Source organism: Sciurus carolinensis, chromosome 5 (assembly GCF_902686445.1).
Source record: "Sciurus carolinensis chromosome 5, mSciCar1.2, whole genome shotgun sequence".
NCBI lineage: Eukaryota > Metazoa > Chordata > Mammalia > Rodentia > Sciuridae > Sciurus > Sciurus carolinensis.
The window spans coordinates 13342950-13410585 of record NC_062217.1 but is presented as its reverse complement, the minus strand read 5'-3'; the positions used below and the strand labels follow the sequence as shown (position 1 = coordinate 13410585).

The 67636-nt window shown below is 39.0% G+C and overlaps 1 protein-coding gene across 1 annotated transcript; it reads left to right on the top strand.

The window, feature by feature from the left end:
* The first annotated feature begins 7099 nt into the window (after nt 1-7099).
* On the top strand, nt 7100-44193 carry Rap2a (RAP2A, member of RAS oncogene family). The gene is made up of 2 exons (XM_047554440.1): nt 7100-7704; nt 40973-44193. The coding sequence occupies exons 1-2, from the start codon at nt 7391-7393 to the stop codon at nt 41208-41210; spliced, it is 552 nt and encodes a 183-aa protein (XP_047410396.1). The 5' UTR covers nt 7100-7390; the 3' UTR covers nt 41211-44193.
* The last annotated feature ends 23443 nt before the right edge of the window (nt 44194-67636 follow it).

The following is a 67636-nucleotide window of genomic DNA, read 5'->3' as shown; positions in this document are numbered from 1 at the left end:
CCTTATGCTTGCAAGGCAAGCACTTTACCGACTGAGCTATCTCCCCAGCCCTATTGTTTGTTTTTTAACTAATTAAAATAGATTTTTTTACTGAAATAGAAGTTGATGTGATTCTTTTAAAGCGTAATTTCACATGCAATGAGATAGAAAATGAAAGGCTTTCTATATTTCCTACTCTTTTGTCAGATTTAGAATTTGTTTGTTTGTGTTATTATAAGGATTTGGTAAGAAAAACAAATGACTGACTAAAGGATGTGACCCAGCTGTAGTTCTTGTGCATTAAGCCTACGTCACTGTTCTTTGAGGAATTACAGCTATTAGTTTAAGTTCAAAGCTGAAAAACACCATTGATTTTAAGTATTATGAAACTAGAAATAATATCCTTTAATATGGAGAATATAATAATTCAATAACATGGAAATTTGTTATAACTGTAATGCCATTTAATATTTTATATTCAATCTAATTCAATCAATACTTATTGAATACATACCATTGACTTGCTAAAGCAGTATAGGGATTGAAAAGACAGAAACATTTGTGGGTCCCAATACCAGCTAAAATGACAGATGGAGATAAATATAATACAAGACAAACTGTGGTACATATGAGAAGAGAGGCATAAAGTGTTTGGGGAATCTGGCAAGAGAGTAATTCTAGTGTAAGGGACAAACGGGGAGGTAGAATTTAAGCTAAATTCTGGATTTGAAGTAGATAATCTCGTTATTCAGTATCCTCAGTAGACATTTTCAGGATCACCATTTACTTTATGATTTTTACTTCAGGAAAAGTAGAATGGATATTTAATAATTTTGTTGATTTTTCAACCCAAGGGAAAATCAGAATCAGGTAGAGAATTTTGTCCAATTTACTCATATAAATGATGTGCTATTGGTGTTAAGACAGGTGTCTGTTCAGGGTGACACTTGGGGTCACAAATGTGAGTGGTAAATTCCACCTCCAGTAACATCAAGAGGTGTTCATTGCTAAGTTTCTCAGAAAATTTCTTAGCTATATTTGCCCAGAACCCACATTATGCCTTACAAAATTCTGATTTGTATTACAAGTATTTATTATTATTGCTCTACTATTACATCAGGCACATCTATGCTTTTTTTTCTTTTTATTGCCCAAATGCTGCACTTCTGTAAATTATTATTCCTTACATTTTTTTGTTGTTGTTGAAAAGATTTTTCTTCAGCAAGATACAAAAAAAAAAAAATTCTAAGGAAAACACTTTAAATTACATTATTTACCAAAAAGACCACCTTTACATATTACTAGTCTAATGAAGTGTTTCTTTCAATCAAATGCATTCATTTTTACATAATGCATGTCAATAACAGCTACCATGAAAAATAACCATAGGCAAGACTGTTATCCTGTCTTCACTTGTTTTTCTATTCCGCATTTTTCTTTTATTTGTGAAAGTTTGAATCCCCCTCAGTGTCCTTGAGTCCATGATTACTTCTCATGACAATTCTTTGATGACGCCCACATTATAAATTATTCATTATTTTCAATAATGCCTTAATTTCAAATGCACCCTTGTACTCCTACTTTTTTCTCCTGTATTATTTTTCCTTACATTAGTTTTGCACCTTTTATAATCTTGCTTTGAGAGTTGACTCCTGACATTTCCCCTGAGTAGCATCCATGGATTGCTTTCCTATAGGAATTATGGATCCAGTGATTCGGCATCTCCCTCACCCTGCTGACTTAATCCCTGCCTTCTTCCTTTGCTCTTTTGGTTCCTTACATCTTCCCCTCTGTCCCATCTAGCCTGTCCTTTGGTCACTTCCTTCAAAATGCGGTTCCATTATGAATTTGCTCAACTTTCCTTGACTAACCCACTCAGGTTTTTGTTCGATTTCTCTTGCCCTCTAGGAATTCATGTATAAATTAGACATATATCACCACGTACTTAGGAAGTGTTTTGTCTATAATTTTATTCACTTTAGTTATGTTTTATTATTTATATTTTATTTTACACACCCTTTCTATCTCTTATTTCTCCCCACCCCTTTTTTTGGTACCAGGGACTGAACTCAGGGGTACTCAACCACTGAGCCACATCCCCATCCCTATGTTGTATTTTATTTAGAGATGGGTCTCACTGAGTTGCTTAGCACCAAGTTTTTGCTGAGGCTGGTTTTGAACTTGCAATCCTCCTGTCTCAGCCTCCTGATGATTTTCCCTCTTATTGGCATTCATTTTAGCTAATTTTACATAATGTGACTGGTTTACTAATGCCTGTCTCTCCTGCTAGAGTACAAGCCCATTTGGTTAACTGTTTACTATTCAGAACTCAGAAAAACATACATTCTGAGTATTTAATAAGTATAATCTTTATCATGCCATTCATGATACTAGGAGAATGAAAACAGTCGCAAGTGCTTGCTGATTGTTTTTAAAACACCATTTTGTCTGGAATTCCTCACACTTTTTGTAAAAGTTGAGATGTATCTGACTACAACGTACAGAAGACCTAACACAGACTTAAAGCAAAGGATGTTAGCTGTTTATTTAGCCATAGGGCCACAGGAGAGCACTTCCAGGGTGAGCTTGCAGGTCCAGTGTCCTCAGTCAGGTCCTAGATTCTTCCCATCCTTCCCTCAGAACCCTCAACCTCTTTAGATTATTCGGGCTTTTTCATTTTTATCCCTGCATTTTAATCAGTAATTGTTTCTTTTAGAAATGTTTTCTGCTTGAAGTTGTCGTTTGAAACCTTTGCTTTCTTAACAAATAGGTTTCCATCTCTGACTTGTTTCCGTACTCATTCTGCGTCTGCACTCTAATTCTTTTTCTTTCCAAAAGCACTAAGACATGTCACATTTTCAAAATAAGAGCAGGTTTATTTGCCCCTTCATTTCCATTGCTCATGGGGACTTGTTTTTCCATGGGTTAGGAGTCTCAGAGGCTAAGAAAATATCATCTGTTCCTCCTATAATTGCCAGTAGCACTTCACAGGTGCTAAATGTACTTTACATGTCCTTTCTCTCTTTATGATTAATCAGAGACATGCAAGTTTTAAAAGGGAGCGATTTGAATCAGGGTTTTAGAGCCAAGAAGTACTGGCAATATTACAAACATCTTCTATTAACTTGTTTATACTAAATTTCTTTGAGTATTTGCTTCTTGTGGGCATCAGGAAGTCCCAGAACACAGTATATTTCCCACTTCATTCCACCTTTTCCATCATCTTTCACAGAAAGAAAGAAAGCGCTGGGTTTCTATGGAAACATGTGTGACAGTTGAGGGTATCTGGATATAGGTGAGATAACTCACTTTCAGATCCTGTGGGGAGAAAAGAAATGCAAGTTTCTCTCTCTCTCTCTCTTTCTCTCTCTCTCTCTTTCTCACAGAAACACATTTCTGAAACTGAAGGGACCCTACAGTGTCAGTGCATAGTGTTGAGTTTCTACCATCATAAAGATTTATTGCTCTTGGGGAACAATTCTCTTCACCTCATCTTGTTTTTATTTTGTCTTTTCTACAAACAAATGAAGACATACATTTTTATTTCTAAAGCCACACCTAGAATAACTGTTATGCTGACATAGAAATGAACATGATCAAGGGATCAGGAAATAGACATGCATCTCCCACCCAAATCTTCAGATTCTCCAAATGTCCTTCCATCTGTCTTACCGCAGCTAACCCTTTAACCACTATGCTACATACAGCCACAAGTCAGGTGTACCAAAATCCAAGCCAAAATAGGTACAAAAATAAGCTACAACCCACTGTGTTTCTTTTGCTTTTTGGTGGTGAAAAATCTACTTTCATGGCAACGAAAGGAAATGAAAACTGAGGTCTGTCAACATGTGAAAATCAAATGATCTGCCGCCACTCCATGGGCTGCAGCTTCTATACTTCTCCTTATCAAAAAAGTCAACACCGATGAAAGGTCAGGGAAAATGGTCTAAGAAATGTCAAAGGCTATTATTCCAAGTGCAAGGTTGCCCACTCACTATTTTTTGTAACAACTGCTATCAGACATACTACAATCTAGAGTTGCCCAACTTTGGGGGACCTAGAAATAATGAAACAGTTGCCTAAGTTTACCTTGAGTGTACACAATCCCAGTGCACATTTCTCAACGGAAAAAAAAAAAAAGTCACAGTTCCTTTATTCCTTGCAAAGTGAATGAATTGTCAGCGCCACTGTAATGCAAGGTACTAGATGGGTTGTCATGATCTTTACAAAGTTTGATGATTCTTGACTCAGTTTAATCCTCAGCAAGCAGAGGAACTTCTTATCACCAAGATGCACAATCTGCATCTTACAAGAGACAGTCTATCCTCAGAAAAAAATGAAGCTATTACTAAGCTAAATTAATCATAAAAGCATACCAGTTTTACACAAAATATGAGCCTTCTATAAAGCTAGGTGAACACTGTATTTACCTATAAGATCCTCTTGAAATGTGCCAGTGTTGCTCAGGTATGACATATATGTAATCTTTCTGTTTAAATTTACTTCTTTACATTACTAGCTTAGATTGAGCTATCATATTCTTTTCAGTTTACATTCTCTTAAAACATTCCTGATCTTTTGTTTTTCTTACAGTGCTTTCACCACCAATTCTGGTAGTTCAGATTTAACTTCTTGTATTTTGTCAATATGTAATCAAGAAGTAATAACTGAATTATACTGCCAGTCCTCCATATCCATGGGTTCTGCATCCACAGTATTCAACCAATCACAGATCAAAAATATTCAGCAGGAAAAACTGCATCTCTACCTAACATGTGCGAACCTCTTCCCCTTAGTCATTATGCCCTAAACCATACAATGTAGCAACTATTTGTATAGAATTTACATTGTATTAGGCATTAAAAGTAGTCTAGAGAGGACTTAAAGTACAGAGAAGAATGTGTATGGATTATGTGCAAATGTACCGTGTTATATAATCGTCAGATTTTGGGATGTGTGTGGGGCGGGCACTTTCTGAAAACAACCCTCCAAGGATACCAGAGACAACTGTATTTTACTGAAAAGCAATTGCAATTTATATTTTAAATGTGACAGGACATTTTTGCTCTCAATTATTTTAAACAAAATTTGGTGTGTGTTATAGTACAGCAAGGTAATGCAAACATAAGTTATCCATTCTGATATAATGGAGCAATCAAAACAGTAGGGCATTGAAAAATTTGAGCACATGTTTGTAGTAGTTTGACAATTGACAGAAAAGGTGGGGAACACCTGTTTCTTAAACTCAGATCAAAATCCTCTCTAGGATAACCTTGTGGGAAAGAATGGTGGTAGGTATACCACGATCTAACATTAGAACTACAGAAATGTATTGTTCTCAAAAAATGTGCGATAGCAATGGAATGGGGAGACCTGTTCGAGAAGGAAATGTCTTAGAAAAGCTAAGTACAGCAACCAGTTATTACAAAAAAAAAAAAAAAAAAAAAAAGTCGAGAATGTTTGAGAATGTAAAGTCTCCTAAAAGTGACCTTATGGAAGAAGGTGTGTAACTAAGATCTACTGTCAAAGATAAAATGCTAAGTTTTAAAACTCAGTAGCGAAAGAAGAAATGTTTTAGAAGGCACGCAAGGAAGATGAATGCGACTGCAGCACGATGCCTCCTTAAGAACCGGAAAATTTCTCACCCTAAAGACAAAAGTCCCTGTTTTCTCGATTCAGCCCACGATTCAGCCTACATCCCTCAGCACCACTTCCATGCCCATCATTTAGGCAGAATGCCACGGAGACGACGTTCAAAGCAGAATTCATCACTCTTGCCTGCCAACGCATCCTGTTCCTTTGCCAGAACAGAGCACAGCGACGGGCCCTTCCATCTCTGCCCCTCCCAGACTCCGCCAGCCCGGGCCCAGTCTCCATTCCACCGGCCCTCGGAGGCTCGGCAATCGCGAGTCCTGGTTGGCTCGGCCCAAGCCTCCGTCATTCATCAGCTCAGCTACGATTGGCTGGCAGAGCATGCGCAAGAGCAAACGTTCCGCCTGGTGCGGCTCTGGGAGGTGGTTTGGCTGACCCCGTGACTAGTTTTTCCGATTGGTTGAAGTCGGGGGGTTGGGAATCACGTAGCACCAAACATCTCTCTATTGGTCCTAAGTGGTACTATGGGGTGCAGAGTCGTGATCTAATTGGCTAGAACGAATCCCAGCTTCATACTAGATGCCCCAGAAGGCTGTTGCTATGAGGTATCTCCGGGTCTTCCGGGGTCGCTGGGAGCTCCTCTTTCCAGGTTTCCATACGCCCGTGACTGTCAGGGCGTGGGAAGAGCTCCAGATGAGGGCACCGGAAAGGGGCGGGGCTGGAAGACGTCATCGGGCGTGGACCTGGCTTACGTAGTGTCTGGGCGCCCGTGACTAGCTCTTGGGCGTAAGGCCGAAGGGCCCTTTTCCAGCTTCTTGTGTCCGGGCGGCTGAAACCAAGCTACGTCTTGTAACCTCAGGCAGAGGCCTGAAGGTGTTTTTTCCTTAAACAGAGGTTCATATCGTTATGTATATGCAAGATAAAACGAAGAATGTGGCTCAATGGTTGAGGGCCCCTGAGTTCAATCCTCGGTACCACTCCCCAAAAAACGAAGACCCCCCCCCGCCCCCAATGCTCTTAGACTGGGTGGTGTAGGGCACAGGTCCTCAGTCACGGGTTCCCCTTGGCCGTTGCGCATCTAGTCCTCTCACTTTCCGACTCGCGTTAAAGCCTGTAAGTTGCCTTGGCCCCTGTACCACCAACCCTCTGCCAAATTCAGAGCGTGGGAGCCTCAAGCGGACTTCGCTCCTGCCTTGGGCGGGAAGCGCGCACGCGCAATAGGCAGGAGCTAGGGTTTGCCGGAGGTGTGCGGGGCGGGGCGTTGCCGGGTGGACGCTGTGCTTGTTTATCTAAGCGCTGGCCTAAGCTTCCACGAAGCGCGGGGCCTCTCGGGAGCGCGCGCGACCGGTCGCCTAGGCGACAGGGATTGGCGGGGCGGGGCTGAGCTGTGGCTCCGCCCCAGCCGCCGGCCCCGCCCCCGGCAGCGCTGCGGCTGGGCTCGGGCGCGCGCTCCGGCGCCAGGGGTAGCGGCGGCGGGTGGGGAGCTGGGCGTGGAGGCGCGAGGGGCGGGGCGGGGCGGGCGGCACTGCGGGCCGGCGGCTCGGGCGGCTCCGGCGGCTCCGGCGGCTCCCGCTCCAGCTCGCCCTCAGTCTCTGCTGGCGCCCGCGGGGTCGCTTCGCCGCCCGGCTCGGCCCATGCCCAGGGCCGCTGCTCTCTCAGTTGCCGGCCCGCAGCCAGGGCCCGGGGTCCGCCGCGGCCGTGAGGTGGGGGCGGCCGCGGAAGGCGGCGGGGCCGGCCGCGGGGCAGGGTCCAGGGCGCAGCGCGGCGGGCGGAGGTCTATGTCGCGGGCGGCGGCGGCGGCGGCAGCCGCGGAGGGACGATGCGCGAGTACAAAGTGGTGGTGCTGGGCTCGGGCGGGGTAGGCAAATCCGCCCTGACCGTGCAGTTCGTGACCGGCACCTTCATCGAGAAATACGACCCCACGATCGAGGACTTCTACCGCAAGGAGATCGAGGTGGACTCGTCGCCGTCGGTGCTGGAGATCCTGGACACCGCGGGCACAGAGCAGTTCGCGTCCATGCGGGACCTGTACATCAAAAACGGCCAGGGCTTCATCCTCGTGTACAGCCTGGTCAACCAGCAGAGCTTCCAGGACATCAAGCCCATGCGGGACCAGATCATCCGAGTGAAGCGGTGAGCGGGCCGGGGCCCCACAGGGTGCTGGGGGCTTGGCGGCTGCGGCTCGCGCAGTCCCGGGCCCGAACTCCCCGCGCGGGCCGCGGCGAGGGAGCTGTTCGGGGAGAGGGCGCCGAGCTCGGGGCTTAGCATTCTCCTCCTCCTCCTGAATCGCCAATTTCAGTGCTTTGTCTCACTACTAAAATTTGGCATTCCGCTAACCCATAGCCTAGCCCTTTGTCTTTTGGATGTTTTTAGTAGCGCAGGTGCAGAACCCCAAAGGAAACAAAGTTTAAAACTTGCCGGGGGGCGGGAGAGGGGTGGGTAAATGTGTTGGGGAGAGGCGAGCTAGGCAAGTGTAGGGGAGACGTCTGCAGATAACGCACACACTCTCTACCTTTGCAATGTTTGACAGCAAAGATTTCACACATGTATCCTGTAATAATGTCAATTCGAGCGGAAGGAGACCTTTATCATTTCAGAAAAGATTTAATGCTGCCAGGGCGTTTTGCAAAAATGAACTCTAATTTAGTGGGAAACTTTAAAGACAGATTATCAAATTATTTGAAGACATCCTTACAGCTCAGTGGGGTTGCGAGAGTATTTGCATATAATCGTACAAATATGCCATTCACAGCGTCTTAACTTTTTCCTTATTTAATCTAATCACTTTTACCCTCTGGCGGTGGGAGAGGGTGGGGGGCAGGAAGAGGGGATATAAAGGCATTTCTGGAAACAAAACAGCAGTTTTTCAAAAGTGCGACTGAAGTAGTAGCTAATTTAAAGTTTATGCAAATAAATTCTTTCCTGTTAAACTTATAAAGTGTTTTGGAAATATGGCTGACAGCTTAAATGGTTCAAAATGCTTGTTTTCTCTTAAATTGACTGAGTCTATTTTCCCCTACATTTTTAAGGATCAGAAATGTGATGATACATTATTTTAGAGTTTTGGCAATTTTTTTCTATTTCTTTAATTATATATGACTGTTTTATCTGGTCATTATTAATGCTGCCAACAATTTTAGTGTCATTTTCTTTTTTTCCTGCCTTATTCTACCCATAGCCCTAAATGTGAAGACAGTTTACTGAAAGGTAGTTGTATGTGCACTGTAGACACAATCACATTATAAGTCAGTTTGAGTCTATTTGAGAAATTCAGGACCCAGTCACTTATATTCAGGGGATGCTTACAACTCATTTCAAGTGATGGATAATGCTACATATGAGATCAAAGGGAAGGTCCTCCCTCCGTTTCCCCACCCCTCAAGTCATTGAATATACACTCTAAGAGCAGAATTGAAATTTTGTATGTTAATTCTTGCGTTGAGTTCCAAATTAAAACAGTGATTATTTCATGGTCTCTACTTTGTTCTCAAATTTGTGAATCTGATAGCTTTTTCCAGTCTCATTATCTTAATGTTGTTTTGTAGTTAGATGAGCAATTTTCGTGTATATTAATCCGAGGAGCTACATTTAAGTGACTCAAATCCTTAATTATTACCCCTTCCCCCAGTGCCACTCAATTAAGCAAGAAAACAAACTCAAGAACCAGTTAGTCTCATACATTGCCACATGTCAATTTTAGGCCAGACACATATATCAAATAATCCAAGTTAATCCTCCAGCTGTCCCACCCTTCACATTTAAGCAAACGTTAACGTATAAGTTAAGGTATAAAGATGCGTGTACAACTTGGATACAGGGCTAACTTGGCAGGATACCAACAAGAGGATACCAACAAAATTCTTGCTAAAGATTGTTTTAATTCTATTTGCTTTTTTTCTTACCTTGTCTATGCTGGGTAACAAATTTCAAAATGCAATTACAAGTTTAAGGCAGAGAATGTGGCAAAATATTTGATAGCATGATCCTTTGTAATTTTGTTTTTTTTGTGATATAGTGCAAATTATTTTTCTCAGTTGTAATAATGAAATAGTCTGTATACTGTAATAATTTGCACCATGACCCATGAAAAGAAAATAGAGTAAAATTCCACTTCCCAGATGCCATTTTACTCACTAGTCTCAGTTCTTCATGTTTAAAAGACCACTGAGTAGCTGAATTAGAGTTCAGAACTTTTTTCACTGGAATTTAACTATTGTATACTAAGGAACCACTTAGGGCCTTACTTCTGTGTCCTGTTTTGTATGCTCATGCTAACCTCATCATGTGGCTTCCCCGTCTGTAGCATCTTAGAAATTTTATTTTTTGGGTACTGGAGTTTGAACCATGGGTACTCTATCACTGAGCTATCCTCAATTCTAGTTATTTTTAATTTTGAGAGAGGATCTCCCCAAGTTGCCCAAGTTGTCCTTGAACTTGTGACCCTCAAGCTTCAGCACCATAGGACCCTCAACCTAGTCCCTGGGATTACAGGCATGTGCTACTGCACCCATCTTAGAAACAATTTAAAGGGAGAGAGGATTGGCTATAAATGATGTATATTCTAATACAATATATAAGTAAGGCATTTATTAAGTTAAATCAGGCATTCTCTATTTCCTCCTTCTTGAAAAGAATAAAACATGATTTTCAAATGAGGGAATTTTGTACTCTTTTGGGAGCCAATTTTTGAACTACCCAGTTGCAATAGTAGGTATTCAGTAATTGTTTCCTTTGCTCACTGTGTACTAGCTGCTTTACATATTATATAAAGCAGCTGTTGGGGATATTTAATATCACCATAATGCAGATGATGAACTAAAGTTTGATAACTTACCAAGACGAGTCACTGATGGAGAGGAGATTAAAACCAGTATCTTTGTGAATCAGTGTATCCTCTTCTGTGTTAGTCTGTCTTTCAACTTGATATCTTCTGGCCAAATTAGCTCCCAGCTAGGTCAGCACTGTTTGATAAAAACACAGTGTGAACCACATAGATAATTTAAAAATTTCTGGTAGTTGATTAAAAAAACAAACAGGTAAAATTAATCTTCATAATCATTTTATTTAACCCACTATATCCAAAATATTCTCATATCAACATATTATCCACATTCAAAAATTATTAAAGAGATATTTTTAAATACTATGTGTTTGAAATCTGGTGTGTGATACTTACAGCTCAACTTGATAAAACTAGCCTCTTTTCAGATGTTTAGTTGCTCCATGTGACCACAGGCCAGCCTGGATAGCACAGGTCTAAGTTTGGGGAAGTGCTTGCTTATTTCTGTAAACCCCAGTTTCTGTGTTTATGAAATACAGAATAGCAGGCACCTCTCAGGGTCATTTGAATTAAATGAGAGAATGTGTATCAAGGTGCCCACAGAGAAATTGCTCAAAAAATTGCTGACATTCTTTTATTAATCACTTTTTTTACCTTAACTCTTTAACTTTTATCTGTTATATAATTGTAATTTTAGAAGAAATAACTTAAACTTGTAATTGCATTTTGAAATTTGTTACCCAGCATAGACAAGGTGAGAATAACAAATAGAATTAAAACAATCTTTGACAAGAATTTTGTTGGTATCCTTTTAAAACTTATATTCTCTTATGAGGGATCTTATGAAAAAAGGCAAGAGAATGAACATTTAACATTAATGCATAGCCAGACAGTGAAATGGAGCTTTTCATTGGATTGTTATTTGAAATATTTTGCTTTTAAAAAAATAAAACTGGCCCACATTAACCTTACGTCTTAAAGGTACACTCAGATACATGAGCTCTTGGCAAAGCCAAATTGACCAGCTGAAAATGACTATATGTATAAATTCATATGCTTTTTTTTTTGACTTGGGGTGAGATCACACACATAAAAAAGAGTGATAGGGAGACAGAAAGTGTTTCAATTGTAATAAAATCAGAATTCTTTCTGATTTCAGAATTACTTCTTTATTAGTCATCCCAGGGTTAGCCATGGTCCTGATTTGAAGTCTTGGGGATTGCTATTCAAGGACTGTTTGTTCTTAGGAGAAAGCCCAGAAACCTTCAGCAGGACCTTTCAAGCCCAGCATTCTCCTGTTGCTCCTGGCCTTTGCAGCCTACCTCTTGCAGACTTCATTGTGCTCTCTTACCTTGACCTTACCCTTGAAAGTGCCTTTGTTTTGGTTCTCCTTCCTGTAGAAATCTTCCACCTTTTTGCAGCCTTAATTCCTACTCATTCTTTTACCCCTGCTTAACAAGTTTCCCCCACGTAGGGAATCCTTCTGTTGCTTCCGAAACAGAACTTAGTCCCTTAACTGTCTTCCCACACTAGACCAACTTTACACCTTACCCCTTCTCTCAGCCACACAAACTTTAGACATCAGTGCCCCCTATCCTTCCCCTTTTCTTTGTTGTACTCCTCAACATTTACTTGTTGGTGTGATGGTTTATGTACAATCAGTCTTTCTCATAAAACACTAAGTTCACATGGCTAGTACAGCTTCTGGCACAAAGGAAACAATCGAGAAAAATATGTTGAAAAAGGAATGTTCAGAAAGAAAAATATTTGTATTATCCTTTGGTCTCAGTTTCCCCATATATTTTGTTGTATAGGTGGAGGGGATGATTTTTTTTAAGTTGATTTTGCAGATGGAGGAGTTGATCTTCAGCTCTAACTTTCCTGGAGAGAACTTCTAGTTGGGCAGCAAGGGAAGAGGAAAGTTTAAGATGAACCTCAAAGAATCAGGAGCATGATGTCTTCCAGATGGAGGATATGGCATGGGAATACATAGAACTTGATTTTTGGATGTTAAATAGACCAGATTGGCTAAACTAGGAATTTTTATAGAAGTGTGAGGGGAGGTAAGGTGAAATTTTTTAAAGCTAAATTATAGAAGGTTAAAGACTTTGGACTTGATCCTGTTGTCAAGGACCATCATCAGAATTGTTAGAGAAACAGTAATTTGGAGGTAATCTGATAGATGGCTTCACAGAAATAGACCGCTCTGTTTTATAACAGGAGGAATTGTTGTACATATTGTGATAATCTATCTATGTGAAGCATAAAGATTCTGAATTAGCATAGTGTCTGAAGGATCAGAAAGGGAAGCTATAAGAAATATTAGAAAGAATGAATTAATCAAACTGGGAGAGGAAGAAAGGTCAAAAGTAACATTGACATTTTGAACATGAGTGAGTAAGATTAGGGAAGAATAGCTGGGAGGGATTATTTCAGTTTGGGAGATGGTAATCATACAGATAGCTGTGCCTAATAAGTAATTAGAATATTTGAGTGAAAGCCCCAAAGATCAGGTTATATATGAATATATAAAGACCCAGTGTCACCTATGTAGTTCATATTGAGGGGAAATAAGACCTACTCAGTAGAGAGTAGAAATAAGTGAATATGACTAGGAGTAGAAAATAGAAAGGAACATAGTCAGGGATAGAACTTGAGAGGTATAAGATAAACAATGGAGACCTTATACATTGCACTAACTGAAGGTGCCAGATGTTTTAAGATGGAGGGAAATGGGTCGATTTGCACTCCCCAAAGCAAGTTCTTTTTTTTTTTTTTTTTTTTGTACTGGAGATTGAACTCAGGGGTACTTAACCACTGAGACACATCCCCGACCCTTTTTTGTATTTTATTTAGAGACAGGATCTCGCTGCTTGCTAATTTGCTTAGGCTGGCTTTGAACTCTCTACCATCCTGCCTCAACCTCCCAAGCTGCTGGGATTACAGGCGTGTGCCACCAGGGATATAGCCCATTTCCCTTTTATTCTCATAATAAGTAGTAGCATAAACTTATTCTAAAACAAAAGCATGTGGCCAGTTGCTACTCATAGATCTTTGGCCCATGACCAATTGGTGTGAGAGCTAAACCAAGAATATATCAAATGATGTTTGTCCCAAGTGAGTGAAATTTCCTCCTCCACAGACACCTCCTTCCTCAGACACCAAAATTTAATACAAAGCTGGGCCTCCAAGGTACAGAACCTAATAGCTGTAAGTCACTTTTTTAACAGTTAATAAATATGTGCCATGAAAAATTGATAACTAATTCCTGATGTCAATTGTAAAACAAAGATTTTGAGTATGGAGAATAGGACTAATGGTAGGAGCTATATCCATCTAAATATAGAACTAAGATTTAAAGGCAATTAGGGTTACAAAATAGAACATTAGTGTTAAAAACATTGACAATATAAAATAAGTTTAGGAAAAGGAGAAAGTAGTAGTGCTCATTCCTCATCTTTTACTAGAAGAATTCACATGGTCAAAAAATGAAATTTAAGAATTTCAAGAGCTTGATGCTTTTCATAAATTTTAAAGCCATTTTATTGACCTATGACTGATATGCACAAAGCTGTATGCTCATGTATATATGTGCAATATGATTTTTTTTGGAGATAAGCGTAAACCCTTGAAACCATCACCCCCAGTCAATGCTGTGAACCTGTCCGTTGCCTGCAAAAGTTTCCTCCCACCATGGCTGTGGATTCGTTTATTCATTCATTGTTTTTTGTGGTGTGTATTAAGAACGCTTAACATAAGGTCTATCCTTTTAGCAATTTTTAAGGATACAATATACTATTGTTAACCATACAAGCCACACTGACATGGTACAGTAGATATCTAGGACTTATTGTTGTATAACTAAAACTTATTACAGTGAGTTACTTTTTATGGTCCACAAAGTTTTTTTTTTTTTTTTCTGAAAGGGAAGCTTTTATTTTTGCTGCATTATAAAATTAGCACATATAATTTAGTAGTTTTCTCTTTGCCATCTCAGGATTGGAACTTTGAAAATTTCACTTTGCTGTTGGAGGAAATGATTTCCCTTCAGATCCAACATTCTGTGAGAACCCTTCTTGTTGAGATGGTGAGGGAAGGGGTGAAGTTTATAAACTTAAATGAGTAAACCCTTAAATAATGAACCCTCATTCATTTGCAGCATGTGACCTGCAAGTCTTGCCTAGTTAAGATTTAGTGATAATTCTATCAACAAAATCTCTAACCAGAGTATCACTATAAGGCTTCATTGTAAGTGGAAGAAGGCAAAAATAGTTAGCCAACCATTCTGCACATGAACCAAAGATATCAAGTCTACCTGCATATTGATAAATCCTTGGTAAAAAGAACAAATGGATGAAGTGGAGGTGACATGACTGTTCACTGAATGAGAAAGGTTCAGGCCACCAGCAAGTGCATAATGGTGACTTTCTGGCTCTCTTTTAGGAAAAGTCTGATGAGAAATAAACATTAAGGAGGAGGTAGGGGAACTGATGGGAAAAAAAAAAAAAAAAAAAGAGCCTGGATGACAGCCACCAGAAGGGCGCACACAGTAGGAGTCTTTCTGTTTGCCCGTTTTCCAGTGGCAGTACACCTGAATGATTTCCTTGCTGTAGGGAACTTCTAGGAAATTACATAGGACACATCAAAGTGTGTAGTTCACAGGTTTACACATATTTCTAAGCCAGGGTCATTACATAGGACCGAGTACACTGCACTTGATTTAAGGGAAGTTTTTCAAGAATGTTTTTTATTTTCACAGTTTTTATTTTAGTCATTATCTCCAGAATCAGGACCCTTAGGGAAGGATGTGTGACTTCACTCTAGGCTTTTCTTTGCTTCTGTTTTGACTTCCTTGTTCTTATCTATTCTTACCTACTGTTTCTCACATTTATTTTTCAGGCCTGTAGTATAAAAAGAATTGTAAACTCTAAATCTTTTTGGGAAAATATTGAAGTCTGAATATGAGTAGTCTTTCAAACAAGATAAAACTTACAGAAATTGAATAGTTATAAATCTATAGGCATAAGTACTTTTGTGGGAAATTTATCATGAAATTTTAATGGTGTGCAGATATGTGCCATCTATTATATATTTTTGCCTTTGTATTTACTTGGCACTTTGACAGTTGTGGTTCATTTCATTAAAAAATTATTTGCAGCTTGGCACGGTGGTGTACACCTTTAATCCCAGCAGCTCAGGAGGCTAAGACAGAAGAATCTTAGTTCAAAGCCAGCCTCAGCAACAGTGAGGTGCTAAGCCACTCAGTGAGACCCTGTCTCTAAATAAAATACAAAATAGGACTGGGGATGTGGCTCAGTGGTTGAGTGCCTCTGAATTCAATATCCAGTACCCACCACCCCTGCCCCCCCCCAAAAAAAAATTCTTAGTGTGACACGGAGAAATTTAGTTTTTTACACACACTTTTTTATGCTTTACCAGATCAAACTGAGCCCTTTGGTAGAATATCAGTAATGGTAATGATATGATTTTAGACAACTGCATTTGATTAAAGTGTGTAAGTAAAACACATGTTGGTAAAGTTTAAAGAAGTCAAAATATCTGAAAATAGAATGTTTCAAGTTGCTAAGATTTTATCATAGTATATACTTAATACTAAATAGAATTAGGGTTGTACCTCTAAAAAGACTGAAACCTCTCAGGGAATATTGTACCTAACATTCCAACTACTTCACTATTTTTTTTTCTTACAAAAATACTCAAATAAAAAACAACAACATTAGCCAGATTTTTCATGAATTTTAGTGTAAATTAAAGGTTATTGTTATGAAACAAGATTTTTTTTTGAAGCATGTGATCAGAGACAAGATTATTGGGTATCTGAATTATCAATGGTTTATTAAAGTCATGGTTTGGGAAGATAGTAAGAGATCAATATTGGAAGTTTTTGAAGTTTGATACATTTACTTACTAAATGTTGGAAATTTACTGCTAATCACACATTGTTAAAAATTTTCTGAATAAGCTGTTTAAAATAGATTACAGTGGTAAAGTAAGCACACTTTTATACATTCTTATTCCTATTGCTAAAAAGTATTCACTGGCAGAATTGAATATGTGGGGATTTTACTTGTTTATTGCTTTTTCTAATATAGTTACAATTTTAAACCATACCAAAAATGATATTTTAGGGATAATAGGATAACTGATGATTTTTCTTTTTTAATGTCACCTGTCAAAAATCAAAACATTAAAAAAATATATATCTGCGTACCTGTGTTGTCCACTCAGCAGGGACTTTCACATCTTTTTACTAGGACCCTCAGTGGGAAATACTTATGATATGTGACAATGTGCACACAAGCATAAATCTGTATATTTGAAATCGTGGTTTCATGAAACAGTAGTTGAACTTGCTATATTGCTTATATTGGGTTTTCTTTTTATTCACTTTTTTTTAAGTTACTATCAAAGTGATCTTACCACAAATAATATGGAAGCTGCTGTCCTGTATCCTTTTCCTCTGAGAACACTAAATGAAGCTGCTTAATATTTTGAAACAATTCTTATTTTCTCCCTCCTGCTTTTGCAGTTTTCTACAATGCTGTATAAGAATTTGAAAATGAATTGCTCCTGACGTGAGTTAGCAATTGGTACTAATAGAAAGGTAGAATTAGTCACTGAAGATACACAAAATGTGTCTTTCGAGGAGGCATTTAGTGTGTCCTTGTTGTGCATATTAGAACAGTGAGGATGAATTTCTCCTGTAATCTTTTCATTCACAATAGCCCTTGCCTTATGGCAACTTTAAGGGATGTTGTGCAGGTTGAGCATCACTGACCCCCAAACTCAAAATTTGAAATGCACCCAAATCTGAACTGAAGCACCAACATTATGCCACAAGTGTAAAATTCCACACCTAACCCCATGCCACTAATTACAGTCAAAATGCAGGTGCACTAAAACTATTACACACAGTTACCTTCGTGTTATATGTATAAGGTGTACATGAAACATAAGTGAAGTTCATGTTTAGACTTGAGTTCTGTCCCAAGATACCTTATGCAAAATTCTGAAATCTGAAATACTTCAGGTCCCAAGCATTTGGGGTAAGGAATATACAACCTGTAGTTAATACTCAGACTATAAATACATGATTGCAGGATTCTCCATTACTGTAACTACTTGCTGAGAAGGATTGGGAAAGTCTGGTGCATTGGTCCAAGATGGTATTGATTCTGTAAAATAAATGAAGAAGATCATGATTATAGATATCTTAAAGTCGTTAAATAAAATTACCCTAGAGAAACATTATAAACCTCTACTTAAAACATTTAGGAGTGTTATTTTTCATGCTTTCCAGCCCCTTAAAATTAATAATTCAAATGTGAAAATCTTACATCATATTAATAATTCAATACATATTAGTGTTTTCTTTTTTACTAGCTGTCTTTATAGCTATCTCTAAATGAAATCTTCAGAGTGTTTTTCTATATAACTGGAGAATTCTAAATATGTCCATCTTTTGATTTCTGATGAATTTAACAAATACTATATATAATTCTCTAACAGTGTTTTATTGTGCATACTGATCCTCTCATCTTTGAAGGTGGCGTTAATGCTGTTAGAGCTGAGCTCTGGCACTTATTAGTTATGTAATTAGAAGCAAGTTGTCCTTCTTTGCATTTTAATTTCCTCATCTGTAATATGGGTATGATATAATAACTGAGGTAATGAATAAAGTATTTCTTTACATAGTAACCCTAAAATATCAACAATAAGCTTTTAACAAAAACCACAGAAATAGAACAAACAACAAACAAGCATTTATCTTTTCTCCCCTTGGGTTTGAACCCATGGCCTCACACTTACTAAGAAAGCAAGCCACCACTGAGCTACATTCCCAGCCCTTTTCTATTTCATTTGGAGACAAGGGTCTAAATTGTCCAGGCTGACCTCAAATCTGGGATCCTCCTGCCTCAGCCTCCCGAATAGCTGGAATTACAGGCATGTGCCATTATGACTGGATTATCTTTCTTTAAAAGACAGTATGCTGCCACATAATTGCTTTACTATGTCCAGACAAATTATATACCTAATCTGGCACCACATTTCCATTTTCTCTGCTATTTTCTTCTCTGTTTTAAGTGCTAACACAGAATGTTATAGAACTACCACCACAGACCTTGAGTGCTTAGTGCTCTGTGCCTTTGCTGCACCTCGAAACCTAAATATGTTGGCTGTAAAGTGTGGCAGTGTATTTCTGTGGCTCACAGGAATTGCAGTGATTTTTAGTATATGTATTTTCAATATGAAAACACTGTGAGGGCTGGGGAGATAGCTCAGTTGGTAGAGTGCTCGCCTTGCAAGCACAAGGCCCTGGGTTCAAATCCCCAGCACTGAAAAGAAAAAAAACAAAAACCACTGTGAAAAGTAATCAGCATATTAATATTATTAAATAATGTTTTTTTAAAGTTGATGATGATAGATCTTTTTATGAATACTAAAAACTGCATGGGATAAAGATAATTTTAGTAATCTTTATGACTAGTTATATATAGTTAAGTGTTGACAGCATTTTAATAAATCAATTTCAGAAAAAGTTTTATCTTTGTATAAAAATCATCTCTGTCAACATCAAATAATATGGTTTAAGCCTCCTCATTTGCATACCATTGCCCTGGGCATTATGCAAAATAAGTAAAAGATACTATCTTTATCCTTCTGATATGCCAAAGTGTACTATTGATGAATGTATATTTGACAATGTTGACTTGTAGAGAAATAGTTTTTAAAACAATTTGATTTCTTAGTTTAAAAGTATTTTTCCACCAAAAACACTATCGTTTTCTAAGGTGCCTTTTCTAAGGAATTTTTCATTCATTCTAACTCATTATGGAAGGTCAGAAATTTGTCTATAGGACTAATGACAATTAGATATTTAGTTCAGTATATGTCTTAGTCTGAAGTATATGTCTTGGGCTGCTGTAACAAAATACCCTAGACTGGATAATTTATAACAATAGAAATCTGTTGCTTACAGTTCTGGATGCCAGAATGTCCAAAATCAAGGTGCCAGCACATTCAGTATCTAGATGGCTGGCTACTCTTGCTGCATCATCTTATGATGGAAGGGGCAAAATGATTCCCTCTAGCCTCTTTTATAGAACATTAATTTCTTTCATAAGGACAGAACCCTCATGACCTAATCATAACCCAAAGTTCCCACCTCTTAATTCTGTCACCTTGGGGATTAAGTTTCAACATAGGAATTTTGGAGTGAGAAACTTTCAAAACACAGTAGTATATTTAGTACACCTTCCTCCCTATCCAAAATATAGTTTTCCTCTTCCCCAAATGACCAACATACAATTATTCTGTTTTATTTTTCTGCTTTTGTAACCAATAATCCAAACAAACTTTGACTATCAGTAATATTGTTGGGTAAAGTGAAGGATTAGATGCTTTTTGTTAAGACAAATAGTTCAATATGTGCACGTTTGAAAGCTAACTAGAAATAAATGCATGCTTACATGAAAAAAGCTAACTAGAAAGTTAACTGACATGTACATATATGAAAGCTAACTAGAGAATTAACAAGATTTAATATTTTAGTTTATTTTTTAAGTGGAGATGAAAAAATTCCTCATAATACTAATTCATAATACTAGTGTCACAAAAAAGACTTGTTTTTGGAAGTCTGGCATTAAGGAGCAGTAATATTTGCATAAGTCCTCTGTCTGCTCTTGTTCTCAGTGGTTTGGAGTGCTGTGACCTTTATTGAGGAAAGATGTAAGTGGAGTGTCATGTACTGATGCTCCAGGCTGGGAGGATCCTGTGGCAGGTGTGTGGGCTCAGCACAGAGCCGGTGACCCACGCAGCATTTGCCTTAAGAGAGGCAGCCAGGGTGCTGCGTGATCACCATCCCCGCCTAACAAACCAGCACCTTAATTATGACAGGATGTCTCCCAGTGACATACACATTTTTAAATGCTATTTTTGATGACAGAGAATGTGTATTCCTAGGTCCACCCAGAGCACATCATGTGATTTCGTCGAAAGAAATATAGTCTATTTTGGGCGGTCGGACTGCTTACTTGGAGGAGGTTGTTTCTGTTGCTCTCATCAGCACATCCTAATCCTAAAACTTTTCTTCATAGACCATGCCCAGTGGCTTCTGACAGTCCCATGAGTGGCCCCTGAGTAAGTGCCACTGCTTTGATCTGTTTCTTTTTCTTTAAAGGTGACCGTATGTCTTTTTTACTTGGGACAGTTCAGGTTTATGCCTGTTGACCTCCACACTCATTTGCAGTACCCCTTTCCATCTCAAAATTATCTCAATATAATGATAAATTATATTTATCATGATATTTATATTTATAATGATAAATTATATTGGATGATAAATTATATGGTCACTCTTTACTCTTACCTTAGATCTGTTTTTAGAATCTTCACAATTTAAATTCCATTTTCCCATGATTTTTGTGTTAACTGGTTTAAATAAACAATTTCTTTCACCTGGCCCAAATCTCTACTGCTTTTGTTAATTTGTTAGTCCTCATGAACTGGAAATTCTGCTCTGTTTTGAAAGGGGATATCTTTCATTAACTGTGCTGGATTAAAGATGGCCACGGGTTCTGTGACACAACTTCCATTGAGAAGCAGAATGTATTTCCTCCCTCTTTTGCATCTACTCTACTTCCAGCAACAGAGTCTGGCAGAAGTGATTTGAAGCCAGTTTTTAACCTACCCTCTAAAAGAACTAAAAGATGACATTTGAGAAGTCCAGCTCCTCTGAGAATATGTGCAAGGGGGAGGGAGACCCCTTCTAGATGTTCCTTCCAATTGCAAAGCCTGAGGTGGAGCCATCTTTGACCCTCCAGCCCATCCCACCCACCCCAGTTGAACATCTCCGAGTGACCCAAGTTAATATGTTGTAGAACAAAAAATTTGCCCAGCTGAATTCTGCCCAAATTATTGACCCACGAAATCATGAAATATAGAAAAATTGTTATTTGAAGCCATTAGCTTTTGGGGTAGTTTTTAATGCAGCAGATTAATCTGGATAATGACTTTTTTTCCCCAGTAAACATTGATATTTTAGAAATGGTTTTTGGTGAAAGAGTACTATTGACTCTTTGAATTTCTTCATGAGAAGATCTTTACGAAAATATTTGTTGATCATGAATAAGTGATACATGAATGAATGAGTGTATCTTAACTCTTAAAAGGTGGCACCTGCCCTCTACCCCTGCAGTTTATCTGTCTAGTGTTGTCGTACTCCTGCCCACACATTTAGTTTTACGAAGACAATAACATATTAAGGTTGTATATATCCTTTGCAACTGGTTATAATAGTGTATACTGCCTCCCCCCCCTCCACCCATTATGTATATTGTTTACAAAAGTAGTTGACATATGCCATTTAATTTATGTTAACAACAACAACAACAACAAAACTTCTATGTGTTTGGTGATACTCTGCTCTAATTTTGGCATTCAGCACCTGGAACATAGAAAACACCCAGTTAATACTTGTTGAATTTATGAACAAAGGTCCCTTTGGGTCATTAGGTTCTGTAGGCTGACCATCCCCTTACCTCCAGATCTCAGGAGACCCTTTACACCTCAGATCAGTTTGAGCATTTCAGCATCTAATCATCTAACGCAGGGCATAATGAAAATGAATAAAGCATTCGGATAACACACCCAGAAACGCTTTTTTTGGCCTGGTGACCACTGGATATGTTTGCATGTTTCAGAGGCATTTCTGTTACTTGAAACACTATGGACTGCATGAAGAGTCTTGTCGCACTGGAAGACTGTCACTCATTATCTCTGTCTACTTTGTATGTCTGTAAGCAAGAAGCAACTCCAACATGGGGACACACTATATATGAAACATTCATGGTCCCCACCATCCTCAGGCTCAGATGGAACTTGAAAGACAGTGCAGCTTGTTTATGCAGAAGTAAGACTTCACTCAGGACTCCTGTACCTTGCAGAGTGGTGGTGGGTTTCTTTTTCTCTTTTGTTCCCCACATTGTCTTACTAGGACTTGACGGCCATGGTTCTATCCAGTAATTTCACAGTCTAGTTCCTGTCTAGTGACTGAGCAATGTTTGGAGCAGGAAGATCAGTAGAGTAAGGAGAGAGACTTCTGTTTGGAGAAGATGGTAAATTCCAACCCTTTAATATTAAAGGGAAGTGCTACCTATTTTCTTTTCTCAAATCTTTTCCTCAGGGATTAATGATTTTCAGATTTGGTTCTCATACATGGCTGGGGAATGGAAGCCAGAGACAGGAGATAAAATACTAAGTAACAGTTTTGGTACATTTTTATAGCTTGTATCACTACAATTAAGATTCTAGAACTGACTTGCTAACAGATGGTTTGAGAAAATTTAGAAAAGAATAATTAGCATTTCTGTAGTATTTTACAGTATCCATAATACTTTAATGGATAATTCATATAAACTGCTCAGTGCAGAGTCTGGCACATTCCAGGCCCTCTGTAGATACTAGCTGTTATTAGTAATGTCATTATCATCCTCTTCCTTAAAACAATACATTAATATTTCTGTTTCACTTATAAGAAGACTGAAGCTCCCAAAGGTCAGGTGACACATCCATGGGAGCAGAGCTGGGACTCATTTCTAGGTCCAAATCCAAATGCTGTTCTCTCTGGCTTGTAGTGCACTCTGTCTTGTTTGAGCCAGTGACCTCGGGTAGGCCTTCCCCTCGGCCTTGCAGACCCACCACATAGTTTCACAGGGTAGTTGTGGAGATGGGAAGGGGCTGCACAAGCAGTATTTTAAGATAATTACCGTGAAAATGGCATATAAGGAAAGTGGGTTGAGAAATTGGGAGATGAGGCCAGTTAGGAAACGCGCAGTAGGTTGGGTTTGAGTTATTCTGGAAATGGAAGGGGTTGTGTAATGGGTTTGAAAATGAAGAGAGAGTTTCTCACATCCAGTCAGTCCTGCTCGTGATCAGCGCTAGACCTGTGCTCACCGCCTCTCACCTCACGTGCCTGGTGGATTAGAGGCTGTCGGCGCCTCGGCCTCCCACCCACTCTCCCTGGCCCCTCCGGGATTTCTCGAACGACCTGTTTCTAACTTCTCTCACTGTAGTGTGGGCTTGGACTGTGCCAGAGTGTCTGTAACCTGCCATTCTCTTTTGACTGTCCTCCAGGGCCATCTCTTTTCTTCCCTGTGCATTTGTTTTCTTTCCCTTTTTCCATCTGTCTCCTGATGCTTCTCCTGGTGTAAATCTCAAGACCTTTCTAACAGACATCACCAGTCAATCTCATGCCAGTTGACCCAGCCAGTACATGTCATGTCTAATTGATGTGCTCTTCTGCCTCTTCTGAGTTGTTTTATCGCGGGAAAGAAGAAATGCTAATTGCATGGGTGGCAGAACCTTAGTTTTCCAGAAAGCTGTACTGTAGAAACTTAGTGTTTTGACTTTTTTTTAAAGAGTTTTATTTCATGCTATTTATTCTTAGTGATTTGGAAATGAGAAATATTTTGAGATTCTACTTTAACAGTAAAATAAGTCTCCCAGATAAATATTTTTCTGTTTATAATTTAAATGTTACTGAAAGTCTTAGCTCTTCCAATTCTGAAGCATCTTTACATGTTCTTCATTCAAGGATAATTTTTTTTTAAATGTAGATATAATTAAACCTGAACTGTGTAACCTATCACAGGTGACTTTTTTTTTTTTTTTTTTTTTTTTTTTTTTTTTTGGTACCGAGGATTCTTAACCACTGAGCTACATCCCCAGCCCATTTTTAATTTTTTAATTTTGAGATAGGGTCTCACTAAGTTGCTGAGGCTGACTTTGAACTTGCATTGCTCCTTCCTCAGCCTTCTGAGCTGCTGGGATTACAGGTGTGCACCACCACAACCTTCCAACACGTGAATTTTTTCCAAGGATTCTGAAATAAAGGGTTCTGAGAATATATGTACTATAGTCTGATTCAGATATAAATTTAGGTAACAGTTCAAATGGCTTACATATTCCTAAACCCATAACTCAACTTAATCTTTTCAAGTATAGTAGTTGGGCCTGTTTTTGAATGTACAAGTTTCAGATTTCAGCTCTCACTAAAGATAAATGCATGTCTTACATCTGAACACCTTCTTCCTTTGGATAGATGAAAGCTGTGTGCTCTTCCTGTATGTGCCCAAGCTTGGGTTTCCCCTGATGTTTAGATAAGAAGCAGCATGCTTTGTTGGCAGATTTTTAAATGATGTGTTTTTGATTTGGTGACTGAAAGTACATTAAAATGTCAATTTTAGCTACACATGTAGGTGCCAAATATAGATCAACAACTGCTTTCTGCCATCTTATTTTGGAGATCTTGAATATTATGTATTTTTAAAGGGAGAAAGAAGATCAACTAGTTTGTTTAGATAGATCATGCATTTGGCTTTTAAATGATGAGGTTTTAGGCTTCTAGTTGCAAACACTTCTTCACAAATAACATATTTCTGCATGGATCATGTTTGCTTCTAATAATAAAAGACCAAATTAAATGTGATCATCATTATATTTTCTTTTTTTAACAGACTTTTGGAGTACTGTGGCATCTTGATACTCCCAAAAGGAATTCTGAATGCAGTTTATAGACCTGATAGTGTTGAAAATGTTCAGAATTATTATCATTTTTATTTGCAGTAACATGCTATCCTTTAATGTTAGTATTCTTTATGCTTTTAATCTCTAGCCAATGTTGGATATAAATTAAGTAGCATAAGACTTGGATGGAAATTTAAAATTGATTGGCAGTGTTAGCTGAGCAATAAACTGATCAGCCTAATCATGCATCTTACACATCTTATGCACCATTCCTAACTCTCATGTATATGCCTGTAGTTTGTCCTGAAGTTTACTTTGCTCTTCCTGTTTAAATGAGGAGATTGTTTATTTAGTTATCTTACTGATTTTTTTGTTTCACTTTTTAAAAAAATATCTTTGTTTTATTTATTTATTTTTATGTGGAGCCGAGGATCAAACCCAGTGCGTTACATGCTAGGCAAGTGCTCCACCAATGAGCTCCAACTCCAGCCCCATTGTTTCACTTTCTTTCATTGAGGCATAACTTATAAGGTCAAGTGCACAAATCTTAGACATTCGGCTAGATGCACACTGTGTAATCAAATCCCAGAGGAAGATGCAGGACAGACATTTCAAGCAGGCTCCCTCATGTGCCATCCAGTTACTTTAATATGCAGAGACCACCGTAGGTTAGTTTTACCTATAATTGAACTCCTGTCATTCAGAATCCTTGTTTTGAGATTCACCCATGTTGTTGTGAGTAGTGGTAATAATTAATTGTCTTTAATTGAGGGGTGGTGTGCCCCTCATATGAACACACCATGATTTCATTATCTGTTCTGTTGATGGACATTTGGGTAGTTTCTAGATGGGGGATTATTATAAATAAACCTGCTGTGAACATCCTAGCATGTGTTTTCATGAATACATGTACACTTTGCATGACTGTATCTGTAGGAGTAGGATTGTTAGTACATTGTTAGTCCAGTATTACTAAATACTACTAAATGGTTTTCCCAAGTAGTTATAACCAGTTTGCTTTCCCACCAGTAAGAGCTAAAGTTGCTCCACATCCTGACCAATATGAATATTGTCAGTCTTTTAGTTTTGGTAATCTGGTAGGATTCTAGATATGTCATTGCAATTTTAGATGTCATTTCCCTGGGTGTAAAAATATTGAGCACCTTTTCTCATGCTAATGGTTATTTGGGTGTCATCTTTTGCCCATTTAAAAAATTGGATTTTGTTTTTTTATGATTTGTAGAGATTGCTTATATTTCTGGATACAGTCCTTTATCAGCTGTGTGTGTGTGTGTGTGTGTGTGTGTGTGTGTGTGTGTGAGTGCATCTCTGCATATATATGTATATTGCAAACACCTTTTCCCAGTCATTAGCTTACCTTTCCACTTGCTTTCTTTTATTAAGAAATTCTTAATTTTAACAAAGTCCAGCAACACCACACACAAACACATGAAAAGAAAATAAGACAATTTATAGCTATGTTTTTATTTTTGTTTTTGTTGCTTTTCTGTGTTTGTTTTGGTTTTGGCTTTTTGCACTGGCTGGGAACTTAATTTTTAAAATTTCCCCTTTTTATACTTAAAAGTCTTAATTGTTTCTATCATAAAGCATAACTTACACAATTACCATACTTTTTTAAAATTAAGGTTGTACAGTTATAGATTCGCATGCAGTTGTAAGAGATAATGGATTCCATGTACCATTTGCCCAATTTTCTCCAGTGGTAGCATTTCGCAAAACTATAGTACAACAGCACAGAATATTGATGATACAGAACATTTGCACCACCACAGGGTCACTCATGTGGCCTTTTTGCAGCCATTCCACCTCCCACCCCAGCTCTGTCTCCTCTTCCAACCCTTAACTCCTGCAAGCCATTTGTTCTCTTTTCTGTGATTTTGCCATTTCAGAAAATTACGTAATTGTAATCATATAGGATTTAACCTTCTGGAACTGGCTCTTTTCAGTCAGCTAAATCCATGGAGACTTGTCCAAGCTGTAATATGTACCAATAGTTCATTCCTTTTTACTGCCAAGTAACTTTCCTCAGATGGATTTGCCAGTTTGTGCACTTGTTGAAGCATATCTTGGTTATTTCTGATTTGGGGCTGTCATGAATAAAGATTTTATGTGAACAGAAGTCTTGTTTCCCTGAGATAAATGCTCAGGGGTGCAGTTTCTCATTCATATGATAATTACAGGTTTAATTTTAAACCTGCCAGACTGTTTTCTGAAGTGGCTCTTCTTTTACATTCCATCAGCGATGTATGAGTGAGCCACATTCTTTGCAGCTTGCTGGCATTTTGGTGTTGTCACTTTTTATTTTAGACATTCAGTGGGTCATAATATCTCATTGTGCTTTTAATTTACATTTCCCTAATGGCTAATGATGTTTAACATCTTTTACATGCTTATTTGCCATTTAGTTCCTCTTCAGTGAAATGTCCATTTGTGGCTTTTGCCCATTTTCTAATTGGATTGTTTGCTTTCTCTGTTGAGTTTTAAGAGTTCTTTATGTATTCTAGATACTAGTCCTTTGCCAGATGTGTAGCTTGAAATAATTTCTCCCAGTTTGCATCTTGTTCTTTCAAAGTTTTGATTTTGATCAAATCTAATTTATCAACTTTTCATTTTATGAGTTATGTTTTAGTGTCAAATCTAAGAACTCTTGGTCTAGCCTTAGCTTGTGAAAATTTTCTCTTGTTTTTCTCCAAAAGTTCTATCATTTTGCATTTTATTTTTGTTATGGTTCATTTTGAGTTAATTTTTGTATCATTAGTTTAAGTGTGACTAATTGTTCCATGCATTTGTTGAAAAGGCTATTCTTCCTCCATTTAATTATTTTTACAATTTTATTGAATATTAATTGGACATATTTGCATGGGTCTATTTCTGGGTGGTTCTTTATTTCACTGATTGATGTCAGTCCTTCAGCCAATACCAGAGTCCTGATTACCAAGCAGTATATAAAAAAGTGTTGAAAGTGGGTGCAGTGATTTTTTTTTCCCATTTTATTTTTCTTTTTCAAAATTGCCTTTCATGTAAATATAAGAAAATTCTTGCTTTTATCTAAAAAAATTAAAACCTTGTTGTAATTATGTTAAGCCTGTATATCAGTTTGGGGGAGAATTGACTTATTTCCTATGCCAAATCTTCCAATCCATGCGCATAGTATGTCTCTTCATTTATTTAGGTCTTTGATTTCTTTTATCAAGATTGTATAGTTTTGGCATACAAGATCAGTACATGATTATTAGATTTATGCCTGTATGATTTTGGAGCGGTTGTCAGTGGTATCATGTGTTTAATTTCATTGTGCATGGTTATATCACTAGTCTGCAAAAATATTGTTGATTTTTGTATGTTCATCTCAATCTGAACTCACTAGTTCTAGGAGAGGTCTTGTTTTGTTTTGTTTTGTTTTGTTGTAGATTCCTTGGGATTTTCCAAGTAGACAGTCATGTGATCTGGAAATAGCTTTACTTCTTCCTTTCTGGCCTGTGTGTCTTTTATTTCCTTTTCTTGAGTTCCTGCTTATTAATTGGCTCCGGGCCCTCCTGCTGTGGAGAATGAGCGATGCCAGTGCAAGTCCTTGCCCTGTACCTGGTCTTAAGGGGAAAGTGGTCTTTCACCATTAAGTATGATAGTAGGTGTTCCTATCAGGTTGGGGACGTCCCTACTATTCTATTTCTCTGCCAGTTTTAATTTTGAACAGGTGTGTTTTATCACATTTTCTGTGTCAATTGATAGGATCATGTGAGTTTTCTTCTTTAGCCTGTTTTCATGGTAGATTCTTTGGTTTTTTAAATATTAAACCAGCTTTGCATCACTAAAATTAACCCCACTTGGTCAGGTAGGGTACTGTACACCTGTTTTCTAGCTTACACCAGGACATTGATAGTGCCTAGCACTTCACTGCCCTCTTCTCTTCCCTTGCTTCCCAAACACCCGAATTTTCTAAGCTCTACTTTTTAAATTGGAATGCTTGGCTTGAGGAGAACACAATACTGAAAAGGCCCCATAGAGAAATATACCACAATCATTACTTGTTCTTTCTTAAGAGGGCCTAAAGAGGTAGTGTTGAAGTTTTTATTTACTTTTATTATCCCTTCTATTAAAAAAGATCCTTGTTGAGCAACATAATATTTTCCCAAGATTTCTAAAGACTTGATCAAAATAATAATTCTGAAGTACGTTGAAAATGTAAGTTTATGGTATTGAATAATTATCACTTACTAACTTTTAGAAATAAAAGAAATACCCAAGTATTTGGTAAAAGTTGAAGGTTAAAGTCCCACTCTCTTTCTTTCTACTAGTAGAAATTTGTGGAAAAACCTTCAACAAGACAAAATTTGAGTAGTAAAAATTTTTTTTTGTACCAGGGATTGAACTGAGAATCTCTTAACCATTGAGCCACGTACTGAGTCCTTTTTACTTTGTATTTTGAGATAGGGTCTTGCTAAGTTGCTGAGACTGACTTTGAACTTGGGATCCTCCTGCCTCAGCCTCCTGAGCTGCTGGGATTATAGGCGTGAGCCACTGTGCCTGGCAAAAGTTTTATCTTACACAGTATAAGTTTGTATCTTGAAACAACATACATCTTTAAAAAGATTGCGAGGTAATCAGTACAGTCAGGTGAAAAAAATCCAGAAATAATATTAAGATCAACATGAAGTAAGTTAACTAATTCATTAGCATAAGTGAAAAATCAAACTTTTATAGGTTATTCACCCAAGAAAGAAAGAAATATCCACTTCCATAAGAAAGTAATTATTTTGTAAAGTTTAAGCTAGGACAAGGTTATTTTTAGCATTTTTATTAAGAACTCCGTGATACACTATTTCTTTATAAATTGTGATTTGTATAACATAATTTTTAAATATGATCACAGTGCAAGTATATTAGAAACAGCTAGTAATAAGAGACATATATATTTCCCCTTGGGAGTCTTAACATTTTTGGTTCTGAGATAAAGCTATACTTATGAAATTGATATTTACCTGTGAATCATTTTTTATTCTGTGTGTGTGTGTGTGTGTGTGTGTGTGGTCTAAACCACTCCCTGCTCTGTCTCCCATAGCCAGTCCCTTATCTTGTCTTCGTGCTGCCTCTAAAACCTGTGGTCACACATCTCATAAAGACGTTTTGTTCAGTGATGGACCACATACCCGATGGTATATGCCAGAAAGCATAGGTGATAGTTGGTGTACCAGCTAGGTGTGTTCACTGATGAAATCACCCAGCAATTCGTTTTCTCTGAACAAGTCCCCATCACTAAGAGACATATGACTGTATTTTAAACCTTCTTTCCACAATCATTGACCACCATGCCGATTGCAGTCACCATCATCTCTTACCTAGAGCACTGCTTCATTGCCTGTCTTACTGCTTCTACTATTGTGCACCTAAAATCCATTTTTCCTATTAACCACAGTGATCTCTTATCACCTACGCCATGTAACTTCCACTCTGAAAGACCTGCAGTGGCTCCTTCCATCCTTAGCATGCAAGCCTTACGTTAGCCAGTGAGACCCCACCTTCTTTCTTCCATCTTTCTTCCTGTGTCTCTTTCCCTTGCTCTTCATGCCGTCTCCCTGCTGTTCTCCTTTTTTTCTTTCATGGATAAACCTAGCACTTTCTTTTCCTTTTACATTTGCATTTCCTTTTGTCTAAAATATTCCATCCCTAGTTTTTTCCCATGGCAAACTCAACTCTCAAACTTCAACTCTGCTTAGATTTTACCTCCTTTAAAAATTCTTTTTTTTTTTGCTCACTTCTTAAAATTTTGTTCTATCCATGTTACTATATATCCATCATTATTTTCTTGATAATGACTACCACATCTTTAATTATATTATTTATTTACTTTAATTATATTATTTATTTAATTTAAATATATTATTTATTTATTCTTCCAACTTGAATGTAACCTCTTAAGAACCTAATTTGTTTTGTATCCCCAGTACATCACAGACTGCTGGTAGATTTATGGAGAACTATGAAATTAATTCATGAAAACCTGTGAACACCGAATTTGTAGTAACATAAAATATAAGTTAAGTCAGGCATGGTGGTGCATGCCTGTACCCAGCAGCTTGGGAGGCTTAGGCAGGAGGATCACAAGTTCAAAGCCAGCCTCAGCAACTTAGCGAGGTCTAAGCAACTCAACAAGACTCTGTCTCAAAATACAAAATAAAAAAAGGGCTGGGAATATGGCTTAATGACAAAGCACTCCTGGGTTCAGTCCCCAGTACTCTCCCCAAGAAAAAGGACTAGGGATGTAGCTCAGTGGTAAAGTGTGCCCTTGGGGTCAGTTCTCAGTACCACCCCTGCAAAAGATGTATGTGTGTGTGTATAAGTTGTCTCATATATATCTAAGCTCAGACAAATGAACCAACTATGAGAATAAGGGAAGATTTTTAAAGAGAAAATTTGACCAAAGCCCTGAGTGGTTGTTTTCATATATGTCTACCTACACCCTGTCCCCAAACACTATGTTACATTTTTGCTTTAAACATTTGTACATATTTTAAAGAAACTTAGGAGGAGAAATATGTTACACTTTACCCAGATATCCACCATTCCTGAATGATAAATGTTAATTTTTTTCAGAAATTTTGTTTTCCCTCTGATACCACTTTTCTTTAGCCTGAATAGCTTTCTTTAGCATTTCTTTTAGATCAGGTTTGCTAGTGATAAATTCTCTTAGTTTTCCTTTATCTGAGAATGTTCTTGTTTTACCTTCAGTTTTGAAGAATATTTTTGCTGATACAGTATTCTGTTGATAGTTTTTTGTTTCTTCTTTTGGTATTTTAAGGTATTGTTCCACTGTCTCCTGGCATCTGTGGTTTCTGATAAGAACTCTTTGGTCATTTTGTTTGTTCTCCTGTATGCAATGCATTTCTTTTCTTTGGTTACTTTCAAGATTTTATCTTATCTTTGATTTAGTAGTTTGATTATGCTGTGCCTCAAAGTGGTATTCTTTTAATTAATTCTGTTTGGGACTCACTGATCTTCAGTAATTTGTAAAATTATCCTTTTCACTAAGTTTGAAAAGTTTCTAGCCATTCTCTTTCTTTCTTTCTTTCTTTCTTTCTTTCTTTCTTTTTTCCGAGCCAGTTCGTTTCTATCAACCCTAATGGCTTGTGTGTTGAATGTTTTATATTTTCCCATAGATTGCTGATGTTCTGCCCATTGATCTATTTTTCAATCTTTTGTCTCTATTTTTCAATAGGATAATTTATATTGCTCCTTTTTTACATTCACCACCTCTTCTGTCTTCACCATTCTTCCCATCCAGTAATGATTTATTTCAAATACTATAATTTTTAAAGTTACCATTTGTTTCTTGTTTATACTTTCTAAAAACATCTTCTCTTTCTGTTCAAGAGTGTTTGCCTTTTCAATTCCAATTGAGTATCCCTTATTTGAATACTGAGAACCAGAAGTATTTCACATTTCAGAGGGTGTTTTTTTTGTTGTTTTTGTTTGTTTTTGGACTATTTGCATAGGCTTTCTGGTTGAGCATTCCTGCCCAAAATAAAAAATGCTCCAGTGTTGTCCAAAGAGTTTCAGATTTTAGAAAATTTTGGATTTCAGATTTTTGGATTAGGGATGTTCAAACTATAGTGGCTTCTTAAGCTCTAATAATGTCAACCTCTGTGTTATGTCGTGTCTATGGATTGTCTTTACCCTTGAGAATTAGTTATGTTTTCCTGGTTCTTTGTATGTTTGGTAATTTTAGATTATATTGGACATTTTTAGTATCATGTTACTTAACTAAACTGTGAGTCCTGTTGTAATCTCATGGAGAATTCTGATTCTTTTAGCAAATAAAGAACACACAAGTTCAAAGTGCGCACAAACTTGAGCCTTCCTTCAGGAGAACATTCCCATGTCAGTTGGGTTTTCAAAGCCCTCACTGACCTGTTTTGTGCACACACCACCCAGAGCTAGTCTGAGACTCAAGCAGTGGTTTAAATTGTGGTTCAGTCCTCGAAAGCTTTATTATACTCCTTTGAGTTGATCTCATGCATACGAAGATCATTTGAGCTTATGCTGATTCACACAGAGAATTAAGGAATCCCTTTCTCGACCTTTGTCCTCTCTTAGATTCCTCCCACACGCTTCAGACCACAGAGGCCCATTTTCCTGCCCCTCTGGCCAGAAATATGGTGTTTTTGTCAGAGTTTTAGCTTTCTGCACTGCCCTATGGTCCCACAAACGGGATCATCTTCTAGGCAAGATGAGGAGGAAAAAAACTGAAGAAAGGAGAAAGAGAAGGGGAAAAAAATACCCTTTGGAATTTAGGGAGCCCTTTTCCCAGGTCCACTAGTCAGAAAAACAGATCTTTTATTTGCTTTTTGTGTTTGTTCTGAGTTTTTATTTGAAATCAGCAGGAGAGAAGACTTTAGTGGACTTCTGCATTTTGGCCTTGCTCTTCCAGTGGCTTTTTTTTTTTCTTTTTGCGGGTGGGTAGTGTACCGAGGATTGAACTCAGGGGCCTCAGCCACTGAGCCACAGCCTCAGCCCTATTTGGTGGTTTTTTTTTTAGAGACAGGCTCTCACTGAGTTGCTTAGTGCCTTACTGTTGGACCTCCCAAGCCACTGGGATTACAAGCGTGTGCCACCGCACCTGGCCTCAAGTGGCTTTTTAATGCAACATTTGATGTGTCTGTGAGATGCATTTCTGTCATCAGTTGGTCCATGTCAATCAAACTGGTAGGGATCTGCTCTGGTACAATATTAACTGTAGTAATTTCTGTGAAAGCAGATTATTTTACACTGATGTGATATTCTAGTATCTTTGAATATTTTCCTGGTATCATTACTCCCCGTACATGTTTTTTTATGTAACATTTACAAATTTCTCTTGGTTCCTCTTTAGCATACATTCTGGAACAAAGAGAAAGTCAAAGCAAAAGACTCTGTTTTCATTATTCAGTTACCCAAATAGTCCTATTACAATGGAGAATGTAGTCACTTTAAAATAAGTGAATTTGGAGGAAGAGGCCAGCCTTATTTGTTGCATGTGTTCTATTCTTCCAAAGAGTATTGCCATTTCATGCCAGCAAGTTGTGGAAGGAGCCTTCCAGTGCTAGCCAGAAGCAGTCCTCTCTTCAGATCTCCCATAGCACTTTCTGAGAAGATTAAAAAATATCAGTCCTGAAGGTGGAGAAACAGGCACTCTGCAAACTTAAGCATGTTGGTTGTAGTATAAATTTCTGGATGTCCACTGAAGCTGTATGTGTGCACATACACAGCAATTAGATAAGCTCACCTAGAAATGTGATTGTTTTGGTTTACAGAGTATGTAAAAGTTTCATATAATGTATGCATGCACATATATTTTACATATCTTTGAGATATAAGTCACTCTTCCAGGTGTGTTCGTCAGATTCCAGTTTATGTTAGACAAAAAAAATGATCAGAGAGGCTTTATATGGCACAAATAGGGGGAGAATAACTAAACTATGGTACAGTTGTGGATTCTATAAATTGGAATACTACTCAGCCATTAAGATAATATATGCCATTTATTGAAATGGAAAACTCCATAATATTAAGTAAAAATTGAAGTTCCTCAGAGTAATTGCAGTGTTCATTTTTATACAGTGCGTATCTGTGTTTCTATAGATGTGTGTAAGAAAATAGTCTGGAAGGATATACACCAAAATATTTATAGCAGTCATTCTCACAAAAGTGAGATTGAGAATGTTTTCCTATGTAAATATTGCTAGGATTTTTTTTTAAAATCATCATGTGTTGTTTAATCTGTGCAGAGGAAAGGAAGGAAGAAAACCTATTTTTATTTTGGGGTAAAGAAAAGGTTTCTACTAGAGGGCAAAACTAGGATGCCTGAGCCCAGCCCAGGTGTCACAGACAACAGCTCCTTATCCAGGGGCAAACTTTTAAACTATAACTTTTTATCACTAACATTTAGCAAAACTGGAAGAAAGGACAAAGCAGGTTGCCTTTAGCTGTGAGTCCCACCACTAAAGATGTTCAGAGGTAAGCTTCAGAGCCTTTTGGCAAGGTCGTCTGAAAGTGATTGAAGCATCAGGTGTTTTGACGTTTCTCCTTGACTCAAGGGCACTTGGAAAAGCCTTTCCCATTCTCATTTCTGCATTTAAAGAGAATTGTGTTTCAGCCTACATATGAACAAGAATAGAGCAGCGTGATGAGATTCCCAGGAACTATGGCATTTGTTTTTTTTTGGGGGGGGGTAACCTGGGATTGAATCCAGGGATGCTTAACCACTGAGTCACATCCCCAGCCCTTTTTTGTGTTTTATTTAGAGACAAAGCCTCACTGAGTTGCTTAGTGCCTCGCTCAGTTGCTGAGACTGGCTTTGAAGTGGAGATCCCCCTGCCTCAGCCTTTTAAACTGTCACGTACAGCACCTTCAAAGGGAGAGCGGAAGGAACTGACAGTAGTGGTATCTGACCACAGTTGATCATTGGTGAATAAATGAAGGGAAGGAGGAATCAATTCTGAAATTGCCACATTTTAAGCCATAAGCTATACACATTGCAGTATGTTTGGGGTCACAAAGTCATAGATGAGGCCAATGATTCCTAAACTTTCTGAAGCTCAGAATCAGTTTTCAGACATGTGTGTATTGTATTTTTAGTCAACTCTTGATCCCTCAGATTTAGTAGCTCTAGAGTGGGACCCAGGAATCAGTATTATTCTTAAGTTCTCAGGTTGTTTTGATGATGGACCAGGTTTAGATACTACCAGGATAGGATATACGTATACAGGCACATACCAGGACAGGTGTGAGACAGGAGAAAACCAAGTCTGTTGATGACACATCAGATGCTTTTGAGCTGTTGATATTTACAAAGCTGCGCTCAGAAAGGCCCATCAGTGTTGTACAACTCAGTGGGGTTTCATTCAACCCATTAAGCACCCTTTAAAAGAACTAGCTTTATTTATTCATGCTTATGAATACAATAAACAGTATGAGATTCATGTCAGTAAGACAAGTGTTTGTCCACAGACCATGAACAAAATAATTTGTTCATGATTTGGTCAGCCACTGTCTGACCCTGGTCTTGCTCTTGAGGGCACCACTAAGGACACTGCTGTTGTTGAGACACCTGCTGATGCTTAAGATGTGGTCGAGGTGGGCCCTGCTCAGGGTCAGGTTATCAGTAAGACATCGATGTGAGTAGTTTGGGAACTGTACATTTTCAGTTTCATTGCCAGATAATTTAGAAAAGGGGGGAAATATAAAAAACCCACAAACCTGTTAATGAAAATAGAATATGAAATGCAAATAACTGTCATCACTGCTAAGTGCCTCGTCTTCCTAAATATTAAGAGCGGGCCCTGTCCTCAATGTCCTGTTTGTCTTCTGAGGCCACTCTTGGCACCCAGTTCCTCAGTGCTTTTTAGCCTCTATTAACACACTGCCTCCACCACAGGAGTCCTGCCCGCGGTGGGCGGGGTCCTCCCGTCCCTCTCACAGGCCTGCTGCGCTTTCTGAACCCCCAGGCACGCCACCAGCCACACAGGGTCTGGTCCTCATCCCACGTGGAGCGTTCTCCCTGGTGCCTACTTCTTACAGCCTTCATTTCTTAATTCGCATGCCACATTCGAGTGGGGCCTGTGCCCCCAACATGCTCCCTGATCTGCATTTGTTTTCTTTTCCTTTTACCGTCTAGTAAACCGATAATTTACTTAGGTTCTTTGTTGGTGTCTGTGTTCTCTGCTGAACTGCAGTCACTGTCAGGCAGAGATCTTTGCTCTTTACTTGTTGTAAGGGGGGACAATAGTGTTAGCACATAGTGGGCTCTTAGCAGATGGATATGTGACATAGTAGTCTCTTAGCAAATAGATGTGTGTTGAAGAGATGAATAAGTATATGATTCACGGAGTGTTTGCTGCCAGTTACATATGTCATATCAGGCAGTTTTCAACATAGCCATTGGTACTCACTTAATTAAAAACATCTTGCATAGTTGTGCTAGGACATTGCCAGCAGATCATGGCTGCGTAGGTCCTGGTGGATCTTTGACTCCCAACTGTGAGTCAGGGTGCACTGGCAGCAGCTGCTTTACAGGTAGAATTGAAAATGCTGCTGGGTGCTTTGGTCCCATGAGAGCTCATGAGCTTCCCCCTGCATATTGGCTTCGCTCCTGTGCACTTTTTTATCTTTTCTAAACATCAGCTTGTTGGGTGTTGTTCTTAGAACAGGGCCCAGCACTCAGCCATTAAGCTGGTAAACGATAGGTGTCGATTGTGGGTGTGGCCCCCATGTCTGTAGTGATTTTTAACTTCAGAGTTTCAGCCCATCTTGGAAAATATCTAGTCCAGCTCATTTTAGACTGTAAGACACTGAGGCACCAAGAGATTAAGTTAATCTAAACTCATAGCACTAGCTAGAGACATTCTGCGACTGAAGTCCTGGTCTTATTTGGGGGTTTTAAGAAAACACCATATTGCTGCAGAGCAGAGAGCAACACCAGTTTCCTCTGCTCTGTCAACACGGGGCTTTGCCTCTTCTCACCCATCTTTCTTAGGGAGGATCGAGGTTCTTCCAGATCTTACCTCCAACCCAGAGCCTCTGAGTCCCCATCCCATAAGTATAAGTATTGTCTCTTTCAAGTTCCCAGTGTTTTGAGAAGGCCTCTCTGCTTTTCTTTTTCCTCCTTACCATAATGCCCAGCATGTGAGAGGGAAGGGGTGGGCCAACTTCAGATCGCTTTGAACTCCATCTCTCTTGCCTAGTTCTGCCACATCCCAGTTCCCTGGCTTTCTTGGCTCCTCCTTAGGAGCTTTACTACCTTTTATCAGTTTTGCTGGCTTCCTAACCCTTTGTCATTTCTCAAGCTGTGACCTCACATCAGTGGGGTAATGAAGGCAAAGAAACACCAGCCTGCATTTATCTAGTTTTTTCTGTATCATCCCATTTGACCTTTATAGTGACCTTGTGTGTTAAGTGGGAACATATATTCTCCTTCCTTTTTTACTGATGAAGAAATGTGATACAGAATATGTTGAGGAAATGATTTGCTTAGTCTTGCCACCTCTCATTGGCAGGGCTGGAAGCAGAGCCTCCAAATCATAGTTTAAAATATTTTCTGCTGTCCCAAATTTTAATGTTAACAGAAAGACAAAATTTATCACCATCTGGTATTCTGAAATCTACATAATTTTTCCCCTAAAGATTGTAATCAGTTCTAAAAAATCTTCTGAGGATATTAATCTGCATTTTTATAGTGTCTTTAGCATCTTGATTTTAGAAAAGACCACTGTAAGTCAGCGATAGAATAGTTGGGTTCTTATCTACATTATTAAATGTTATTATGTGTACCTGTTTGCAAAGGTGTGGTGGTCCTTTTGAGAATAAGACTGTTGGTAAAGTTTACTCAAATTCTTGGTTTAAACAGTATATCATACAACTTAGTAATTTGATGTTTTTGTAAGTTTTGAAATCTGTATATTCTAATAAGTCCTGTGCTTTATAACTAAAAGTATGAGAAATATTTCCTCTTTTCAGTATAAAACATGGTCCAATACTTCATTTCAACTCAGAAGTACTCCTTACAGTATTGTGTTTTCACTGTAATAGAAAGTGATATCTCCTTCCTTTGTATTAATTATTAACAGAGATTGAAATTAGTTTTTAACTTAAATCCAACCAGCGACATTTTCCTTACTTGTATTAATGCTTATAAGTCACTTCACTGGCAAGCAAAGTGTAGTCAAGCATGCTGTGGTGTGTGAGCCTCCACAGGAAAAGGAAATGCAGTTACATCTCTGCAAGTAAAACAGGTTAGAATCTGGCTGCCGGGCGAGGCTGGCTGTGGCTGCCCCCTCTTCCCTGCCGCACAGGTCAGAGAGCTTATTCGAGGAGGAGCCCATGGGTGGTGCTTTGCAGCACAGCTTCAGTCTCTCTGCGTTTGTCCTCCCAGCCTCCAGGAGGACCACATGATCGTTTGTATGTAAGAGCCCTTGAGGATGCTGAATGTCCTTGTGTCACATGTTCAGAGCTCTAAGCATGATCATGACCAGAAACCACAAGGTACAGTTGGTAGACTAAATTCTTAGAGTCCTTTGATAGAAATTGGAGTTGTCCAGATCTATTTCTTGCAAAATGATAATATCCAAATTCTAGATTTACCCTTGATGTTACTCCTACTCATTTTTAAGCTGTTGTTGTGTTTTAAATTGCTCCATGGCACACTGCCTGCAGAATGCCCTCTTTTTGAGGCCATTCTTAGTCTGATCTAGTGCCAAAGAGAAAAGTGAGATTCCACTGGGAATATGTTTGGCTTTGCAAGTTAGAGCGAGTAGAGAACCGTCTTGATAGGATGATGACATCGCGCAAGTATTGTAGCAAACAGTAACTATCTGCCTCTTCAGTTTCCTGAATGATGAAAACTGGCAAAACCTGCCTCAGTAAAGTCTTGACTATGAGGTGGTTTCTTCTGACAGATAAGCTGTGGTCGGTCACATTTGGTATCACCTGTGTGCAGTTTTGCTCTTCCTCTATAAATCAGAGATGCAGGAACATACATGTACACACACTCTCTCTCTGTCTGATTTATACTAAAATTACAAAATGCACATACACACACAGCTTTTGAAATGACCTTTAAGGTGAAAACGTGGTCTTGTGAAACTATATTATCTACATTTCTTAGACCAAGCATAGTGAATGACTGCGGGCCAGCACCAGGCGTGTCCACACTGACACCTGGAGCACCCGTTACAGAGAGAATCGCCTTTATGTTTCCAAATAATCTAGGACCGTTTTTTTTTTTGTTGTTGTTCTTTTATTATCACCAGCTTTATCAATTTAGCTTTTTCCAAAGATGTTTACTCAGAGACACCTACTCTAGTTAAAAAGGAAGGAGACGGAACATCAAATAAGACTAACGATGGAAATGTTTAATCCTTATCAGTCTAAAAAGACTCTTGATTGTTTCTCTTTCAAGTAGCTGTTCTGTAACAGTTTTATAAAGAGATGGGATATCGTCATATTTGGTGGCTTTCATCCTAATGATTTCCATTGAGTTTTTTTTTTTTTAAAACATGATTGGTTTTGTACACTTACAGAATATAGTAAAATGCTAACAATCATAAATTGTTTACTCACTAAAGCTAATTATTACATGATCACTGAAATTTTGAGTAAGCATCTCTTAGGATAGAAAAATTTTAAATTGATCTAAGAGGAGTGAGTCTGAGACTCTGAGAATAATTTTCCAAGTATATCTGGAAAGGTAAATTGATTTTTAAAGGATGTTTAATTGATTAATTAAAAACATCATTTTGAAAAACTCATTTATGATGTATTCTGAGAGCATCTTCAAAATGCCCTTAGGGAGACCTGGACTCTTCCTGTTTGGAATGGGAATCAGGCTCCTATCGTCTTGGCAGATAGTACGATCAGATTTTTTAGGGTCATGTTTCCTTTCTGTTGTAATTTCATTATTGTGATGCTGTGGTAGAAAGTAAACAACAGTTGTGACTAAGCCATACCATCTTTCCCCTTCTTTAACGTAATTTATTTGAAATTTAAATCAAGAAAAAAAATTCACTCTGAGCTAGGGTGAAGGCAAGATGTGGTAAGGACCATCACGGGGTCTCGATTCTGAGCCCTGGAGGCTCCTGCCCCTCTTCTACATTTGCACCTGAGAAGTCAAATTCCTCTGTCTTCCTGAGTTTCATGGTCATCTTCCCAGCAGTGTGACTTTGCTCACCTCAGTACTTGGTCATTTGGGAACTGAAATGTATTTTAAATTTTAACACAAACGTCTCATCCTGTTGCCTCTCATTCCCCTGTATTACTGTGGCTTTTAAAAATCATGTATTTTTGATGTAAGTAAAAAACAATAACAATAACAAAAAAACCCTTCAATATATCTAAGTTTCCCCCTTGCCATTAAAAAACAAAAACAAGAACGCGCTTAGGTAGGTGTCAAACCAAGTGGTGCAAATAATTTTTCATGCAGCTGAAGAGACCATGGTGGAATATAGGGGACAAGAGAAAATTCATTTTACCTGTCTGACTTCCTGCTAACTGCTACAATGTGTGTGTGTTTTGTTCATTTCGTAGGTATGAGAAAGTGCCAGTCATCTTGGTTGGGAACAAAGTGGACCTGGAGAGTGAGCGAGAAGTGTCCTCCAATGAAGGCCGAGCCCTTGCAGAAGAGTGGGGCTGCCCCTTCATGGAGACTTCTGCCAAGAGTAAAACAATGGTGGACGAACTCTTTGCAGAAATCGTGAGGCAGATGAACTATGCTGCTCAGCCTGACAAAGATGATCCGTGCTGTTCTGCCTGTAACATACAATAGCATCCAACTCTGGCCGTCCTGGACAGGATTTGCCCGGCATCGTAGGCGCTAGAAGCCTCGTCTGCTCCCTTGCAGAGTTGGCAGAATGCGTGGCGCGAATCTCCAGCGCACTGCAGCTCTTATTCACAGATGAGCAGTGATTGGCAGTCGATGTCTCTGAGTACATTTGGGTTCAGTCCCTACAGTTTTCGCCATTGTCCTCAGTTCCTTTTGTGCATCTGCAACTTGAAGGCATAGCCCATCCATCTACAGGGTGATTTCATTCGAAAGCGATGACGGCATTGTCGCTGAGTTGACAGAAGCACCTGTTGTATAAATTTAAAATAATTATGAGGGAGAAACCAGAAGAATTCCTATGACCACTAACAATTACAATATTTTGTCTTCTTTAAAAAAATTAAGTAAAGGAGAAATATTTTCCTATGAGAGTACTGAATTTCAGGAATTGGGATAGTTTCTAACCAGCGTATTCCATCAAATAAGAATAGCCGGCCTGCCCACAGCACTGCAGGGAGCCTTTGCTCAGTGACACGTTTCTGTCTTTCAAAGTTGATGCCTAATTGTAGATGTTACCCTAATTCATGACATGGAACTAACTCGTGCATCAATCCTTGATAGAACAAAAGTCAGAACAAGGTTGTGTGGAAATCCAGTCTGGCTCTAGAATCTGTTCAGTCCCCTGCTTGGCCATGGAAATGGAGGCTGTCACAAGGGTTGGATCAGAATGAAAACTCCCAACCCACCCTCCATGACCCGAGCAGGGATGGTCTTAATCTCCTGAACAAGAAGGAGGCAGCTGAGATGGAGAGATGCCTAGCCTTACTAACAGCCGCACTCGGTAGATGACTAGCACCACCACGTGAGGAAAATGAAGCCATGTTGCATCCACATGTCCCCGTTCGCAGAACCCGCACAGGACAGCACAGATGTCTGGCATTTTTACATTTGTTAAAGCAGCAATTGCTCCTTGCCTTTAAGGGCTCTGGTTATGACGTGACCTTGGCTAACCTGCTCTGGAAATCCAGTTTGCTGTAGCAGAGCTTTATTGCAGGCATTTAAAAAATTGAATAACCATGTGAAATAATTTGGTCTTAAAAGTAGAACATAAATTATAGAGTGGAAGGTTAGGGACAAAAAAGCCTTTTATCTTTAATTTGCCTGGAGAATTCTATAAAAGTTTTCTTACAACAGTTTTGCCCTGATTACTGAAGTGGCAAATAAAGCTAGAGTGAATATTTTGTTTTGAAAAGGTGCTCCAGCTCTGAATTTTTGGTTTTCATAGCCGTGAAGTATTTATCATTTGCATGAGTAATGGCACAGGAAAAACCTATTCCGAAGTTTTACAATCAAGTGTAGAAGGGTTCTCACCTCCCTTCGGAGTCAGGAATGCTGAAGAGATGGCCTCGAGCCGCCCTCTGGAGATGAATTTGGCCTTCAGAACTGCAATGTCACTGAGCCTGCAATACACTTGCCACCCCACATTTTCTTGGTTTCGCAGTCTTGTGCAAGTAACCTCTGGTCTTATGTGTGTAACTGAGGGAAGAGTGTGTGTTTGTGTGTGCATGTGTGTTTATCGTTCCTAAGAATTTGGCACAAGTCGGAGATAATTGCCTATACTGAGAATCTATACTGCAGAAGATAGTGTATTGAAGACATTTTTTTCTTTGAAATGATTTTATACATCATTGAAATCGTGGGTAACCCCCAAGTGTTTAGTAACTGGCATTAAGCTTACAGGTTAGAAATAAAGGTTGATAGTATTTTTCATAGATGAGAAAACTGAAGAAATAATGTGGGTAAAACCAGGCTGTGGTTGTTAGAGAATCTTTGAATTGTGAATATTTACATTGTTCAGTATAATTTTTTATAACCTCCAATTATGAAGCACCTTGTTTATAGGGCAAGAAGTTTTAACCAATTTTCTTGAAATAAATTTCACTGTGTAAAAATTGATTTAACTCAAACACATAGAGAAATCAAAGATTCAACAAGTATGGCTTATCTACTGAGGTAGAAATATTTATTAGTGAGTTGGTTGAGTTTTGAAGCCTCTAACTTCTCAGAATGATCGTTTTCTTAGAATTCCATAATTCATAGCAATTTGTGATACCTAAGATTGCATATTAGAATCAACTGTACAGATTGCACATTTTCTGTCATGGATTGCTGTGCAGATGTGAAAAATTGGTGAGAAAATGAGCCGTCTGGCAAAATGTAAGGTGGAAAGATGAAGATTCAGGGTTTCCTGAGAAGGGATTGTCAGACAGGTGGGCTTTTACTGTAAGGATCTCTGAGTCACGGAAAGCCGATTCAGCTCCCTGGCCAGTGTTTCCATGCTTCCCTCCCTGGTCGTGACAAAGCATCACAACGTCCCTGAGCGGGAGCCCCAGTGGTACCCTGTCAGCCTCCATCTGGCATGAATCTGGCTCGGCTTGAGTGAGTGTTCGCTGAGATGGGAGTGAAAAGCTCAAGAACAGAAGACACACTTGTTGGCACATGAAAATAATAATAGTGGCTTCAAAGGAAAGTTGGTGACTTTGGGTCACTATTTATTTTATGCCCTGATCAGACTAGCAACTACTTAAGTGGAAGTTTTTCTAACATGCCTTAAAAATATTATGGTTTGATCCAAAGACCCACTTTTTCTTTAGCTCTTGTGATAAAGTTTTCTTTTGTTTTGTTTTTGACTTTGATACAAAGGCAGTGTTTTTTCTTAAATTCCTTTTCTTTTAATGTTGCAACTTTTGGGTTCCTTTAAGCTGTGATAATGATGGTAACTGATGCCTTTCATTTTGTTCAGCTGACACGAAACAAGCCAGCTTCTGATCAGAAGTATTACATGAAATCTTCCCTTCAACTATTGAAAGGTGCTTTGATGATTTTCTCCTTCGGTTTGTAGATTAGGACTGAACTTCTGCAGTTGCCATCATTTTTCTGTGGTAAAACTACTGATATATATATATGCATGTATATATATGCGTATATATATGTGTGTGTATATATATATGCATATATATATATATATATATTTTTTTTTTTTTTTATAAAAGAATGTTGCCTAAGGATGTCTGGTATTTGTTTCCAAGGGTGGATTTTCCAGTGTGAATGTTGTCAGTATCTGAATGTGAAAGTGTTTTTGTTTTGTTTGTTACTGTCGGTTTTTGTTTGTTTTTCGGTTTGGTTCTTATCAGTAGTCCTGTGTTAGCGCTGGTTAAGCTTTAATTGTCTCTTTAGCCAATCAGATGTTAAAGACTATGGGGGTCTTTTTCTTTGTTCTTTTTTTAACTTGTCATTGTGCATCTATTAAATCTTGATCAGGGTTTCAAGAATGACTGCAGTAGGTTTTGAAAACAGACTTGTCATTATTGATTTGGGGTTTCCCAGAGATATAGTTCACAGTTAATTGTTCAACTCTAATACAACTGACCATTTAAAATTGAACAACAGTTTATTGTTTTGTAACAATGTCAGTTGTTAAACCTTGACATTTCAATTAAAACATGAATCGTAGTTATAACTCAATGCAAATTCAACAGTTGTATTTGGAGTTAAATTATTTTAACAAATAAATTTATTTAATGAAACTCTGGGTTTTGTTTTTTGTTTTGTACACACTCATGAGTGAAATGTATTTATTTCATACAGAAACAACTACATGTTGTCATGTAATGAATTTAGTACTCTTCTTACAGAAGGATTTGAATTAAGTTGAGAATTCATCAAATAACATAACAGGAGAGGTTGGTTGGCCATTTCTATAACCTCGAAAAAGTAACAGGAGAAATATTTTAAAATCAGTCATTTTAAACATTATTTTGAAGCTGATTATTTTGAAGCCTGATGCTAAGTTTAACAGAATTTTTCTCGATAATTAACATTAACTAGCAGTTGCTTTATGATCCTGTCTACATCACCAGAACTTTTCAATGTTCTAGGGACAACTTGAGAACTTGAGGCTGTAACAGGTTGTTGGGTCTGGGAGGCTGGAAGCTGAGGCTGCTGGCCCTGGGGGCCTAGAGGCCCCTGTTCTATATGGGCCCTGTGAATGTGGACAGATGTTAATTGTATGCGGCCCTCAGCTGCTGCAGTAAGGCTCCCATTCATTCCCTCAGCCAATTTAAATGATGCCTTTTGGTTATGTTGCCTTCAGACTCCGTCAAATGCCCTGGCAACATTCCACCAGTTGAGAAGCTTCATTGTTCCAGAATATAAGAATAATCTGAATGAATATAACGGAGGCACTGTAGGCAGAATCTCAGATTTAAAGGAAAATGTGCCTATATTTTAGTAATCAGTATCTGCTGTTTAGCTTCATAATCTCATTTGAAGTTTTCATAAAGTATTTATAACTATCAAAGAATAGTATTTTAAACTTACCAAATTCTGATTTTAACTGGGAGAATGTCTTCGAGGCTGAAAAATAGTACTTTGTTTTTTTGTTTTCAGTGCTGGAGATTAAACCCAGGGGCACTGTACCACTGAGTTACATCCCCAGCCCTTTTCATTTTATTTTGAGGCAGGCTCTCACTAAGTTACCCAGACTGGCCTCAAACTGGTGATCCTCCTACCTCAACCTCCCAAGTCTCTGGGATCATAGGCATGTACCTCTGTGCTCAGTTTGAAAAATAATATTTTGAAATTCTCTCAAGTAGCGCACTTAGCCAGGCACGGTGGTACACACCTATAATCCTAGCAGCTCAGGAGGCTGAGGCAGGAGGATCACAAGTTCAAAGCCAGCCTCCCCAAAAGTGAGGCGTTAAGCAACTCAGTGAAACCTTGTCTATAGACAAAATGCAAAATAGGGCTGGGGATGAGCCTCAGTGGTTGAGTGTCCCTGAGTTCAATTCCTGGTAACATTACCCCGCCCCCAGAAAAGTTGTACATTTACAGTTAGTGAAAGTTCCATGAATGGAAATTTAAATAGTGGACAGAATGGAGCATCACCCAGTTAGGAGCCTAGCTGACTTCCAGGACCTGTGAAGCAGAGGCTCTTGACTTCATTTCTTAATTAAAGTAGCTGTATTGCCACGTAGATACTGATGATGCCTAGTGCACCGTTAGTTCAAGCTGGTTTCACATTTCTCAGTGTTATCTAAAGGGTTTTTTTCACCTGCACACACACGAAGTATTAGGTTTTAAGAGTTTTGCCTGTCTTCTAGATATGGTGATGTATTATTTTTTTCTATGTTTTTTTAGAACAAATAGTTTGTTTCACTGTCTAAGGACTTCTCCTAGACATGGTTAGCAGAGGAAAAGGTAGAGACAGTCTAGTGAAAAATTAAATACAAAAAATACGAAGAGACTATTTGGCATCAGTGGATTAGGAGAAAGGAATTGAAACAATGATGCTTGGTTTGGTTGATGGGGATTTTCTAAGACCCTCTCACTTCAAAGACATACCAAAGATTGCAGTGTTACGTTTATAATTTTAGAATGACCATATTTTATTTCTTTAAAAAGACAGTGTTAGTGAAAAGTACAAAGAAGAAAGGGAAAAACTGATCCCACTTCCAAATCCCCAGAGCACCCACCTTGAAATTGGATGCAAATCACCCTCAGCATGTTTCTGCGCACAGGGGCGTACACAGGTGCAGATGCACACAGCTGGGATGCGGGACAGGAGGACTGCTCTTACACAGGAGAAACTGACTGGGAGTACTGAAATCCAGAGGTGACACAGCTGTGGACACAGCGAAGGTGAGGTGCAGATCCAAGTTTCTGAATTCCCCTTCCCCACTGTCAGTTCTCTGAGCAGAGGGAATCTGCTCTTTCTGGCTCATCCCGCGTCGTCTGTGGAGGGTTACCCCTGCCTCCACCCTGGCAGCAGACGTGGGCACATGCAGTCCCTGACAGCAAAAACAGCCTCGTCTTGTCTCTCTGCCTCTCCTTTTCCCTTCCAGGCAGATAGAAATTTAGCCTACTGGCAAGAAATGGCTGTACCTCTCCTCATTATACATGCCACAACCCCAGTACCCAGGCTGAGCCAGAGCCCTAGGCACAACCTGCAGAAAGTCTGCTACTGGCCTCCCTTTCTTTCCAAGGCCCACAGCGGAGTCCCAGCCTGAGCTGTCCATCCTGAGAGCCTGAGGTGTCTTGTGGTGGGTTGGGCTACTGTCTACTTCCTAAGGAAGAATTTAGGCTAATAGGATCTTCGAGGGAGGGTGCAGGTCCCTAGCCAATTTGGGAACAGCAGCAAAACTGAAGAAGGCGAAGGAATCTATGTGAGACCCTGCGTTCCAGAAGAATGCTAGATCCATGTCTACAGTTAAATATTAGACGTCAGTAGATTTCAGTGAGATTTTTAGTTCAAAACTGTCAGGATCAGAAAGCTTTATAACACACGCCTACAAAGAAGGGGTGAGTGATTCACAGATGTTTAGAGCAATTTAAATGAACTATTGTTTGGTGGAAAACTAACCCCAAGAAATTAAATGCTACTAATGGAACAATGGAATTTTTGCAAAGTCACAAAATCTGAGTAGGACTAGGTAAGACGTGAAATAAAGTGTGAACAAAAGCCACCTGAGGATTAATGTATCAAGTCTTGTTAGTCACATCCATGTGGTGAGAAAGTAAAACAGCCATGACTCAGGATCTGTGAATGCCACTAGTGTTCAGGGGAAGATCTGCAAACAAGATGTTCCTGCCAATGGACACTGTTTATCTCTTTGGTTATTATCCCAAGTGTTCACTGAAGAGGCCTTATGCCGTGAGATGTTTTGCAAAAAAAAAACAATTCTAGAATCAAGTCAACCTGGGAAACCCTGTATAGTAGTACATCTCACATCTTGAAAAAGATCCAAATCCTATGGATCTTCCAAAACTAACCTGATCTCAGGATGCCATCTTCAGATAAGACACAGTGGTGTACCGTGAAACAAAATTTGGAAAATGCTGCAGTTAGGCATTTGACCTTCGACCCATGCTATGGAAACCCTGTCCAGCTGATCTGGATCAGGAGTAAGCCTGAGAACTGCCCCTCTGGTCTCAAGAGGGAGGTGAAAGGGCAGGGAGGGAGGGGGGAACCTACAGTTGATTGACATTTGAGTTGTTTCCAGTTGGGACCAGTAGGAACAAAGCTGCTGTGAACAGTCTCATATGTTACATTTGGTGAAGACAAAGCTCTCTTCTAGGTCCATATCAGGAGTGAGATTTCTGAGTCGGCATGCTTGTTGGGTTTTGGTAGACGTGGATAGTTTTCTCTGAGTGGTGGTTACCACCCTCCAAGATATGTGAGCATTCCAGTCCTGTGGTGTGGAGAGTCTTTATTACAGAGCTTTGAGATTGACTCTGGGGAGCGCGGTAGGAAGGAGATTGGGCAGATGGAGAAGCTAAGCCACGGTAGGGCCAGTGACAACCTGGCAGTGGGGGCGGGGGAGCTAGGATGGCCCCTCAGAATTACCCTGAGTTGGGCCCAGATGGCAAGTCCTTGTACTCTTCCTCCCTCTGTCGATCTCTGAAGGATCAGTGATCTCCAGCGCTCTCAAGGAGCCGGGCCAACAGTCGCCTTTAGAGGGCGCTCCAGCTGGTGCCTCTGGGCAGCCCCGCCTCCCATCCTCACCCAGCGCCGCCAGGCCTGGTGGTCATTCCGATGGCGTCTAGTGGTGTGCTGTGGGTTTTACTCTGTGTTTTTCTAAGGTCATTGACATTCATCTGCTTGGTACTTATTGGTTATCCCCTTTTGTGAAGCACCTGTTCTTGTTTTTGCCCTCTTAGTTGAGTTTAAAAACTCAGAAAGATTTATTTGATCTTTTTCTTGTATATTTGAAGGTGTTATTTAAATTTTCTGGAGGCATGTCTGTAAAAATACCATCCTAGACTGAAGTTTGCCTTTTCCTGCTCCTATTGGTGCATTCTGATAAAAACAAGTCCTTAATTTTAGTGAAATCAAAGTATCCATATTTTCTTTGATTGTTAGTTCTTTTGTGTTCCTTTTAAGAAATCTTACCTACTTTAGGATTGTTCCTAGCCCCAGTGGTGTGCTGAGTTGACCTTGTGAGTAGAATAGTGGTAGAATAATTAGTTTAATCATATAGAATTTGTTTAACAGTGATATACCTGTCATCCTTAAGTAGTCCTTGTTTTATATTATTGTTGAAATAATTTAATTGACAGGTTTAGCTCTTGGCCAGAATTTCCCCACATGTTTTTCATCAAATACTAAGTCTGTGTTGAATCAGAAAAAAGATTCCATGGTCAAATAAATTTTAGACACACCTGGTTAAGCAAAGTCAAACAGGTTTTTGGAGTCTTCGATGGCCTCACATGGATTATGTAACTTCAAGAGAGATGGTAGATCCATTACATGCCCAAAATTCATAGAATTCTTTGCTCCTCAGAGCATTTCACAGGATTATTATTTCACAGTTTGGTAAATATATCTCAAGACAAAAGATAAGATGTCCAGCAGAAGAGAGGTTAAGAAAAATCTGAATCCAAGAATCCACAATATATTAAAATATGAGGATCAACCGTCTACCGAAGGATATTAGCTAATAGATTTCAAAGAACTGATGAAGAAGTCATGATTTCAGCATCCTCTGCAAAAATGATTCAGGCAGGGATCAGCAATGCTGAGACCACTGGGCAGGAAGAAGAGTCACATGGTCCCAATGTCTCTGCAAGCACGCTGCTTCTTAATTGCTAAGGAAAGAGTGGCAAGACCTGGCTGAACCTAGCGATCCACCCAGCCCACCAACAGTGGATCAGAATTCACCTCTGACACAAAGGGAAGCACCCATGTCACCTACGTGGTGTTCTTAACCTGAATGTAGACACGGGGATGAAATTAGACAAACACACATCATAGTTACGGATGCTTCAAAACATCAGTGCGTTCAAAGACAAAAATGTGGGTGTAAAAGGAACTATTCTAATCAGATTAAAGAGGTATTTTAAAGACAGAACAATGGAAGCAATGCCTCGTAACACTTTTCCTGCCTCCCCAGTCTTTCACGTGCGCAGAATAATCCCATTGATAAACTTCCATAATGTGCAGAAACTCTGAACAGAGAAAACAGGGTCCTGCTCCTATGGGAATGCATCCAGATTTGTGAGGCTCTCCATTTTCCCTGCTTCAGGAATTTGCATACTGTACTCCTTTTCTGCTGAGTTAAGTTAGGGCTTTCCTTGCAACATAAGTGATGCTGGAGATACCCACTGCCCACCGAGCAGGACTTTGACCCATAACAACTAAAGAAAGTCCAGGGTACAAAGGCAAACTCTAACAAGTAATTGCAGAGTTTATCTAGGAATCTTGAGTGAAGATTTAAGATAGACATCGATTGTCCCCTGAAACCAGTCCTGTTTCCTTTTCCTCTTCCTTCCCCATACCTTCCCTCCTTTCATTCCTTCCTGCTGCTTCATTTGCCACTAGGATCCTTTGGTAGCCCCACGCTGCTGGATTTCCTCTGCATCCTAAACTCAGTTGCTACTCATGTCATTAGTGCTATCTTCATTGAGAATGACCTTGATCTGGTGGTTGCTCTGGTTGGATATCTTGCAATGAAGACTTTCTGGGAGGGGAATTAGCTCACTTGAGCAGCTGGCTTCAGCAACCCCCTGCATTTCTCTCTAACACCCAGGGACATTTGACTTGTAACTAAAAAAAATTAGGTAACATTACAGGGGGAAACTGCTCTCAAACTCTAGATTCACACATACCAGCAGTATTCATTATGAATTTTTTTAAAAATAATGACCATCTTTTCCACGAATATATTCAACAAAGCCAATTGATTGTTTGGCATTACCTTTAAACCAGGATGACCATTGTGATGATTGTTACTGTTCCACAGTGTCTGTCAGGACTCCTGAATTGGGATCGCTCAAAGCTGCCATGGCTCTATGGTCTTGGGGACGGGAGGGAGAAGAGCAGGCAGGAAGGGCTGGAGAGCCAGGGCAGGGGCTTCTTGGAGGGGACCTGAGGGGAGAGTCCTGAGAGGGCAAGACCGGGCAGAAAATGTGATCCTAAGTGGAAAATAGAGAGTAATGGCTCATTTTCTCACTATGTGAAGGAATTTCAACTAATAGCCAAATAATACATCTTTTCTTCTTGTTCCACTCGATCTGCAAAGTTCTTAATGTTCCTTTAAAATGATAGCGTTCTCTTTTCTTTCTTCTTACAATGACTGGTCAACCTCAGTCCTGAACAAATATTGTCTGACATATTAGTACACCAGGGGCTTTGAAAAATATAATTAAAGGTAAAATGTCTCGAAGGAATGATATAGATACCCTATTCAGTTGCTTTTAATTACATTTGGTTAAAGTCTCCATTGCCATGGAAACACTCTAACCTTAGGAAATTTGGGAGGCAGGGATTTCCTCCAAGTTTCATAGTTTCATGCCTTAAAGAAATTTCTGGTTCTATTGATGAGTTTAGAAGCTGTGCTGCAACTTTCTATCAGGAGAACATGCAAACTTAGCTGCTGTCAGTTCTCAAAACCATTAATATAAAAGGCATTGTTTGCTTCATTGTTATGGATTCTTTCTATATAGAACTACTTTCTTTATCATCTGTAGTTTTCTTGAGTCATTAAATGGCTCTGCTCAATATGGCAGCCATTGGCCACATCACATGTAGTTATTTATATTAAATAAAATGACATTAAAATATGGTTATTCAGTAGCACTAGCCAAATTTCAACTCCCACTAGCTACATTTTCAAGAGCTTTGTGGCCGTGGCAGTGGCTAGGTATTGGACAGCACAGATAGAGTCCATTTTCATCATGACAGAAAATTCTATTAAAAAACCCCACATTCTAATAAAAATATGTTTGCATCAGACCTATTCAACTTTATTTGTTCGGAAACAATAGGAACTAAGAACTCATCTGCCTCTTGAGCTTGCCTTAAGGAGATACCACCAGCATCTTCCTAAGTGGCCCTGGGCTTAGAAGGAAGCTGTGTTCAGTTAAACTGTTGCAATCCTGAAATTCAAATCTGAGCAAGGGACCCCAATTATGGCGTCTACTTATGACTAATGGAGCCATCCTGCACATGTGGGGTGGAGCGTGGCTGTTGAACTCCTGGCTTTTCGTCCCCTGCCATTGGTTCTTTTCCAGTCCCCTTTCTTTGGAAAATAAGGAAGATCCCTTGGCACAGGGATGCAGTTCAGGTGCCTGGAATCCTGTGGGCCAGCTCGACAGAGACCCTCACGGGGGATTCAGTTTTAAGTAACAGTTGTTCCCAGGAATGATAAAAGCCTTAAACTGCATCCTGGCAACTCTTCTATGGAGGGAAATCCAAGTTCTCTAAACGGATGTTTCCTAACGTGGATTCTGACTGGCCCACCTTGGAATTCCTCTCCCTTCCACAGCCTGACCAGAGCCCATTTTCAAGCTTGAACCTGATTTGCCTTATTCTTCACCCATTATTTAATTCTCACAACCATTTGTTCAACAAATATAAAGCATTATTATTGACAAGACACTGTTAAAAATCTGAATAAAAAATTATGGGGCACACGCCTACTGTCACCATCTGGTAAATTATGTGCTGCAATTAACCCAACATTAACCACAGATACAGGAGGACAGTAAAACCAAAGGCAGCCTGAGCATCAAAGATTCACTGGCGAGGGTCCATGATTCCATGATCACATTAGAACAGAACAAGAAAAGTGTGCAAAACAATTCCAGCTGATTCACGTGCTGTATTATGAAGAGGAACATATTTCAGAATATACTCCAATGGGAAAAAGAAAAAAATAATGCAAATAAGAATAGTATAGAAAAATAATATAATTAGTAACCAAGGTTATTTTCACCTGCCTTGTGAATTCATTGTAAGATGTGGTTTTCTGAACATATTCCCAATTACATTTGAGTTAAACTAATGTTTGCATTAGTGTTGCATTTCCCGAGTTTGTATGATCCAGGTATGATTCAAATGACAGAGGAAGGCAGCACATGCCTCGACTGACCAATGAAAAGTTGCAAAACCAGAGACACTCATGCTGAGACCTGAAATGCCATCTAAAAAGAAATCTAATGTTCCAATATCTTGTGAGGGAACACGTGGAACTTGCAAAAATTCATTCCATGTAAATTGACTGACTCAGAAAGAAACCCAAATTCTCATCCTCCCGAATTTTGCAAATAAGGGCAAAGGCAAGATAGTGGAAAAATAAAGTGGAAAAAAAAAACCAGGCTTAAAGTTATTCACAAAGCACATCAAATGGCCTTGATTTTTGAAAACTGAGCGCTTCATATTTGGTTCTGAGTCAAAGCTGAGAGGAAAACAAAACTATGCTATAGATGGTGTTCTTTAGATAAAAATACAGAATTCTGGAGATTTGAAGTAGGTGTTCCTCTGGATGCCCCAAAGGACACCCTGTGTGACACAGCAAATGATACCATGAACTACACAGGGGGACTCTACTGTTGTTAATCCTATGATCCGTCACCTGTTTTTTCATTAAACTGTCCTTATTGATGCTCAATGTCCATAAAATGATTTGCTGGCTTTTCTGTCAAGGAGCAGAGTTTGAAATAGTCTCTCCAGAGCATTCCAGGTTTTTTCTGATTCAGCCCAGTGATTATATCAATTATGGTAATTGAACTTTTTACAATGCAGAGAATGAAGGAAGGACTCAGTTACTTTACATCCAGCACCCCTAGGTCTCTCATGGCAGGGCAGGTGAGCTGGGATACAAGTCAATAAAAGAAACGGGAAGGAGGGGGCCAGATTAGGGAGCAGAGAGCAGTTCTGAGAAATTAGACCCATAGCAGGTAAGGTCCTAAACAATGACACACAGATGTCACATGGGAAGGTGCTGGACTAATTCAACAGAAGCAGAGACAAGTCCTAGGACTCTCTGGGGCTGAAAGCAGGGCAGTATTTGGGAGCCTAATGCTGTATGGACGTTAAGTCAACCTAGCTTTGCAGAGCAATTTAGAGTCACCAAAAAATCACGAGCTGGAGTACAGAGTTTTCCTATGCCCCTGCCCTACACCTGTGACTCCCCCACTGTCTGCATCCTGCACAGGACAAGACATTTGCTACAGCCAGCCAGCCCACAGTGGATGTCCTCGTCACCCAAAGTCCGTATCTTACATTAGAGTTCACTCCTGGCATTGCCCCTTCCATGGGTTTTGATAACTATATAATGGCGTATATCTACCACTCTCAGCTCCTATATTTTTATCCTCAGGAACTCCCAGCTCCTTGTAGTCCTGTGGCTAGGTTTAAGCATGTGGTTACTATGCCCAGAGAGCAAATGTGCAGGACACGAGGTCAGAGGCAAGGCCTCCTCTTCCACAGTAGCAATCAACAGGTTCCAGGACAAGGTAAAGGGGTGGTGCACTTGGCTCAGGAGTATGTTCCTTATTAACTCCAAGTTTGACTTTCTCCAGTCCTGGTCAGGAACGCTATAAATTCTAGTGGGAGGTGGAAATAGCAAGTATAATGGAAAATAATGGAGTGTGGGATAAATCTAATTAGGAAAAGCCAATTATAATCTTATCTCAGAAGACTGAGATGCTTAGGGAAATGAAGTGAGTTTTAAAGTTAATTGGGCAATAATATATTGCACCATTTGTTGAAAATCTTTTTAAAATTTATGTGTTCAATTTCAGAGTTACAATAGCTGTAACTTTGAGGGACTATATACTTCTTTCTAATTCCCCATTAAATTGCTCATGACAATACTGAAAACTGACAAAGTGACAAAGCCAAGGTGGAATTTCCACTGATTACTTTATTCCTGTGGTTATCATAGTACACACACACACACACACACACACACACACATGCACACACACACAAACTTAATGGCAAAATACTAGAGATTATCCCAGTATGGTAAAGAATACAAAGAAATGTTCCGTATGATTACCATGCTGTCAATATTCTTGGAGTTTTACCCAATTCAATAAAACAAGAAAAAGAACAAAATAGAGATAAGACATAGTAAAAAATTTTGTAAATATTGTAGCTAAATACATAATTATATGGAAAGCCTAAGAAAGTTGTTAGAAAACTAGTATAACTAAAAAGAAACCCAAATAAATATACACAAATCAGTGCTAATAATAGTCAGTTAAAAGGTAGTTTTAAAAACTATCCACTCATTATTGAAAAACAAAAAGGAAACAAATAAGTAGATAAATATGAACCTTAACAAGAAAGGTGAAGAAGCTGTGTTGAAAGCTAAATAGGATAGCTAAGGGACATCTTCACATCATGTTGTTGGGAGACCCAATGTTATCAAGATGCTGGTTTTCTTGAATTGAATGCAACATCAATCAAAACACCAATTTTTATGGAATTAAAAAATCATTAGTTCAGCTGGGAAATAAATTGAGAGATGAGATCAAATCATTTCAATGACATAAAGAAATGTGAGGGGGTCTTGGGTGTCTGATCTTATATGTCTGAAAAAACTAAAATAATTCAAATGAAAAATAAGGAAATAAATGAAATGTTAGTCAATTGTTAGAGTCAGATCCAGCTGATTCTATACCAACTCCTGTCTTGGACAGGGGGTTAAACTTTTTCTAAGACAATTTCTTCATTTAGAAAATGACTAACTCTTATGTCATCAAGTTGTGATTAGAACTAAGAGAGATCAGGCCATCCTGAAGCACAACCTGCCCTGTGTTCCTATTGCCTTTTAGACAATAGAACCTTTAGAAAAATGAGCTCCATAGGCCAAAAGAGGGGCATTTTTTTGGAAACTGATAAAGCAAATAATTTACAATGAAGTCATATTATTCATTTGTGCAATAAGACCCTGCTGGGCATGGTGTATGGAGGTGACCTGGGGCGAAAAATGCTGGAAATTACTAGAGAAAATTCATCAATTCCTGTCAAGAGCTTCAAACATGTTTCTATCACTTATCGAAGTAATTCTATTTCTAGGAATAGAACACAAGGAAAAACCAGATAGGACTAAATGTGTTAATTGCTGTATGACAACGCAAATGTTCAACAGGGAAGCCATGAAGTAAAACATGATCTATCCATGAGAGTATTTTAGACTATAGATATTTATGCAAATAATTATAAGTAACATAGTAAAATGCTTAGAAAAGAATACATAATGTATATACTATAAAATCCAAATTTTATAAATTAAAGCCATAGGGATATTTATATATGATCAAAAGAAAATATATTATTTCTGGATTATTGAATTTTTTTATGCTTTCCTGTATTATCCAAATATTCTACAATAAGATATTTCTTATTTTATAGTAGAAAACATGTTACTTTAAAATAACATATCTCAAACAGACTGCTAAAAACCAAGCATTTTAAAAATATATCTAAACATTTTTTTGAAATAAAATGTATGTCTACTTCCTGCTTTAATGTAATTTAGTTATCTTCACTAATTTTTTTGGCATCGATTTGGGTTATTTAAAAGACTTAGGGTTGTCTTTGAAAATATTAATTATTCTATAGTATTTATAATATTAAAGAATAGACTAATAGAACTAATGTGTTTTTAGGGAAATGACAGGATAATCTCTGGAATCATGGATATAAATGTTTACTTTTAATTGCTAGAAGCAGTGTAACTCTTTTGTCATTTTTTATATTTCTCCTAAAAAAGAAATTCAAATTAAAAAATAATTGAGTGTCACAGTTATTTGGATTCTTATTCATGGAGACTCTTTAATGAAAATTATAGAGTAACTATGCATGTGTAATAATTTCCTGTATTATTGTGGAAACAAACATGGCCCTTGGGACATGCAAATCTTGGTGGAAATTGCAGTTTTCTCCCTCACTGTGTATTGTCAAATTATTTTACCCCTGCCAAGCTGTTACCTCAGCTACAAAATAGTGACAGTTCTGAGTTGTTTTAAGATTATTCCTGACATGCCTGTGACTAGAATTGGAAAATCCAGACTTTTCTCCAGAAAACTAAATTTAAAGGACAACATTTTAAACCAAAAAGTAAAACATACTGTGTAATTTGAAAAACGTGTTGTTTTGAAAAGAGAGAGCAATTCAATCTATAGCAACACAGAAAAACTGAGTCTAGAACAGAGCTAGCAAAACCAAGTGGTAAAATTGAACTAAAAGAACCAGAGAGTGTGTTTGGAGCTAGATTTTTTAGATTGGCCTCTGCTGGTCTGGGTACTACAGAGAAGCTTAATGGATTCCTCAGGCCATCCTGCCCTGCTCTGCTTCTTTCTACCTCTATAGCTAGGATGGTTAGAAATTGAATTTTATGGTAAACTGAATATTCTGACTCACTGATATTACCATAAATGCCAAAGACAGCTTCTCCATTCCCAAATTGCTAAAACCTAATAAAAAGGCACTTCATCTGAAACGTATTTATACATTGCAAATCATAAATTATATCCAAATCTCTGTAGATTAAAATATTAGCTCAAGATTTTACAGAGTTGCCTATTGAAGCATCATTTGCAAAACCTGGTGTTTACAAGCCCTTGTTATTATGAATTTCTGTGTCATTTCAAAATAGGAGTTTGTGACAAATTATTATAATTATAGCTATTGAAAAAAGATAAATTATAATACATTGGGAATCTCCTATATTGTGTGAAACAAATTGGGTCAGATTTTTCTGAGCCCATGGAGGACTCAAATATATAAAACTATTCTATTTAAAGCAATTGTCTGGAAAAGTGAATAAAGATTAAATACTGTGGTATTTTTATTTGTGTGTATTTTTATTTGTGGGTATTTGTGTTAAAAGTGCACACACACATCAACTTTTTGAAATTAAAAATCTCCAGGGTTGGGAAAAGAAATAGAACACAGCAAAATGTGTTGTATATACACATCCATTGTCTTTAAACCATTTAAAAAGGTAAAAAAGCAACTCAAGTGAGAACCCAAGAGGAAAAAGAAATACGCAATGCAAATGAAATATTCATGAGTCTGTAAAGAGTTTAATTTTGAGAAGGAGAATCAACAAGAAAAGTACAGTACAGTTTGCACTGATCTTCCTGACCTTTCAGCTCTGGACACAGAGACAATCTTGATAGAGGAGGAGCTAGAATATTGACTTTTGGCAGGTGGGTGTGTATTTTGGTCCAAGGTTGCTAAGAGTGGGAAGAGAAGCATTTGGATTTGGCAGAAAGAGTTGTAGGGTTTGCAAACTCTTAAGCCTGGACATGAAAATACTGGCTCAGTGGAAGAAGGGAGACCAAGAGCAGAGCATCTAAGGACTGAAAGAGATCTGAGAGGCCATCTTGTTCATCCTAGTCAGTGGTAGATGCCAATTAGCCACCTGCCCCTTGTGACCTGTCCTGGTCCCTGAAGCCACTCCCAACTTCTTTTAGAATTCAACAGCAGAGATGAAAAGAATAACTTCCAGAAACGAGAATTATCTGCCAATCATGAGTCTAGTTGAAATCACTTTCATTCAAATGTTATGAATCACTTTGGAAAGTGGAGGAAGGTATCAGAAAACCAAAAAATACCCTGTTGTTTTCTTGAGCATCTAGAGCATTCTCACCTTTTAAAGTCAATGTCAAATCTTGATAAGTTGTACTCTTATTTATCCTTAAGTATTATACTTAGTATCATAGAACTTGAAGGAAAACTGGAGATCACCTTATCCAAACCCTCAGTTTTATCAAAGAGGTACTGAAACCCACGTTACAACCATCCCAAACTCATAGATGTTCCATAGAGCCACCAAGGCTTCTCAGCCCAAATGAGCCAACTGCTTTCCACCAAAATCTTGCATTTCTTACACCTTCCACTTTAATTGGTAGTGGAAGAATCTTCCTAGTTATCTACCCTGAGAATTTAGGAAATACCTTAAGCTCTTTCCTTATCTCAAACTATATCATCCCAATCCATCCATCCATCCATCCATCCTTTTGTCTATAAACCATTGATTTGGCATTGACTATGCAAAGACTTTGTTAGGTTCTTTGTACATAAAGACTAAGCAGAATATACCCTCTGTTCTCCAGATCTCAGTGTGTAACTGAAGAAAATGTGTGCCAATAAGCATGGTATAGTGAGAGAAATCATTATATTGAATTTTAGAACAATAAATTCAGCTTAGGAACCAAGAATACTTTGGAGAACTGCCTTTGCAATTAAGCTCAGAAAGGTGTGTAGAGTTTTCCCAAGTGGACAGGGGAGAGGGCTGGGCAGGCCAGCATCCCCCCTGGGTTACGCCCACAACCTCCTATCTCACCTCCAGTCCTACCCTCTTAAACCCATTCTCTGGACAACAACTAGATTGCCTGGCAGACTTCCCAGTATACTCCCATCAAATGCCCCCTTCCTTAATTCCTTCTTCTCTTGTCATTTTGTCTTTTTGTCAATCAAAACATAAGTATATTCTTCTTGTTAGAGTGAAAAGAGTACAGTGAAATGTTTGACACAAGTGAAATATATCCAGATATATAGACAGAAAGAGACAGAGAGAGAGAGAGAGAGAGAAGAGAGAGAGAGAGGAGAAAGTCAGACTGGGAAAACAGGATGCTCATTCAAAAATACAAGTTTATTCATGCTAATGACTCTTCAAAGTTTCTCTATCATACATTCTAAGAGCCAAATTCTTAACGTGGATGGTAAACATATATTGTTCATCTGTCAGAATTCCACTGGGGACATTACCTGTTCCTAATTCATGAAAGGTTGTTTGGGCACAGGGTAGCACATACAGGGCCACTATTCGCTGATATGACACCTCTTGTACATTAACATAAGCTGCACTGCTAGGTTCAGCCCAGGACATGAATCATCCCTTTGTCTACTGAATCCATACTACATATGCTACCTGCCTTTTGATCGTTGAGTAGCATTCTGTAGTTACCATGTCAGCTGGGAAAATATCATAAGGCGTGTGTTCAATCAACTGTAATTTTATTTTATAATGGTCCCAAAGGACAAGAGTAGTGATGCTGGCAATTTATGATCAGAGCATATGATTACAATTGTTCTATCTTATTGTTGTTGAAATCTATTATTGTGCCAACTTATAATTCAACTTTGTCATAGGTATATATGTATGCACAGGGAAAAATAGAGTGTATGTAGGGTTTGATACTTTCTGCAGTTCTCTGTTATTCACTGGGACCTTGGAATGTCACTCACAGTTAAGAGGGGACTGCTATACTGATTTTGTCCCTCTGCTTCAAGCTCCAATATGACTGTATAATGTTTTTCAAATAAGAGTTATATATTCAGCCCATCATAGGTTTTTATACTAATTTTAAGTACTGTGTCAAATTAGTATTTGTCACTGAGATTTACCCTTAAATTGTGTGGCCAAGGGAAAAGCCTCCCTTGCTTTGGCTCTATTCAGGGATAGCGTAATATTTTATCCTAGTTCCTCTCTCTACTCCCCGCCTTTCTGCAAACATTGTCATTCACTTTATTTTTTATTATTTTGTCATCATTATAAATCCATAGTACACTGCTATTATTTTTTACTGGTAACTTTTGAGGTTTTTATACTTATTCATATAGTTGCTACTGATGCTCCAGATTCCTGGTATAGATCCATATTTCCCTCTGGTATCATTTTTCTTCCACTTGAAGGACTTCCTTTAACATTCTTATAATGCAGGACTGCAGAGTATATATTTTTTCAGCTTTTGTATGCTTAAAAAATAAATATTTTAAAACAAATGACATTGTCACTACATAAATTATTCTAGATTGACGATATTTCCCCCAGATGTTCCATTGTCTTCTTACTTACATTATTTCTGATGAGATATCTACTGAAATTCTTACATGTATTCTTCTGTACTTGGTACTGTTTTCTGTTGCTAATAACAATATCATAGTCTGAACACTTTAAAGAAATAAAGAGGTTTATCTTGGCTCATGGTTCTTGTCTAAGGTTGAGGGAGTATGTCTTGTGTTGATTTTCTTGCTTGCAAGGCAGCACAGAATATCATATGGTGAGAGACAGGGGAGCCTTTGAGAGACTGAAGCAAAATAGGCTTTTAGAGCAGACACAATCTCCAGATAACCTATTAACCCACTCACCCTTTGATTCATTAATTATACCAATGGATTAATCTGCTCATGAAGGCAGATCCCTAATCACCTCTTGAAGTTTTACCTGGGCTCACCTCTTAATATTCATAGTAAGAATTCAATTTCAACATGACTTTTGGAGGGGACAAACCATATTTAAGCCACAGTAATACTTAACACCTTTTTTTCCTCTGCCTTCTTTAGATTTTTCTCTTTTTAACTGGTTTAATGTAATTCAATAATTATGTGCCTTATTATAGTCACCTTCGTGATTTTTGTGCAGGATTTGGTTGAACTTCTTGGTATGTGAATTTGTAGTTGACGCCAAATTTGAAATATTTTTTCAAAGCCAGCCTCAGCAAATTAGTGAGGTTCTATGCAACTTAGTGGGATTCTGTGTCAAAATTAAAAAAAAAAAAATGACTGGGGATGTGGCTCAGTGGTTAAGTACCCTGGTACATATTTCGGTATATATGGATACCAAAACAGAAGTCACTGATTAATTTCATCTGCTTTACTAGATACAAAAAGGGAGAAAACAAAAAGTTGTTTCCCTGACTCCCATTATACCTTGGTGTCATACTTGACCAAATAATCACACTCACAGAATCTGTGGAGGAGAACGAGACGGAGTCTTCTGCATCCATTTCTGGCAGCCCTTCAATTTCTTGTGGTAATATCCATAGAGGTCCCTGTCTAATCTCCAATGTGTGGCTACTGAGACAGCGTATGCAGGCAACTCATTATGTCGGCATTGCATATAGGCTCGTGGCCCCCTTCATGGTGGATATGCCTAATCCTCTGTTCCTGTCTGCTGTCAAGGCCATGAATCCCTGACTCCTGGTGATAGCAAAAATGGCAGCCGGTCCATTTTGGTTTTGTTTGGGGTGTCCTTCCTGAAAGCTCACCTCAAGGGTGCTTGTTATGGTTAATTAACCACAAGTTCCCTGAGGAGCTAGATTGCCTTCTACCCCCATACCTGAACTCTGACAGATGCAGATTTCCTATATGGTCAACGCTGAGGACTTGGGGTAAGGGAGGGCCTGAGCAGTGTTGTGTTACAGAAAGATAGCTCTGGCTTAAAGAGGGCCACCACAGAGGCAGAGAAACAGCTAGACCACTGAGCTGAATTCTCCAGTCAGTGTGCTTCCCTGCATACCCTCACTCAGACAGTCCCTTAGATCAGTAGGTCATTTCCTTCCTCCTCCACTCTACCCCTTGTTTCCCTGCTGCCAGAGTTTCTTTGGAAAATGCAAACAGTGTTGCTCCATTGCTGGGTGGTCCTCAGGGCTGTTATGGAACCTATGTCCTAGCCTTGGAAGGACATTTCTTTTCAGTTCAGCATCTCTCCATTTTCCATCCTTGGCTCCCGCCACTTCCCCTGCAGGCCTGGCCCTCTGTTCATCCTCGACTCTGCAGGTTCAAGAAACCTGGAATGCTCCTGGGTTTGTGTAGCTTTGCATATTGCCATCCATCTCCCTAGTGTGCAAGCTGGGCCCTCCCTCTCTTGTTCCTCTTGCAGCCTCTTCACATCTTCAGGATTCAACTCAAAGCCTCCACAGAGACGGTCTCACATTTCCTCTGCGTCCTCACCGTGCCCTCACTTATCTCCATTGTAATAGCCATCTCTTCCCTGAGCAAGCCTCCTAAAGACAGGAAATGAATCCTGCTAAATGCTTTACTGCCAGCACAAAACTCTCACTAGTACCTAATCCATGAACAGAATGAACTGTTAGTAACATCTGAATTTCAGTCCAATTCTAGGGCTCTCCTACCACACTATGGTGTTGATTTCTTTATTATTATTCCATTTAGTGTTATTTCATTAATTTCATTTGACACTAATTTGCTCAATTGTGGAACCCTTTCGCATTTATACTGCTATATCATGATAATGTCTTGGATTGTTCGTTCAACATTAAAGAAGAGAGACTTCATTTCTGACCATCAAGTACTTCATTTATCCTGTATGCATTAAATGTGTACGTGCGCTTGCACACACACACACACACACACACACACACACACACACATTCACACACAGGTAATGGCATTGAAGTAGCTACGACCAGCTCAAATGTTCTAAGATGAGTAAGGATAGATTATAAAACAGACTTTTGTGCTTACTGCTTGCTTTCTGTTTTAAGTTTAGTGTTCTTTAATTCAGCCAATATTTTGGAGCTCTTGTGAGGTGGCTATGACTGTCCCCATATCTTGGTTACATTCATGATCCAATGATGTAATGCCCTCACCCTCAGAGCTTCCGGCATAGAGGGGAGACAGATGTGAACTGATACACAATTACATGCCTAGTAACTGCTAGAAGCTCAATGAAAGAAAAGCTCAGAATATCATAAAATCAGGGAAATGTGTTCTGTTCTAAAGAGTGAAGTCTTCCCCCAAAGAGGTGTGAAGGGAGAGCTTTATGACACCTAGGAATAAATGGATCTAGGTGGCAGAGAATTCCAGACAGAGGGAATTGCCTGTGCTACAGAGCAAAGACGAGAGAGACCATGAAGCACCCTAAAGGTAAGAGGACCCCATTGTGGGTGGATAGCAGGAAACCAGAGTAGACATGGACAAATTTGGAAGGCAGATGTGAGTTAGATGATTCAGGATCATATAGACAAATACCAGGATTTGGTCTTCTATACCAACAGCTATGGAAAACCATTGCAGGACCATGAATACTCCTTTAATCAATTTTATTTGCAAAGCCAAAAGGATTAGACTCTGTCCATAAGAAAATTCCATTGCATTCTGTGATAAATGCTAGCTGCTCTAACAATCATCATCAATTTCCTTCTTCCAACTTCCACTGCAGCTGGGGGTAACCGTGTTAGAAAACTGCAGCCAGTTATTTGTAACAAACTTAAAGTCTCAGGGGCAGGCATTATGGTTCCCTCAAGAAATGGGACAGACTTGGCTGAAATCCCCTCTCTGCCTCCTTTTTTTCCCCTTGAAAAACAGAAGTAATTTCTGGAAATGAAGTGGCCAGATGCAACTTGGAGAAAACAAGAACCACCCCCCACCACCATTGCACAGGTTTCTCCAAGAAAATTAGACCACTAACTGGTTACATGAGTTTTAAGTTGTCCTGGATTTTTTGTTTTATTTTGTTTTGGTTTAGCAACTAAATCCATTCCTAATTGGTTCATGATCTTTAGGAAACTTGCTTGGACAAAAGGAGAAAAGGTGACCCAGGAGACTCTGGAAAATGAAGCATGACCCACCAGTCCCTTCCATAGAAGGAACTTTCTCTCCTGCAGGAAAGTAAAATGGGAGGGGAAGGAACCAAGTCTAGTTAGATTGGTCACCATCAACTTCCTCAAGCAAGGGAAAGGAATGTTGCCAGGCAATTACAACTGCATTTTCTGCAGGTCTTCCTGGTTGAATCTTGGGGAAATATATTTTTTCTGGCACATTTGACTCTCTCGAAGGTCCTTACTGTGTTGTTCGCCCCGTACCTGCTGTCAGGCCTGAGACAGGCCCTTCTTTCATCAGGGGGCTCTTGTTTCTCAACTTAAAGTTGAAAAAGGAACACAAAAGCTTTGGAATTTTCCCATTTGTTTTTTTAACTTAATTTATTGAAGTAATACAATCTGATGGTTCAAAAATTATATTATGCATATGTATATAAAACATCTTATGCATATATATAAGCAGCCCAGTACCCCCACCTACTGCATATGCACCCAGATAACAATGTTGTGATTAGTGTGGGGTATAACATTCAGAGTTTTTTAAATGCATCTAGAAGTAAATACAGCTGCACATTCTTAATTTTCCTCCTTTTGTACAGAAAAGATAGCCTACTGTACACACAACCCTGTCTTTTGCCTTGTCCACTTAACCCACTATCTCGGAGATCTTTAATGCTATTATTAGTGCACATAGTAGTGCTCTGCCTCTTGTTTTGGGACACCTCTTGAACTTGGTTAGTGTTAACTTCTGAAGTATTTTATTCATAATGTATCTGACAAGACTTTAACAAAGACATTCTATATTGCAAGTAAAAATTTTCAAAATTAAAAAAAATTTTGGTTACTGTTTTAGTCGTTTTTTTTTGTTTTGTTTTGTTTTGTTTTGCTTTGCTTTGCTTTGTTTTTGTCTGCTGTGACTAAAAGAACCCAATCAGAACAATTGTAGAGGAGGAAAAGTTTATCTGGGGGCTCACGGTCTTAGTCCATAGAAGGCCGGCTCCATTCCTCCGGGCTCAAGGTGAGGCAGAACCTCATGGTGGAAGAGCGTGGCAGAGGGAAGAGCTCACGTGGTGATCAGGAAGCAGAGAGAGAGACTCCACTCACCAGATACAAATATACACCCAAAGCCGCCCCCCCTTGCCCACCTCCTCCAGCCACAACCACCACTGGGCTAATCAGTGATTATCAGGGGATTAATCGCTCACCGTGTTAAGACTCCCACAACCCAACCATTTCTCCTCTGAACCTTCTTTCATGTCTCCCTCGTGAGCTTTTGAGGGACACCTCACATCCAAACCAGAACAGTTACACCCCAAAACAGAGCATTTTCATCGTAGAAAATGTGAGGAGAAGGCTTTTCCTCTTTGTTTCAAGTACTTAAACCTGGAAGTCCCTTCCTGCGGCCCAAAGGCTCTTTTGAGCAGAGGGGCGGAGGGCCTGTGCTCTTCCATTTGCTCTCCTGTCAAGGAGCCTGTGGGCGCGACGTGAGGCTCTGGATGGGAAGAGTGTCGCAGTCACAGCCCGCAGCGAGGGGCCCTGTGCTCAGGGAGAAGCCAGAAGGCCAGGCTTACAGCTGAATTTCCTCGAGGGGATTGATTTTAAATTAAACGTGGCTGGGAAGACCTCTGCGTCTTTCTGTAGCACTTTCACAGAGGTGAGGGCTGCGTCCTCTGCCCGGGCACCGCGCGGCACACACACAGGCACATTCTACACTCGCCGACTGGGACTTGCACCAAACCCTCTTTGGAAGTTAAAACCCTCATAAAAACCTGTGCAGAGCGTGCCAGGCCATCGTGCCTTGGAATAGGTCGTTTTATCTGACAAGGAGGAAGAAGGAGAAGGGGAAGAATGCGTGTGGGCTGGGAGGGTCTTCCCAGAGCAACCAAGCCGCATCCAGCACAGAAGGGTCGCGGCTCCTTCAACGGTAATGTTCCCCCTCCTCCCTGGGATATTTACTGCCCACAAGGCACTGGTTGAACTAGTCCACGAATGTTAGCTGAATGAATTCCCAGAGCAGTCCTCTTGGTAGCCCTATTTTCGAGATGAGGACATTGAGAACCACCATGGTTGAGTCACCTTTCTTGAGGTCACATCGCCCAGAACTGGGATGGATCACACCGCTGGCTCCACAGTAGGTCCCTCCCACCTCATCAGCCACCTCTTTTTTTTTAAAGAAATTATTTTTATTTTTACTTTTTAGATTTATTTTATTTTTAATTTTTTTATTTTTCTAATTTGTTATACATGACAGTAGGATGCATTTATGCATTTTGACAGATCATACATAAATGGAATGTAATCTCTCAATTTTATGATTATACATATTGTAGGAATGATCGTAGAGTAAAACAGGTATTATTTTTGTTTTTATATATATATGAACTGTAATGTGTATTTTGACATATTGTACATACATGGAGTATAAGTTATTCTTTTTTTTTTATAAGTTATTCTTAACAGGATCCCATTCTTGAGGTCGCACACGATGTGGAGTTTCACTGGTTGCGTATTCGTAAATAAAAGGAAAGTTGTGTTCTGTCCGTTCTACTGTCTGTCCTATTCCCACCCAGTCCTGCCCTTTCATTACCCTTTGTCTAATCCAATGAACTTCTATTCTCCCCCCACCCTTATTGTGTGTTAGCATCCACATATCAGAATAGTTGGCCTTTGGTTTTTTGGGGGGATTGGCTTATTTCACTTACTTCCATCCATTTACCTGCAAATGCCATCATTTCACTCTTTATGTCTGCGTACTAGTCCATTTTGTACATGTACCACATTTCCTTATCCATTCATCTGTTGAAGAGCAGCTAGGTTGGTACCACAGTTTAGCTATTGTGAACTGAGCTATAAACATTGATGTGGCAGTGTCACTACAGTATGCTGATTTTAAGTCCTTTGGGTATATACTGAGGAGTGGGATAGCTGGGTCAAATGGTGGTTCCATTCCAAGAGTTCTGAGGAATCTCCATACTGCTTTCCAGAGCGGTTGCACCATTTAGCATTCCCACCAACAATGTATGAATGTACCTTTTCCCCATATCCTCACCAACATTTATTGTGACTTGTATTCTTGATAATTGCCATTCTGACTAAAGTGAGATGAAATCTCAGTGTAGTTTTAATTTGCATTTCTCTAATTGCCAGTGATGTTGAATTTTTTTATATATTTGTTGATCATTCATATTTCTTCTTCTGTGAATTGTCTGCTCAGTTCCTTTGCCCATTAATTAACTGGGTTATTTGTTTTTTTGGTGTAGAGTTTTTGAGTTTTTTGTATA

What these genes read in the sequence shown, in the direction of transcription:
- Rap2a (XM_047554440.1), top strand. Translation starts at nt 7,391, where the DNA reads ATGCGCGAGTACAAAGTGGTGGTGCTGGGCTCGGGCGGGGTAGGCAAA. An exon ending in CAGATCATCCGAGTGAAGCG is followed by an intron (nt 7,705 to 40,972) that starts GTGAGCGGGCCG and finishes TTCATTTCGTAG; the next exon opens with GTATGAGAAAGTGCCAGTCA.